This window comes from Anopheles bellator, chromosome 2 (assembly GCF_943735745.2).
Source record: "Anopheles bellator chromosome 2, idAnoBellAS_SP24_06.2, whole genome shotgun sequence".
NCBI lineage: Eukaryota > Metazoa > Arthropoda > Insecta > Diptera > Culicidae > Anopheles > Anopheles bellator.
Window position 1 is genome coordinate 71223117 of NC_071286.1, and position 70719 is coordinate 71293835.

The 70719-nt window shown below is 52.3% G+C and overlaps 3 protein-coding genes across 4 annotated transcripts; 2 read left to right on the forward strand and 1 right to left on the reverse strand.

Annotated features, from left to right (window-relative positions):
- The first annotated feature begins 11192 nt into the window (after positions 1 to 11192).
- On the forward strand, positions 11193 to 22475 carry LOC131207973 (neural cell adhesion molecule 2-like). The gene is made up of 7 exons (XM_058200611.1): positions 11193 to 11322; positions 17582 to 17947; positions 18022 to 18153; positions 20808 to 20960; positions 21042 to 21229; positions 21384 to 21503; positions 21601 to 22475. The coding sequence occupies exons 1-7, from the start codon at positions 11238 to 11240 to the stop codon at positions 22033 to 22035; spliced, it is 1479 nt and encodes a 492-aa protein (XP_058056594.1). The 5' UTR covers positions 11193 to 11237; the 3' UTR covers positions 22036 to 22475.
- Positions 22476 to 31114: 8639 nt separating this feature from the next.
- LOC131206946 (apoptosis-resistant E3 ubiquitin protein ligase 1) lies at positions 31115 to 48980 on the forward strand. Of its 2 annotated transcripts, none has more exons than XM_058199550.1 (9): positions 31115 to 31376; positions 44023 to 44179; positions 44247 to 45453; positions 45517 to 45717; positions 45812 to 45962; positions 46022 to 46635; positions 46707 to 46901; positions 46971 to 47038; positions 47114 to 48980. In XM_058199550.1, exons 1-9 carry the CDS (start codon positions 31115 to 31117, stop codon positions 47214 to 47216), a joined length of 2958 nt encoding a protein of 985 aa, XP_058055533.1. In that variant the 3' UTR covers positions 47217 to 48980. The 2 variants fall into 2 exon arrangements, with proteins under 2 accessions (XP_058055533.1, XP_058055534.1); XM_058199551.1 differs by lacking the exon at positions 31115 to 31376 and adding an exon at positions 35677 to 35805.
- Positions 48981 to 51752: 2772 nt separating this feature from the next.
- LOC131207974 (general odorant-binding protein 45) lies at positions 51753 to 52757 on the reverse strand. The gene has a single exon (XM_058200612.1). The coding sequence runs from the start codon at positions 52755 to 52757 to the stop codon at positions 51753 to 51755; it is 1005 nt and encodes a 334-aa protein (XP_058056595.1).
- Between the last annotated feature and the right edge of the window lie 17962 nt (positions 52758 to 70719).

The window sequence follows — 70719 nt, forward strand, 5'->3', positions numbered from 1 at the left end:
GGAAAAAGTTTTATCGGAAAAGAATCCACAATATGGCTGAGATATATTTTAAGGTTCTCCTGGAAATTTTAGGTTTTCTTTGTCGAAAAATCCGGGCAGCCGGAGTTGGTAAAAGGCACAATTGAAAATGATTGAAGATTGATGACTCGCACGATCGAGATGTTCGCATTAGTTGTCTGCTGAACGTAACCATTTCGTTTGGCGTTTGATTTGGCCTCAAGTTCTAACAAAAAATACAGGCCCGAGAACCGATTTTTGGGACCTAAATCAACCACAGGAAAGGTACCACATTGCAGGAAACCAGCGAAATTAATTTTTTTTATCAAAAGATCATCAAAAACATATTTGTTTATTTAACATCACTATTTAGCGATTAGCCCGTCCTTTTTGGTGGCCGTACGCTGTCCCTCGCTTAAGCAGCGCTTCCCGATACCCGGCAACCGAGTTAGCTACGGTGGAGATGAAGTAAAAAAGCCACTCTATATTGCACTTTTTCCCCAATAACAACTTGCTATGCTACGCAATTAATTGATATTCACAGGAAACGAGCGGGCGCGCTCAATATAAACTGAATCGTTTTTCACTGAACTATAATTCACTCGCCCAGTTCAATCGAGTACCATTCGCTACGCTAGAGGCGCTAGAAGCCATGCCATGTTGACTGCCAATACTGCGCTACGGTTGCATTTTTCTGCCTTCACTTGTTTGCTACAAAGGATTTCAAACTGCAATAAAATTAGTTCTGGCCCGCCAGCGTTGGTTTTTTTCTCTCCTATACCGTACCGGCCACTGTTGCCGCGGATTGCAACAAACTTAACACAAAATCGATCCCTTTGTCAGTTCAGCGGCGCAAAATGGTATTATAATAAAGTAACAGCCCAATGGCTACACGGCGGAAATAAGCACACACCGTGCGGTTCGATAGACTGTGGCCCGATCCGTTTTTTGTTGGGCAACACGTGGTACCCAGCACGTGGTATTTGATTTGCGCTCCCATTTTGCGTTTGAATCACCAGCCCCGGAACGGACACTAATAATCATAAAACAGGCCCCGTGCAATGGAGACGCATGGTGGCCATCACTTTTTCGTTCTCCCCTTTTTGCTGTGATGTCCCTGAGGACGATTGTAGGCCAGCCGTATCCGTCAGGCGGAAGGATCCGGAGTTCCTTTGCTGCACGGCTTCGGATTGAAAAGTGTGCGACGTTACAGAAGGGCTGCCCTTTTTCTGTGTCCCCCTTCTGGGGAAAGAGACGATGTCCCGGTCCTGACACGAGCTGATATGACAAATTTTCATCCCATCTCATCATCACAAAACCGCTGGTTATGGTTAGCGAGTGTTCACAGGCCAAGACACCCGGTTACTGAAGCTCCGCTTGCGTTGTCACTTTCGGTTACCACCGCAGGGACCACGGCGCAGGGTGAGCCTGCGCCTGCCACACAGGAAGTCGTCGTCTTTGACGACAGGCGTGCTGCCTTAAAAACGTCGGCCCCAAAGGACACGCCTCGGTGCTCGGTAGCAGCCGGCATATTCTCGACACATTCTAATCTCTCACCGAGCACATGGCCCGTCCGGTGTTGGATGGGGCCGTGAAATGATCTGTCGAATCACGTGTTGCCATTGTGCCTTGCCACCAGCCCGGTGCCTTCCGGCCTTGCGTTCGCTGCACTTGTTTCCCATGCATGTCAAGATAATGCAATTGCCACCACCGCTCGGTGCGTGGTGGAACCTCCGGCGACGGGTGACGGCCAAGCCAAAGCTCAAAGCATGAACGTGCCCCACTTTGGACGGCTGATGGAACCACACGCGCAAAGAACTTGTTTGAAAGCGAGGACCGAGTGAAAGCTTGAGACTTTTGCCCGAACAACGGCACCCGAACCGTACGGAACTCGGCATCTGCTCGGATACGGGGCCGGTGCAGTAATTAAATTAAAAATTCTAGCCCTCTTTTGCCGTCACTGTGCGTAAGCCGTGAATTTATGGTGCTTGCAACAATACATTTCCATCCACTTTCACAGTATGTTTCAATTCATCGCCGTCAGCGCCGGAGTGCCCGAGTCCGGGTTCCGGGAGCATAAACAAATATTTATCTCGCATCACAACTCAACAAGCCAGCCGGGCCAGCTCTTACCACTTCATGCTTACTCTCTGGAGTCGATAAGTCGGAGCCCCGAGTGGGGCCCACGTGTCTAGACTGCCCGGTCCTGGGTTAGCTGCCTCGGTTCTGATTCCCATTTCATCTGCAACTCGGTGGAACTGAAGTAAATTGCATTACGACACCATCTCCCGAGGCCTTCGGGCCATTATAAATCGCCCAAGACACCCAACTTACACTGCCCTTTTGGCAGCACATGGCTTCGGACGATTGCCAGTCCGGCTTTACGAGTGCCCGAAAACAACCAACCCACCAGCCAGTTCTGGCAACTATTCTGGGTGGGGGGAAGAATTAATACACGAAGAGTTCGAGGATGGTGCCACATTGTAGGGCCTAAGCGAAAAAAACAAAACGGGATTCAAAAACCAAAGACGACTCATGATAGCATTACCGAGTCCCGTTGTGGCCGGTCCCGATGAGTGTTAGGTTGCGGGTTTCCGAAATACCTTCCCTAGGTCAACAGCTCTCTCTCTCTCCCTCTAGCTGGTGTCTCCCGTTTGGGGAGACCCGCTGTTGGCTCCGTGCCAAGTACTGCGGAAGGATTTGCAATGACCCATAAAAGGGGGCCGCTCAATGGTGTGTAGAACACGGCCACCAGACTGAGTGCCGTTTGCTTGCTTTAACTGCGCACCGGAATTAGCTTCCAAGGAGCCAGCTTCACTTCCCCGCCCAGCAGACACCAACCCAATGAATGAAGAAATTGATAAACATTACAATGGCACCGAAGTCCCTTTGTTTCAACAAACATGTTTGGTGATAAAACATATCGCATCCCGTGTTGCTTGGGTTGGGGCACACCAAAGTTTAAGTCGGAGTCAAAAAGGACACTCGTATGCCATTCGGTGTCGGTTCGGTGCTGAGTGTGTCTTGGTTGTTGCCAACTAATCTGCGGACCATATTCAGTCAGTTTTGAAAGTGGAGGAAACAGAATGTTTGAAGTGTTCTTTAGTTACTTCCACCAACCCATAACATTACAGGTTTCATGAATTATTTATTTAAAGCATTCGGTTAACGGATTCGGAGGCCCGCAGAACAATAGGACGCAAGTGTAGAACGATCATTTGAAGCGCTCTGGATGGACTGGTTCAAGACTGCTGGATGGTGTCAAGCACAGCTAACACTTTTCATGTTCTGACTAACATGCGGCACTAAAGCTCCGGTCATGACAAAGCTCCCTGCTGGCTCCACAGCTCCAAAGCGAATAGCGCTTCTTGAGGGGATGCAAAAAATGCACTCCTTCTTGTGGGAAGATTTAGGGTTCCGTTATCGCCTTTCGGGACGCGATGGACGACATCGTGATTTGTGGACCGGTTTCTGGGAAGCTCCAGTACGGTTCGGTAGTGCCGGCGCTGTCCGGGCCCTGAATTATGACTGACTCCGATAGAGCGTGCCCTTCCCGTACAACTTCTTTAAAACTCATCAACGAACGAGATTACGGCTTCCCCGCGCGCGCCAGGATCTGCCCCAGCTTACGGCCTCATCTCAAGTCGTGGAGTGTTTGGTAAACTTTTGGGAACGCAGAAGCCACGATAACTTTGGCCTCGCAGTTTGAAGTCATTACTGGTAGGCCCTGCGTTTAGCGGATTTCCCGGAATTCGGATAATATTTGCACACACCCGCCGAGGATGGGAAGCCGTTCATGAATATGAATGAAACTAAACCCAAGATTGGTGCCGGAAGTGGTACTTCGGTGCGGTGACCCGGCTGAATATTATTCCCCAATCTGTCATCGTGTCAGTTGTGGAGTGCCCACCGCCAGGACCAAAGGACCGGAGGGATGATGATGTATTGGCCCCAAAAGCTCGCCCTGCTTGGGGTACAGTCCCGATTCGAGGTACCGACGCTGAACGGAGTCAAAAATATACTTCTTCTCATTAACGCGCCTATAAAGAAACATCCCTTCACGACGAATGAAAACTTGTGGCATTGTGTGGCCCTGGTCCCTATTTCCAAAATCTCCCAATCCCACCATCTGGTCCCGGCGATGGCAGCGACGGATGAATATAAATTAGAAAATTAATGCATTACTACTCTCGCCCGGTCGTTCGACCTGTTGTACCCCGGCCTGTCACAATCCGAAAGCTGCTCCGGCGAGGGGGGCGAAGGAGCTTGCGAAAGTTACTCTACTATAGTAGTAAACACTAACTAGAGTCCCACCGGGCGGTATTTTATGGGCCAGATGGTGCCACCACCGACGATGAAGTCCACACGGTGGCACGTGAAAATATTATGAGTTTGCCCCAAAATCACTGCCCACCGTGTGCCGTGTTATGTCGAAAACCGATCGAAGATAATCGACTTCGACAGCCACAGGCGGCGTAGGAGAATGGTAACTCTCCCTTCGTATCCTCATTTCGGAGCATTCATGCGTGGCCGTCGAACTAAAATGGGGTTAAATTTAAATAAATCGCCCGTTTGGGGGCACCGAGTGTATTTTAATACACTTCACAAATCGGTGGCAGTACTGAGGGTTTCTAATCCTGCGGGCGCTCACTGATTCCGTCAGCCAAAGACCAAGATCAACGGCCATCAATATGCTGCACTCCTTCGCCGGGATGGGATGTTCGCGCTTGGACCACATTCGATGCATTTCAATGAGCTGCGCGTCCTGTCTGTCGCTTCCGATTCCCGGGCCACCCCGGGTGCCGGTTATCTGGCCGAAAGGCTGTGGCCGAAGAAAGCCATCGTCCGCCGAGCCATCGTCCGCCTTCATCAATATCACTCACGTATTGCAACAATTCTCATGAATTGATGATCGCAAATCCCTCCGGACGTCTGTGCCGTTACCGCACGGACCTTTTTGTCACAGAGTGCTCGGCTTGTCGGCAGCACCGGACACCAAAAAGGACACGCGGCCGCCGACGTGGCCGATCTCACCTTTTTGTGCCCCACAGAGCCTGCCCGATAGCGTTGATGAATCCATTTGTCACATCATCACTCCGCGCATTCGAGCGGCGGCCACATCGTACGGATGGAGCCGCCATATCGAGCCTATCCAGTCCTGTCCTGTGGGCGAACTTTTTTTGTGTGGCCCTGATGAGAGTGGCTCGCGAACCCCGTTTTCGGTTTGGGCCCAATCCGGGGCGCGCACAAAAACGCAGGGCAGAAGGCTAACATTTTGACAGCTGTCATCGGGCGATGCGAGAAGAGGCTCTGTAAACGACAAAGTAGCCATCGGGCGCCGGCTGGACAGCGGGAAAATCTAAACAAAGTGATTCGGCAGGCGCTCCATATATCGGTTAATTTGTTTGCTCATTTCGCTTCGTTCGTCATCCACTTTACAAACTTTCCATCGATTCCGTTCACGAAAAGAGCAGCGCATAAGGGGTGGGACCAAAGGAAAAAAGTGCCCCGAATTTCATTACGTTGGAACCGGAAACCCGAACCCGGCGGCAGGCCAGCTGGACCATCTCTCCATCGGACCAGGTCCGTGCCGAAACCGCTTTGTTGCTGTAAGTGTTCACCACCCTGCTTTTTATGATTGCCTACCTTTCTACTTTATCGCCAGTGGCCAGGAGTCAGTGGCCGGAATGCAGAGTGCACCGCTGGACCGGCAGAGAGAGAGAGGAAACAACGGACCAGCATATCATCAGCCAGCATCAGCCAGTTATGCTCTTCGCTTGACCTACGTTCGTTCGGCACTGCAAACAACTTGAGCCTGGATCGGTGGCCGGGGTCCTGGGACTTCCGAGAGCACGGTTATTGGAACTTCTGACATACGTTCGGTGTGCGATGCTCTTTTTCCTGAAAATTTACATTTCAATTGCTTCATTACCACTCTAATTTACAGGCTGCTGCTTTATTTCGCGATGGTTTCCCCCGGGGGGCGGAAAAACGGGAAAAAACGAGGAGCGAACCACTAATTTGTTGCACTGTGCGCTGCTCACTGGCTGGTTGGCCCGAGCTCCGGGACTCGACACGAAAACGCCAAACAGTTACAGTAGCTCGGTGTCCGATGCACCTTTAAATCGCGAGCAGCACCCGCTGTGCTGCATCCGGATCCTGGCCTTCCGGTGCGAATGTGCATTTTGTGCCACCGAAGACCGAACTTTTGATCAGATTAAAACTTTTGCCAGAGTGCGCCTTCTTAAAAGCCGTTAGAGCCGCGGGGGGGGCTCTATTGTTTCCCGGCCGAACATTGTTGGAAAATTGGCCTCCAACCCGGACCGGAACCAGTTGTTGTTCCTGGCGATTCAATTCGTCCGTGAAACGATAGTGCTACCGTTTCTTTGGCCTCCGAACCGAGAAGACGCTAAAGTTTATGGGTGGACCCACTGACCACTACTGGGTGAAATCGGAGAAAACATTAACAGATGCGACAGGGCCGGCCGGCTGGCAAACTTTGCTGGGGTTTCGGGCTCCCGCAACTTTACATTTGCAGCAGGAACGAAAGCTTAAGCTCAAGGAGTACCGCAACCGTGCATATTTCGTAATGGCTCGGCCTCGGTTCCGGTCCCGCCGGGAAGCAATCCTGGGGTGGATTCCTCAGGACCTCAGCTGTGCCTCAGGGAGGAACACTTTTATTAATTAGAAAAAGCCCACAAGACGCAGATTGATGGTGTGTTTGCGGCACAGGTGCAATCCTGCTCAGGTGCGGAAATGCTGTCTGCTGTCCCGAAACCGGTTACCTGCGCCCACTGGCGTCGGGCGTATTATAATGTTGGTTGATCACGGTGCTGCTGCTCTTTTCTCCGGGTTGGGGTGGGTCGTGGAACCCGGAAACCCATCGGTCGGGGCACCCCGAGAAAATGGGTGTAGATTTGTGAAATTGATTTTTTTTCTTCCTGCTCTCCAATATTGATCACCACGATTCCGCCCGTTTTCTTGCGCCTTGTGCCCCATTTTATCGTCGACGTTCAATTGCTGGAAGTAACCCGACGGGAACATCCGACGTCTTCTCCGACCCGATTCCGGTGCACCGATTCCACACGGGTCGCAACCGGATGAACCAGCGTTACCAGCTCGCTACGTTCGCCGTTGGAATTTACTCACTTTTGCTGATCAAATTTTGCCCGCATCTAAATTTGATTTGTGTCGCTCAATTTATTATCCAATTTTCAGGAAAATGGGTTTCCCGGGTGGCGCAAGGGAAGCGTGTGAAAAATGCAGCTCGCGCTCTTTCGCTGCTCCGTTGGCTGCTGGCCCTTTTTTTCGGTGGTTGACCTCAAAACCTAAATCTCGGTGTGTGCGCCGCACCGAAGATTCGCGAGATTCGAATCCTGGGAAGCTGTCAGCAGCGAGCATCCCGTGTTTTTGTGGCGTGACTTTACGTGACTTTCGTTATCACTTCGGAAGTGTGAAACACACGCTCCGGGCTCCGGGTTGGCCAGGTAGGAGCCAAGGAACAATGCCAGTTTGGCAGCGCGTTGCTTAATAATTTACCGTTCCCGTGCGAATGTAAAACTCTGGAGTGGGCCAGTGCTGGTCCAACGGCCAGTTAGAGTCCTTGCCGTGCGCTACTTTTGGAGTGAGACAATGCGCAAAAACCCGACTGACACCGACCGACTCCGTCGATCCGTCGAACTGGTCCCGACGTGGGCAACTTTCGTTGATGTATCTGCAAAGACGGTGATAAGCGAACGAAGGCAACCGTCATATGTCCTCGTTGTCCTGGGCCACGTGAAAGGATTTACGCTTCCGGGAACACTGTATGGCGCTGGGAGTGTTGCGAACCTCCTATCGCGTATGGTCGTCCCTTCCCGGCGGCAGGACAAAGTGGGAACACAATGGCCGCCTCCGACGACGACGACGTTCCTTCTGGCATGTCGGAATGGGATACTTCAATCCCCTCCCCCACCCCTCCCCACACTAATTGCGCTGTGCCACTTTTGCATCCCGGTGTTTCCGGTGCCAACGGTGGGCTGCGGACAAGAAAGTTTCCGTCAATACACGGCCCTGGGGCGGGAGCTGACAGACTGGCTGCGCAGGTGCCCCAATTTGCGGACTGTTTGCATTCTGTCACCTTTCAATGCCATCAGCGGGGAAGGGCTTCATCAAAACGCGGCCAGCGGGCCGGTGTGAAATGAATCGCGAAAACTGGTGATTGTCCCGGACTCTCAAGACAACGACCGGAAGCGCCCAAAGCCACGAAAGCACTTCAGCGGTCGCAGCCCTCCGCATTCCGGATTGGCACCTGCAGATGATGATGAGTAAACAGCGAACGTTGCCCTCGTGGGCCGGCAAGACGTGGGGGCCGAAATCATTACAACTTTGCACACGATTAACGTCCATCAGCTTGCCGGTGGTTTCTTGTGTACCGATGGACAACAGGAAGAAAGGACACCTTCGGCACAGAGCTTCTACTACAAAACCGGAGAAGCAATCAATCTGATGAACGAGGACGAGTGTCACAGTAAAAGTTACGTGCACGACACCCGTGCGTCGAAGGTGCTGGCGCCAAGTGTCCTATCGGGATCGTCCCATCGAACGTCGACGAGGACGACGCCGACGCCGACGCCGACGCCGGGCAACTTAATGTTCGTCCTCCCACCGGATTGCGTCATCGCGTCTGTCACTCGCAAAAGTTGTTCATTTAGCGGATCGTCGAGCCAAGGCAAAGAGGCTGGCAAAAAGTTGTGGCGCCTGGCGCGAACCGGAAGCCGGGGCCGACCGGACAACTTTACCAACGCAGGCCAGCCCAGCCAGGATCGAACGGTTCGTCCCGTCGGTCGCCATCATGTGCGAGTGGAGAGTGGATTTTAATTGCTTCCATCAAAAGCATCGCCGGCGTGGCCAATGTTGATCGCGTGGTTCGATCGCAGCTCTCTTGAGAAACCCCATCGGCCCAACTTCCGGCATAATTAAATGGGATGATGGCCGATGGGATTCTTGCGACGCATTCAATTGCACGCTCGCCGCGAGTTATTTGCCTTTCCGTGATGGAAGCAAAATAGTAAAACGAAAGCACTTCGACGATCGGTTGCCAATGAATATTATACATTATGCTGAGCAACAAGGACCACACACGTGTGAATACTTTCGAATCGTTATATTCGCTTGGCTAAACAGAAATCCTTTAGTTTCTCGGTAGATGGCTTCGATATCTCGCCAAGTATTACAGTTCCAAGTTTATGCTCGTTTATAAGCTGGCACTTCACACCAAAATAATGCTTTGACTGTTTTTCATTTGTTTCATGCAAACCAGGCCGCTGAAATTGACCATGATGTTATGGTGCCGTTTCTGTAACATTCGGTAATTCAGTTCAGGCATTTTCATCAGGCACGGGCACAACCGTCGTCAAAAATGTCGATGAAAATAACGGAAATAATCAAAGTTGATCGGCTTGTTAGTAGTCAGAGCATCGCCCAGAAGTTAAAGTTTCCCACATCAGACATTTTTGAGGTTGCGAAGTTTGGGCGAAACACAAGGAAATCGATCCATTTCTTAACAAGATCGTGACTGGAGATGAGGAACAACTCTCATACGACAATGCTGTTTGAAAACGATCGTTGTCATAACTCATGGCTGAAGCAGCTCAAACGGAAGCCAAACCAGTAGTCACGGCCAAGAAGGTTCTAGTGGCTATATGGAGGGATTTGAAAGGAGTCATTGCTTTCGTGTGGCCAAACAAGAAATTTAAATCTCTCCTGCTAACAGCAGGACCGTTTGAAGCTAGGAATCGATCAGAATTAGTCAACAGAAGAGGTGTTTAAGATACCAAGATAGTATAAGATACCAAGATAGGAAGTTTAAGATACCAAGACTTCTATAAGAAAGGCATTATGAAGCTACCTTTAAAATGGCAACAAATTATGCAACAAAAAGGTGTTTATTTGACTCTAATCGGAACATCGGATCTAAAATAAAATTTCGAAATGCACGTCGAACGGAGGCGTTCATCACGGCAGTTCACTCGGTTCATCCGGACACGAGAGAGGAGAGAGCGCACAAAAAGGCAGAGCCCGGGAACGCAGAGTCAGAGGCTCCAAAATCTTCGCCAGTCAGGCGGTCAGAAAATACAGGCAACAGACAAATTTTCAAAAATTCAATTCGTGCGGACGGACGTGTTTTCCGTTTCCGGTTACGAAGGGATTTCGTGCAGATTCCGTGGTTCTTCCGCGTTACAACGCAGAGAAAGGTCAGACGAGATCAAAGAGGACATTTTCAGACTCAAAGTTGTGTTTAGAAAATGCAAGTGGATTATTTGCGTGTTGCTAATATTTAGTGAGTGAGCTAGTGAAAAGCCGAACCTTGCTGTTGTTTGCACTCGGAGCAGTAGTATTATCCTTTCGCTACCACCTACGGAACGGAAGCGCGCGGAATTTCGTTCGGTTCAAATACGGAAAACGGAAAAAAAGGAAGTCGGAAGTGCGGAGTTCGCCAGATCTCGACCCCTTCGTGCGTGTCACGAGCGGTCGCCAGTGCAGTGTCCACTACTTTTTGTTGATTGATCGCCCCGTGATCTCGCCGCAGCGTGACGTGCGAAACTAGCCGCGGGCAACATAAATTGAAGATTGATGGTGTTGGTTGGCCGCTGCACATTGCACCCCTCTGTTGTTTGTGACCCAGTGGCGTGTGTTCTTCGGCGACGACGGTAATTCAATTACTCGACGCTCGCCTAGTGGCCAGTTAGTTGCGTGCGGCCTCTTCTGAATCGTCACTAATTAAGCGTGCCCGGGGGTGGTGGTGCATCGCCTGGAGGTCTAATTGTCGGGCTCACCCGGAGTCACCAATTGTGCCAAATTGTGAAACAAATCCATCTGCCAGTTTGTGTCTCCGAGTAGTGGCCACCGGCCCGATATCGTCGAATATAATCCAATTTATGAGACGCGTCCGTTCGATCACCGGCGGTCGGCCGCGGATGCATAGCCGGAAGTGAAGTGAAGGTGTCCCGAGTAGAAGAGGCAGCTTTCGGGTGAAAAACATGTGTACGGCCGCGTCGTAACGTGAGATATGATTGTAATGCCCTTATGCAAAGGGTGCGACGCAGTCGAAGCATTAGTGGATCCTTCAGCTCATTAACACACACCTTTCGTGTGCGGCCCCACCCCCCGGATTATAGTGCGCCTCAGCCATTAGTGCCTCGGCCAGAGGAGGATTGTCGGTTCGCAAGTCAAACATCGACGCGCCCGCGGGTTCGAAAATGACTGCTTCCCGGATTACCGTGTCTCCGGTGCACTTTGGAAGCTACTTCCTGGTGTCACTACTGCTGCTGCTCGTCACTGCGGGTAAGTCTGGGCCTGCGTCCCCCCCCGTTCCGTTCCCCCAGGAACCTTTCTACTAATTGGATTTAGTCGTGCGGAAATCGACCGGCGAGATCCCCGACTTGGGGAATTGAAAAAGACACAACGCATTCGGAGCAGCGCGTCAGGACCATAACTCACGTCCCAAGGTCAGCGCAGCACACGCTGCATTTATCATTCAGCCATCTGGCGACCGAAAACGAAAAAAAAGAACTCAAGCACCATTTTTTTTTTGTCTCCATCCGAGTCGCGTGTGTCACGGAGAACACGGGTCTCACTTCACGAGACGAGCACGACGACGACGACAACAAGAACGCGAGTCTCAACAACCATCCCATCCTGGCTTTGTTCGTCGGGTGCAAACGACACCTTCCAGAGGGCGACGGCGGCCATCATTTGGCAAATTGCACCACGGGCCGTCCCTAAGTGGAGTTTACGCTCTATTCCTGGTGCAATGTCTCACGCACTGTCGTGGCCCCCCCTCAGATACGATGTGTGAGGCGATCTCACGCGTCATCTGCACAAAGGCAGAAGGGTAACGGAAATGACTCTTTATTGAGGGAGACCCAACTTGGCGCTCCACTTATGCTGATTCGCGTGCGCAACTGATTCACTTCCGGTTCGTGTAGCTCCTTGGCTAATAAAGGGCCGCCGCCGCCACACAAGCTCCGATCTTGATTTTTATGTTCGCAGTTTCCATTCGCTTCGAGAAAATAACGACCGACCTCCGATCGTGTGCTGCCTCCTGTCCGGATATTGATTAACAGTGCGAAATAATTCAGGATCCGTTCGGGAGGGCCCATTGTGTTGTGGGTTATAGGCTCTACCACGCCGTCGCCATCACTCATGATTGATAACGGGGGGACCGGCTGTACCCGGGCACGATAACAAGGAGGGCTGTGCGTTGCCAAGGACATAATCCAGCTATGCCCCACAGCAGCGCGATCCGAGCTCACGGAGCACGACAGGACCCTCTCTTAGGTGACACAGGGAAGTGAAATTTGATCGGGAATGGTGCGGGTAGGAACGTGTGATGGATTGTCGGCAAACGGGCCTTGGCACAAGGCGCCGCGGCCCCTGCTTCCGGTTTGTGGGGGCCGATACGCCGTCTTTTAGCCGTTTTTACGTCTCGTGATTTACAACCATTAAAACGGCGGGTCCACTCATTGTTCATTCAGGCCTCTCTGACACGCCGTTTGCAAAATTCATGATGCAGGAATGAATTTTTAACCGAACCCTCCGCCAGCCTAGTAGCTGCCTGTTCTACAGCATAAATTGCCTCTTTCGTTCGCTGTGGCACGTGTTATCACGACTCGGCTATGTATCTGCGAGAAGAGAGCTGCGGCATTTTGGGGGCTTCGTCCAAGAACGGTGCGTGCCTCCGTCGAACCCCGAGGTCCGTACTTTTCATCTTTCTTGTCTTAAATCCGGAAATTAATGTGGGCACGATCATCGGAAACGGGCGGCACCGAAGCCTCTCTCTCTCCGAAAACGGAGCATGTCTGCTAAGCGATGGCTTAAGCAGAGCAAACGACGAAGCACACAGAGGCCGGTGGAGTGTTTGCCATTAGAGAAACATTTATCTTACTACTATCAATCCCAATTACCCTTTCAGCCAGAAACAATCAAAGTGCTTCGAAACTTGGTGTTGGCCCGCTCACCACTCGAACTCGGTCGGTTGCTTCGGCCGCAGGACCTGCCTCAACCGAAACGATTTCGGCGTGCTCTCGAGCAGGATTCATACGGGGCCTCCCGGGGGTCCTTTGCCGCTGCTGCTGCTAGGTCTCTCAGATCGGAAACTAAACGATTATTTATTCATCAGCCGCCTTGAGCCGCCGGGGCTCAGGATTTTGACTCAAACTTCCGGCCCGGCTTGCGGTCGAATGCGACGACGGGCGGCCCGCCGCCCGCCCGGCCACCTTATGTTGGCCCCGCGGGGAACCTCTGTATTGCCACGATAAAACTTTCTCATCTCGCCTTTCGTGGGCCTCTAGAGGAACACTCACTGTAAATATCGTAACGCTTTTTCACAAATTTGGTCACATTTATTTGCGTTTCTGTTGACCGACCGACCGACCGACCGTTTCTCATTCTTCGCTTTAATCCTTGGCGCAGATCAAAGGAGCGCCGGTTTGCTAAATGTGCATCCCGCGTCTCTCTCCGAGGACGGTCCCGGCGGGGGGGGGACACTCTGGCTTTGATCCTGGTTGGTTGAAATGAAATAAAAGTAGGAATTTTTCCAAAACTATTGCCATAAAACGGAAAACGAAATCAAAGTTTATAGTAATTTGGTTTGCCCCGGCGGCGGTGATGGTTTTTACTTTCGGGAAGCATATTTCTGGCCCCAAGGCCACACGCGGGGGTAAGGTGTGGAGAGCCGTAAAAACACGCAAAACGCGAAACGCGATAAAAACCACAATTCTTCTGGACACTGCCCGGCCAGGACGACGTTTTTCTGAACGTGGGCGCGCGCTCTCGAAACTGACCATAATGGAGTCGGGCGTGCACAGGAAGGAGAGCAGGACTGGCCTGCACTCTCTGTGGTGTGTGCACTATTGCTTCACACGGCCCTCCCTATAACAGGATCGGACCATGGCCCACCGGGGGGACGGGTGATAAATAGTGTAGTAGGTTTTCCATACGCCGCCTGCGGCTGCCAAAAACATGGCCCCGCGCCCGATGAATGCGGCGAAAAAGTTATACATTTCAGGAAAAAAGTTTTCCCGAAACCTCCGGGTTCCCCCCTTACGAACGTGCCTCGCCAAAGGGGGGTCTCGAGATCGTGGACCAGCCCGATCTCCAACGGGGATGGGGACGCTCATAACTATTTGCGTTGTTTCTGATCGTCGCCGCTCGATAAACAAGAAGAACGCTTCCGTCTGGCCGGCCGGCCGGCAGGCAGGGTAGAGGGATAAGTTTGGCTGCCCGAAAATCTGTCTAAAAGTCTGCAAAAGAATATTGCCGGATGTGCTCTCGAGTTCAGAAATAATCACGAACACACAGCAGCAGCAGCAGCACCCGAGACCTTAGAACAGAACGTAAGTTCCGTGAAAAGTTTCGTAATATGTGCGCGCGCTCTCGTCGTGAAAGATTATACCCAACTTTGCATTTTGTGAACGCCGCTTCCGAAGACTTCCAAAAACCGACCACCGTTGGTCGTCGTAGGTTTTTCTGTTTTCGGGCGCGGTTAAGTAGCTCCCCTGACAAGGCCAAGGAGCAGCAGAAAAATAAATCTTCGCTCTCTAACGGCGCTTCGCTAAATCTTCGCTCTCTAAAATCTAATGATTGCGCACTGCCGCATCTTTGCCAAACCCAATTACATAAGTTGGGCCCGGGTCCCGGGGCCGGAGAATTGTTTTTGCGTTCCCGCTCTTCTCGAATCGTCCCGATGGCGGGCGCACACGTCAAAAATAAGCTGACTGTTTGGGAAATGGAAAATAATGAACTTTCTTCAAATACGCTCTCGTCCTCCTCCGTGAGCCTCTAGTAGGGCGGCGTAATTGTAGTCCGTAGAAATACTCGGAAGGACCACCAATTGCGTTCTCAAAGTGCATCAAAGCATGCGAGGATGGTTCGATTGCAATCACATTAAAGTGGGGTTCGATTATCGTTTGAGTGCTTGTTGAAAGCGTTGACATTTGAAACATAGTAACCTGTGCGAAAAAATGTGATAATTTTTAACGGTCGTTTCATTGTCGATTTTTCGTTGGAAAATATTACCCCACACCAAGCCAGATTCATCGAAAAAATAAATCGATACGGAATTGTGATGGTTTGGTTCTCAGAATTCGTGCCAGATCGACCGGCGGGATACATTGTTGTGAGTGCCTTTTTCTGCCTTATTCGTATGTTGTACCTTGCTGGTGGCTTCGTAATTACGGACCAGTGGCTTCTCGCCTGTGCATCTGCCGGATGTTCATTGTTACGGCTGGGAGGTAGCTTGGATGCCAACAACCACCGGCCGCCTGTGTGTTTATTGTTGCAATAAACAACAGTTCGCTTGAAATCATCCTGATCGATAAATCGCTGATACTTTAACAATCTCTCTAAGGTCGTTACTTTTAGCATATTGCATCTACTCCCCGAGCTGCATCTGGCTCGATACGTGGAATCCTACGCGTATCGAGTCGTCCTTCTCGAGATGCGTATCCGTGTGTGGCCCGGCGGTGGTACACGTTGATGTGTCCTTTCGGGCGTGTGGCAGCAGGGCTTAAGCTCTCATCCGAAGGCTTCCGCCCGAGCGCGAGATCAAAGGCGGACCCCCTCGTTCGTCTGCAGGACGACGTCTTGTTATCCGGTCTCACTGAACCGCTACCGCCCTGGATTAAAGGCCGACTTTGATTACATCCATCGCTAATCAAAGCTAGCTGTGCCGTGTCCATACGCCAGCCACCACCACCACCGTGTGCTGGGCAAACTATTGGAATGAATCCGAAAATTGAATTCTGCCGCCTGCCTGTCTCCGTACAAGGGGAGACACCAACTGGTAGAACCTCTTCACGCGGTTCGTGAGTGATAACAAGTCAATCTTCATTCTAGTAGCGACGGATCACAGTTTGCTGTGTAGCCTGGCTGGCCCCCCAGCCCACCCGTGAAAGCCTTTCTTCAACGGGTTTTGGGAAGACGCATGAGTTGGCAATTCGAACCCGTCCGGGTTTAAGTGCCACGTCCTTTCACGCGATTAGAATGTTCGTGACCTCAAACATTTATCAAAAAAGGCTGACAACTGGTGGGCGCGATCGATGAGATAGATGGGCCCGCTCCGAAGAGTAGGCCGTTCAGTTTTGTGCCTCGTCAGCTTGTGATCTTAACGCGCGGTATAATGTGCTTAGTGCGCGCAACGGCGGTCCTTGATTGATTGCTACGCCCATCATGATGGTGGTCGGCGTGGTACCCAGGCAAAACTGTGGGCAAACTTAACCGGTCGACGGGCCGGCCGAAGATGCTAATGCCTTCGGAGTCTCGGACTCGTTGCGTTACTAATTTCCATTCCCGGCGAAGGAATATAATGGCCGGCAGACTTTACACAACAACAGTAGATTATTAATTTCACTACAAGATGGTGCTGGCCTCATCACACGCCACCAGCAGAGGCGTGTGGCTCGGACATCAGGGACCTTGCACCGCCAGAGTTGCGCTGCACCGTTCCGTAATGGTAGCGCCGGGGCAATACAAACCACAAATAAATCCTTGCTTCTTAAGGAATGGCGGGCACCGTTGGCCGAGAGGTTCTCGAGCACATTTGTTTGATGCCAGAATCTCGTTACGCCACGGCGCACTGTGTTACGTTACGACGTAGTAGCTCTCTCTCTCTCTGTGGAAGACAGTAATTTATCGGTGGACGATGGTTCTCCTGGCTTCCCGGAGGTCCTTCCGGGGCCCAGGATTTTCACGGTGTCCAGTGTGAACAACGGAGATGTACCGTTTGCCCCCCGACGGAGAGCTTTTGGTGGTTACATGTTTCACCCGACTTCGTTCATTAAACCACATTATGTACTCGGTACTCGCGGTGCACACGAAGCACAATTCATTACAATTCAATCGCAATTATCCATAAATTCATTCGGAAATTAAATTAAAATTACTCTCTCCCGCGCTGGTGGGGGTAGAATTCGATGGCACTGTGGGGCCCCAGAAAGGATCCCCGTTTGGCGAATATTTAATATGGGGCCGTGTCGACAGCCCGCCGTGCGGTGCGCATAGTCTAATCAGCACATTTATTTTTGTTTTCAATGCAAATATTTAAACCGCAGCCACGCACCGAGAATATGCGGCCCAGCCTGGGGATTAGATGCATTTCAATGTGTCATAATTGCGAGATTGCGGTTGGCCGCAATTTTCCCCGGTGGACAAAATCCACCCCCGCGCGTGGTTTTGGTGATTATTATCGGTTGGCATTTGTGATCTAGCGGATGTTGGCTTTCTGGACCGCAAAATATTTATTTACCGAGATACATGGCGTCAATGGGATGAGATGGCCACAGACCGAGGCGCATCAAGCTCCCTCTCGAGCATAGGTCACTATGCTGTAGCGAAAGGCCCACGCGCTCCCCCCGTGGGCGGTGTAGGTGGTTGGTCGAATTAACTCACATCGTTGTGGCTGTCACTAAAAATCGTCCGTTCGCCCCGTAATTGACACAATTAATCAATGGAGGTGGCCGCCACCGGCTCGCGGGGATGACTCAAAATTAATGCCCCCGCCTTCGGCTAAAACAGTATTCTTTCTCCGGACTCTCCTTTCCAGTGGTGGACACCGTTAATGGAAACCAGCAAATCAGCAGCAGCAGCCCCAAGTCGACGACGGGCAGCGGCGGCGGGACCCTGACGATCATCCCGGAGGAGGAAATGGCTCATTTCGTGAACCAATCGCGCATGGCCAGCTGCTGGCACTCGAACCCGGAGCTGAAGCTCAAGTGGCGGAACCCGAAAAACGCCGTCATCGAGGAAACGCGCGGCCGGGTGCACATCGAGAACAAGGGCAGCTCGCTGACGCTGATATTCGAGAAGATCGAACGCACGGACCAGGGCAACTGGACCTGCGAGGTGGACGATCCGAGCGCCCCGGCCTCCGCGGGCGCCCTTCGGAAGTCCTTTAAAATGATCGTCTACGGTAGGGCGGCCAACACAACTTGTGCAACGTCGTCGTCCACTTGTTTCATCTGCTTCTTCCTCTCTCGCACGCAGAGCCAATCTCGTTCCGGGACACGAGCAACGTGCAGACGGCGGTGGAAGATAAGGACGCGACCATCCGCTGCGAGGTGAAAGGACATCCGGAACCGTCCGTGTCGTGGTACTTCAACGGCCAACCGCTGCACTGTAAGTTCCTGTGCGCGGCGGGACCCCCGCGCGCAACATGTTACGCTTTTTGTGTCTTCTTTTTTTTTTTTTTTTTGACCGATTCCGGAGTCTTCTAAAAGCTTTTTCTCACCTGATTGCCGCGGGGAGAGCTGCAATGGCGGTCCTGCCTGCTGCTGCACGGCACTAAAATTTATGTCCCCTTTCATCGACGGGGCACGGGGAGACACGCTCATGATGACGACGGCCATCTTTTACACGAGATCGCACACATCCTTCATTTCCTCCCCTCCCCGCCGTGGCCGGTGGGATGCCTTTCATTCGGGGTCGGCACGCTCATCTCGTTACTCGCTCGGAAAGCGGACGACAGAATATGACGCGCGGACACGTGGAAACGCTGGTGCGGGGTGGGCGGACCACGCGGGGCAAAATGCAATGATTATGGTACCGAAACATGCATTGTTTCGCGTCGACGGGCCACAACAACGACAGCCGGCCCTGGTCGTCGTCGCATCATCAGCTCCTCGGGCGCACGAACGGCGGACGAGAAGCGGTTTTAAAAGCTTTTCTGCCCATGGCACATAGCGATGATCGTTCGGTGGATTTATGTTTCCGTGTCCGTTGCGTTTTTTCCCTCTGCGGTCGTTCGTGCCCTAACACACCGTCCAGCATCGTCTTGTTGTTTTATGGAGCATTGCTCGGTAAAAGAGACCATCATCGCATCATCAGCACCACCGGTTGGCGTCGTACCCCCGGCCGGCACACATGAGAAGAGCTAGTAGCGTTGCCAAAACGCGCTCATAAAAGCTTTTTTTATCGCAGATTGTGCCGTGCCAATTGAAACGAGTGTTCCCGAAAGCTTGGAAATCATCCTGCGCCCCTCGGTCCTGGAGATGAAAAAGATTGTCCGACAGAGAGAGAGAGAGGTTACACGATTGAGTTGAAACATTCAACAAATCTTCCGTTTCTTTTTTTTTTGTTTTGAAGTTTTCCAACTTCCCACAGAGGGTTGCTTTCATTCAAATTGGAACGTCAAGACGGGACGTCGTCAACAGCAACCGAGCTCAACAAAGCTCACCTCGCGCCAACTTCAATCGAATCGGTTCCCCGGGCTGTGTGGAAATATTCTAATGAATCCCCCCGAAACTTTATCCCGTTGGAGCACACAACGACGCAGCACAAGACATTGGCGATGGCCTCACCTGGGGGCAACGCAGAAACACTTGTAACTTCTTCGTGGGGCAGCCCCAAACGACGACGACGACGACCCTCATCATCATTGCTCGGGCTGCGAGCTCCAGAGGTCCTCCGGCCGGCGGCCGGCCGAAACTAAGCCACAACTTCTTTCGGTCGGCCATGGAAGCCAACTCTCTTCCGTCGAAACTTCCGAGCTCCTGCGAACTATGCCGGGCCGGCCGGTTGGTGGCGGCGGCCACTACTGGCAGGCACCGCCGTAAACCGAGACGGAAACGATAAACCACATAAATCGCCTCAACGCCCACGGTTGTTGGGCGAGAGAGGCCAGAGAAGTTGTGGCTTCAAATTAATTGTTACACGAAGAAACGAAGCTCCGCACGGCGCAGAACTTTGCTCCCTTTTCTGGGTCGGTCTCGCGGTTTTGTGTGGTGCTAAATAAAGCACAACAAACAAACGCGCTTTTCACCCAGGAACAGGAATCTAGCAGAACCTAGGGGCGCCCTAGGAAAAACCCACTCCTGCAAATGGGCATCCAACCGTGCTGCGCCGCGGGGTCAGCTAGTTTACAGTGCCTTGCGCCTGGTTGGGTGCGCATTAGATTTCAAAACAAAAAGTCATCCCACCCGGGCAGCAGCAGCAGAAGGGAAGAGAAGGACCTTGAGAGCGTTACGGGTCCTCGTCCTCCTCGGGTCCAGGAGAAAACTTTTGTCGTCGCGATATGCTCTCGCACACTATTTTGGATTTTGGTAGGATGGGCCGGTTTTGGTTGTGGTTAGGGTTTGTTGAAAAAACATTTAGCTCTCGCGGCAGTAAATAAATTGTAAACCCATTTTTTGTAAACAACACGCGTCGTTAAAGAGACCGACGGAGATGCTAACAGCCCATGACAAGCCCCAGGACTCTGATATTTAAACGAGAACCTTTAAGCCTGTTTCGCGAGGGGCAAAAGTTGCTTTCCACAACCTTTAATGTTTTATTTAAGGACTTACCTGTTGGAGGTCCATTGTTTATTGAGAGGGATAAGTGTTGTAAGATTTACTTCATAACACATATTGTATTGTGGTCTGAACCGAATTTTGACACTAAGGACCGCCTCCGGCTTTAGCTTTTCCCTCTGGCCATATCGATACGCGGGTTCACCGTCCGCCGTCAACGCACTACCAGGCGTCTCCATGAGCCGGAGGGGATGCTCCATAATGGAACCGGAAGCGGAATAAACTTATTTAACCTTGTCACGACGCACAAAGCGACGACGGGTTCGGTCGGTTGGGGTCAGCAAAATTATGCAATCGATATCCGGGGCTTGATAACATCTCATGCGCCCGGTCGGTGGTGGGCCGATAACTCATTTGCATATAATTTAAATGCTAACAACTATTTGATCGCGTTCTGCCGGTCGTTCCGCCGTATGCCGATTGCGTACCCATTTGGGACCATCGTTAACACCTTATTGTGATGCCATTACGCCCCTTCGACAGTTGGCCACAACGGCCGGTTCAGCAAGCTGGCCGACGGGATGTCCATCAAGAAGGTGCGGCAGAACGACACGGGCGAGTATACGTGCAAGGCGTTCCAGATTTCGGCCACCGGGAGCAGCTTCGAGGAGAAGACGATCCGACTCAACATCAAGCGTATGTAGCCCACTTCCGGTGGCATCCCGATTTTTCCGATTTCCGTGAACTACATTTTTCCCCACATCTTTTCTCGCTCAGATAAACCGTATCTGCCCAAGTGGAAACCGTCCATCGTCGACGCCTACGGGTACGTTAGTGGCATGGTTAATCTCACGTGTGAGGCGACCGCCGAACCGCCGGCCAACTTCAGCTGGTCGGCCAACAACAAAAAGCTCACCCAGAAGAGCCACATCATCTACCAGGGTCAGCACGTTTCGATGCTGCAGGTAAGGAGTGCCCCCGAAATGATGGTCCCTCGATTATTTCGGTTTGTGTCCAAGACCGCCCCCCGCGGTCCATTTTGCTGCCGTGCGCACTGCTGTCCATTTATTTTGTGTTCCACCATTTTTCGTTTTTGCTCTACGCCCGGGTCGCGGCTAGATCTTTATAAAAACTAGCAGCACGTTCGGGAAGTACAAGTGCGAGGCCAAGAACGAGCTCGGTTCGGTGTCACAGGAGATCATCTTGAAGGAGGGCTCCAAACCGGACCCTCCGAGCCTGGTGAGCATTATTTCGGCACATCGATTCAAGAGGGCGAGCGCGCTCGAGGGTCGTGTCGGGTGCTATAAAGCGAATGGTGGTCCTTTTTTGTCCACAGTTCCAGCTACGTGGTGTCAACTCGGATACGCTCGACATCGACGTGGGAGCGACCAAGTCACATGACACGCCGCCGGATCCGACCACCGTCATCGGCTACCGGTTCGAGCTGATGCCAACGGAGGAGTACTCCCGGACGCGCTCCTGGGACCATGCGAGCCGACGTGACTTCGATGTGGCCGACGGAGCGACCTACCTGCTGGTGCAGCTCATACCCGACACCAAGTACCTCATCCGGGTGGCCGCTCGTAACGCGGCCGGTCTCAGCGACTGGACCGAGGTTAAAGAGTTCTCCACGCTGCCACTGCAGCCCCACGGCATCAGCGGCTCCTCGGCTGGGCCCGCGCTCCTGTGGACGCTGTCCGTGGCCCTCCCGCTCGCTCTCTCGATCACGCAGCACCACCGGTTTGCGGTGACCGCCGCCACGACTGAATGAGGATGTCAAAGCTTCCCGTCCCATAGCCACACCACCCATACGCCACTAGGACACTATTCTGGCCATTCATGGTGTGCGATCTAATTGAGCCGACCGACGAAGAAATGCCAGAAAAGAGGAAACATGAGAACGAAAACGGATCGCCGAAAAACGCAACTCAGCAGTGCCCGCGCTAGAGGACAGCGCGGGCGGAGCGATACTCAAAGGTAGGAATACGAATCCTCGACGTCGTCTTCTCCCGGACCGTCGGGCCCGCGGTTAGAGACCGAGGCAGGACACACCACAGTATTCGAAAATGGTTATAGAAAATCAGAGATTAGTATTATGTTGAAGCAAAGATGCAGAGCCCCCCTCGAGTGCCCCATACATAGAGCGATGGGCCGACCGGAAAGGATCTTCGTTGATTGAGCGTTACGTTACGGTTATATAGAGAGAGCGACACGTGGATTAGATATAAATGAATTGGAATTCCCACAAGGACACATTTAGCCCATACATACACTCATGTGCTACACGATCAGTGCGGGACAACTGGCCAGCCAAATTTACCCACACAACTACGGACACACTCTTCCGACAGCCAAAGGAAATGGCGGGCCCCCCCCCCCCCCCTGGTAGATTAGATATATTGAAAAGTGATTATTTCTTAAGTTTTGCGTGTATATTGAGAAGGGGCCCTGGAGACGAACTTGCAGCGCTAGTGTTACATTAAGAGATTTGAAGGAAGCGTTAGTCATAAAGAGAACTACAATATTGGAGAAGAGGCGCGCATCGCCATCATCGAAGGTACGATATTCGTTAATTTGAAAACGAGTGTGAAAAGAGTTTGTGAAATAACGTTAGAATTCAGAATTGCGTGTGTCCCTGATTACGAGACGCCTTTCTCTTAGTTCCTACAAGTATCATTCCTTTCGTCTCTCGACTCGACGAAGCCCTGTCGGGGGGGACAGTCGAGCTTTTTTGACCATCATTAAACTATAGTCCTCTTTCGCAACCCCGGACATCGCCTGGTGTTACTTTTATTAAATTATCCGCGAATCAACTGATTAGAGAGTGCCAGCTGGTGGCGGGCGACGGCCATAATCAAAATCGGAAACGGAAACGGAAAAGTTGCCAATGGACGTTAAAAACACGACTTAATGCCACAGCAGCACCACCACCACCACCGGTTCCAAGATTCTTTCCCGCGGTCGTCATCATCAAACGGAACCGCGAAAAGTCCCTGGTGTCCTGCCTCCCAACACTCCTGTTTTCCGACAATTGGTTTAACTTCATGCTAAGCCCCACCGGTGCCGCCGTGGTGCGCCCTCTTAATCCGCATTTCGGGTCGTTAGGGGTGCCCCCCACCAGTCTCTCTAATCCAGTCAGAGAGGCATCAGTGAGAAGAGACCCTTCACCGCTGCTGCGGCGGAGGGACCTGCGCCTGTGTGCTGCGGCAGTTGCAGCTGCGACAGTTGCAGAACAAAACGAACTGCAATCTGTGCCAGGGGGCGAGGTAGCGCATCATCGGGATGCAGCTTCTTCGCCTTCGTTCGCGCACGCTGCAGATGCAATTAACTAGATAAAAAGGTTTCAAACTCGTCCCGGCGCGCGAGGCCTTTCGCTCCGCTTTCGCCTTCTGCCTTCTTGACATGTTTTATTTTATTTCGTGCCCCGCGTTTCAATGATATCCCTGCTTTTATGCCACACGAACCTTTTGCACCTCGTTGACACACTTCGCTCTGTGACGCTGTTTTTGGCCTCCGCGCTCGTCTTGCTCGTCGCGACCCCTTTCATGATGAATAAATTTAACACAGACTCGCCAGGGCGCACAGTAGTGCCAATGGAAAACACTGGAAGAAACTAGCACCACCGGGGCGGGCACGGCGATAGTTAAAAGGAACACTTGTCGGGACGACAGTGCGCCGGAGTTTTCCGGGACGATCGTTCGAGTTGTGTCGATCAAAGGAAAGGGACTTTTACACATCATAGCGGACTTCGAATGCCATTGCGCGCGCGGCAAGATGGTGCAAAAATTCCGCACCGCGCACGTACGCCAGAGAGAACGCATCAGTACGGCCAACCGGATGTCCAAGGACACGACTGATATTGGCTAGCTTTTTCCACTTTGTTTCAATACACCCCCGACACTCTGCTATTTGCATACGGACGGAAAATGAATAAAATGGCAAAAAAATGTGACGCTCGTCTATCAAAGCTTCTATCGCACTGGGGCAGTTCCCTCGGTTCTGATTGCAACATTCTAACCGCGGTGTATCACCGTACCGCGGAAGCAAACGAAAACCCCCCGGGGCTGGAAAAAAGCATAAATTTCCAATTATCACAAATACATTTGTCCTCCCGACTTGAGTGCCGGTTTTTTTTCTCTCGCGACTCCAATTCATTACAGTTCACGCGATGTTTAACAATTCCGTGAGCATTCCGCGGAGCAGCGGATAACTTCATTGCGCTGATTAAATATACCGCACCTTTTTCCCGGGAGCGGGGAGAATTCGGAACAAAATAATAAATTGATAAAAGCACGGGAAAAGAGTACAAGCCCACGGGGGGGACCGAGCTTCGGAACGCTCCGAACTCCGTGAGGATGGCGATGGCGTGAAGCAGCGTCGCGTTGTTCATAATCGAATGTGCAGTGCCACGATAAGAGAGTGCATCGTGGCCCTTAAAAAAACCGGGGGGCTGTTATTGTTAAAATAAACTTGCTGTGCACCACCACCCGATGCGGCGCACTGCGAGAGCGATGTGTTTTCGTCGCTCCTTGGCATCCGGTTCCGCCGGCACTCGTGACGACGGCGAACGATCATTCATTAAGTTTAAATTAAAATCGCTTCCCAGCAGTCACGAAAGTTGGGGCAGAGCGCGAAAAAACAGACCCCCGACGGACGTGCCCGTGTTCCGAAGATATAGCCTCTCGACGTGAAACTTCCTCGAAACGATTTTATCAGCGCGCCATTTGTTGACGAGATGGCGCCCGCCCGTCGTCGGGAGGATGAAATAACTTTTAGCTGCTATCACTCCCGGGCATCCCGCCGTATCGTGCGCGATCATCTCAAGGACGCGCTTGTGTGGCGCCACCGAGCAGTGGATGAGCCTTAAATGGGCGCCCGCTTCACACGGTCACGGAGCAGATCATGGATAATAAATTATACTCGCCCAGCTGTGATTCAACCCCCCGGCCACCGGATAGTGTCCGGCGAGGAGAGCGAGACATAAATTAAATGGCCCGCGATGCACCGGGAGTGTGTGCGGTGCACCAAAACCCGCACCAATCGATCGCGGGGGGGGATAAGCTTTTCCATCTCGCTTCTCCGGGTTCCACTTTATGGGCTTACCTCGGATGGCCGTTTGGTGTTATGATTTTTCTCCCATTGCGCTTTTTTCTCACGCTCATCAAAAGCTCAGCCGAGCAGCTCTCTTCTCAGCTGGTGGCCAAATAAAGGAGGGTGAAAAAACACCACCACCCCATGGAAATTGAATTTAATCGAAAAGAAAACCTGGCCGGCCGGCCCGGGGATGGGTTTGGCGGATGGAAAAACCTCCAAAAACAACCGCGCACAGCCCACAGCCCAATTGATTTGACCAGCGGGCACCGGGAGGCAAGCAGGCTTGAGGCGGGAGAAAACGCATGCCACGGCCACCAGTGAACCGGAACGGAATTTTTGTGTTCGCCACGCTGCTGCCCACGGTTCACGTACGAGTTTCCGGTTCCGTTTTATCACTGTTTTGTTAAATGGTTTTTATTCATTTGCTCTCGTTTTTTCAGTTTGTGTTCGGTGGCACCACTTTTAATTGTGTTTGTGTGCCCGCCAGGACCTCTCTCTCTCGAGCGGCGAGCGGAGCAGCTATTAATTTATTTATCATCCGACGGTGTGCTTTTTTTATTCGTGCGCGTGCCCTCTCTCCACGCACCACAGTTTTTGGTGCATTTTGCTGTCCGATAATGGAAAATGAAGCAGCAAAAACACGGTGCAATGCACCAGCGGGGAGCGTGCTCGTGTTGGTGAGCCCACTGTTTCCGGTTCCGGCACGCCGGGGGTCCGTGTAGCATGATTTATTCATTACGATCCTTATTTTTTAACACAATTCGGGGGCGCTGCGTGTGCGTACTTGTATCATTATTTTCGCGCATCAATGAATACGCGAACCCGCCCCCGGGGGGTAGTTCAGCGTGCGGGTGGGTGGTTATCTTTAGCGGAATTCAAGACAAGGTGGCCGAATTTCGGTGCAAACTTTCGACATTCTATGCTGTGAACAATTAGTGCCATATAGTTAAAAGTGCAGCGGAACCGTTGTAAGTTACAGAATAAGGCTTCTCGTTACACCGTGCGTTATTCTTTGTGTCGCTTTCTTCTCTATCTCTCGGTCAAGCCAACACGAACCCCTAGGAGAGTCCTTTGTAACGAGACGAGCGTAAATTTGCATAAAAGCATTATTCTTAGTACCCGTTAGATCATTTCGGTCCGACCACGCTCCATGCATATTGATGATCCGGGTTGTGTATCCGGTTTTTCGAGGAATATAACACACAACAGACGTAGCGTATCAAAAAAAAACTGAGCGAATTTCAATTAGAATGATAATTTTCTCGTTTCACCACCGATAAAGAAGTTAACCGCAACACGCGAGTTCAGTGACAAACAGATAGAGACCCTGAACAGAATCACCTGGAGGGAGAGAGAGAGAGAGAGGCAGCACCGATAGTAAATTATACATTCGCCAGGTAATCAAAATGGAATTTTCCGAGAGGTCGCTGTTGGGTAAAATGGAAAAACAGGAATTAAAACATTCCCAGCGACAGGGCATCACCCGAACCGAGCGCCGCCACATGCCGCTTTGCGAGAAAGAATTTAGTAGTATTTGTACTTTACGGCCGCGGGGTGCCGAGGCAGAAGAATCCATCACGATAAGTTAATTATGGGTAAATAAAATGTACATCAGCAGTGTAATGCATCTGGTGCCCTCCCGACACCCGGGTCCGAAAAGGGATAACGGGCACAAAGGTTAACTAGGACAGCTTGATGGCAGTCGGGCGCTGTCTCTCTTCCGCGCGAATGGATTAATTCAATTATTCATCTCCAGCCAATCTGGTGGCCAGTCCATGGCCAATGTTACGCATCAACAGACGGCGGGTTTGCGCATTGACGGAAGGAAGCCAGCAATTAAGCGTAAAAATAAATAAGCGCGTTCCCAACTGCTTCACCCGCACCGAGATGTCGTGCGCTAATTGCTGGTAATTAAAATTATTATCCGGACGCACGACGATCGATAACCAGCACCACCGGAGGGGGTAGACATCGGAGACGGCGAACAGAATCGAATGCAACAAATTATGAAACAATCAAACCATCATCCCAAACCAATGTTGTTATCGTTCAGTGATTGCGGCGGGCGGTGGTGATTTATGAGGAATTCCAGCATTGGTGCGCTCTGTTCCGTAATTCGTAAGCCATAATCAAATCACATTGAAACGAAGAATAGAGAGTAAATAAAATCATGTAACTGTTACCCGTTAGGATAGCATAGGAAGGGACAGCTAGAACTCAGTCTGGGTCATCTAGAGAGGGACATCACGTCGTCACACGGTAGAGGAAAGGAATTCATAGGAATAGTTACACAGTTGTAAGGGATAAAAACGAAAACCACTAAACCAACAAGACTTATCGAGAATTAACTAAGAATTTGTAAAAAAAAACCACAACACGACACGAAAACTAAAATTAATCCAACTAAAGTACGAACTGATGTGTAAAGAGTCGAAAGCGTCCGATCGTGATCGCTTTGTAGAGTGGGGCGGCAAAGAACCCGAACCCAAGGTGGGCACCGCGAGGTGTACCCGATCGGAACACGATGGGACTAGCGCCAAGAAATCGTGAAATAAACCGAATGAAAATTGAAGCAAAATAATAAAACAAACCAAACGTAACGTACTCGAGTGTAAAACCGTTGTTGTTGGACCGTTTCGCTTCCGAACCTGAAATCGCTGCCGGACAACATGACAAATCGGCGCCGCAGAACTACCACCAGCCATCGGTGACCTTCGATTGGGACCTCATTGGTTGCGAAGGCAAATTCACATTCGGTTTCACGGACGTGTCGGACACAGAATGGCACACTTGGCCTTGCACTTGAAATCGTGATCGAACGTGAGAAGAATGAGGCACTCCTCCGGGTGGTGTATTTTTGGATCAGTCCCGACGGCGGGCGGCATCACACCCGCATCCGGATTCGGCCCCCCGGTACGTGGTCCGAATTTTGTAGTTTCGTTCAAAAATCGCGATCAGTGAATCGTCCCAACCGGATGCAAACGTTTCTGCTCTGGTGTTCACGAATCATGTTTTACGTGCATTTTAATTTTGGTCCTCAGAGGTCCAGATGAAGTTCGGAATATGCTGGTGCAGGTTTTCTACTTCCGCGAATCTCCACCCTCAGACTGGTGAAATGAAAGATGGGAACTGAGCTTTTGGAAGAGCGGCTCCGGGTGAGTAAACCGTGGGCTGCCATGAGCGGACGTTCTCGCTTTGACTATAGGAGGTCGGATTGTATAGGAGTGGTGCAGCGCCGTACTGTACTAGCGTGATGGGAGCGGCCAGGACGACAGCGACCAGAGCCAGCAAAACGACGACCTGTTGCGAAGGAGTTAAAATATCGGAGCGTCCAGAATATCGCACCCTGATCCTTGCTGTAAACACTTACGTATTTGACCATTTTGTGCAAGGGAGATCCTTGTTTGTTGCGTCACTGTAGGATTACGCACAAAAACTGATGCTGAACGAAGAAATGCGCTCGGTTTATATAGCAAACCCAACGAAGGGACCGATCAGACGGCAGCTAGGACTAGAAAAAAAACGATTCTAGAGCGGAAAGGGAACAACTTGCGATCCAAACATGTCTTCTAGGTATCTCTTCAGGAAGTCAGGTTCAATGCTCCTGTCCGTCCATTGCACCCGAAGTAGCTTTCTGTCTTCCAATCACACCCTTTTTCTTCCTTTGTAATAAGATTAACATCGGTGGTTATTAAATTACTTGTAAATGGTGGATGGTGGGGCGATGACCTTGTGTGCAATTTATTCGTAGCCATACGTTCCCTTCAGATATCTCATTCATTTCTCTATTTTATATCTCTTATACTTCCAGGTAAGCTGGCATAATGTTATCAGCATGTAATAGCAGTCTAACAAACGTATTTTAATAAACATATTACATATTACTTTAAATAAAAACATGAAGACTAAGATGAACCTGCATAGACAATATTTTTGCAATTGATCGAAGATTAGTTCGAACCGGAACCAGTCGAAACCAGATTAGCACAATAATTCATCCAATATCGTCATTTTGGCAGCGCATAAGCTGCAGATTGTAATGCACTTGGCAAACATGCTGTTAGGTGTTGACCTTTAAAGGCTGTTGGCATTTAAATGTTTCCAACTTTCAAGCGTAGGGATCGTTTCTTATTCCACATCCGTAAGAACTCGGTCCAACATCGTAAAAAGCTAGTTCTTAAACCAGCTTCGTGCACTTACGTCGGCAGAATCCATTGTACCGTTCCTTCCATAGAATGAGCCCCTTCAAGTAACGCCTAGCTGCCGAGGCCCCGCACAACAACTGCCACTGAGTCGCGGAAGATCAGCCGGTCCCAAAACTGGTTCGAAACGTCGCCGTGTATTGGATTCGAAACGGTGTGCGGCAGGATACACGTATCTTTGTTGTTTTGCTTCGCTCCTTGTTCGACATGACGCAATGAGCTCATGTTCTATTCTAGCCGTACATCCCGCTGGACCATCCGGAAACACCGGCCTATATAAAGGCGACCAAATTTAACCAGCCTGTATCAGTCAAACGCAAACCACGTTCAAGTAAACGCTACATCGCTCCGCAGCAGCACCAACCCAACCTTTCAACATGTTCAAATACGTAAGTAGTAGCACGGTATATTTCTTGCGACAAGCAATCCAACTAATCTGCCCGTCGTTTTCCTTGCCGCAGATCGTCGTCCTGATGGCTCTGATTGCGGTCGCTTTCGCCGCTCCGAAGCCCCAGTTCCTGTACACCCCGACGGCGTACAGCGCTTACAGCGCTTACTCGGCTCCGGCTGCCACTTTCTACGGATCCAACGGATACATCCCCACTGCCTACTCTGCCTACGGACCGGCAGCCTATTCTGCGTACACCCCGACCGCTTACGCGTATCTGTAAGTCCCCAACACTGTATGAAACCGGATCCCGACACTCGAAACTTGTACGACGAATTTAAATAAATCGCAAACCCAAACCCAATCAACGTTTGTTTTTAAGCCCGTGGCGGAGCTGATGACCCTTTAACGCAAAGTGAAAGGATTCGCGTTTGAAAATAGCGGGCAAATTGCACGAAACACCTCAGTGACCTTGAATTGCGCAATTTTGGTCCATTCGCTGCTTCTGCTACACTCCTCCAGATGGCGCCAGTTCCTACATTCGAATTCGAAGCTCAGCTACTACAATCCACTACTAAAACGAAATACTAAAATCATCGAGACATCGAGGTGGTTTGTATGTCCTTTTTGTTTGTCACCACTTTAAAGTTTATCTGTTTTCAACGACGAATTTTACACGAAATTCACGAAAACGACTGGCAATCAACGGGCAGCCCGAAAAGAGAAGGTAACGTGTTTCAAGCACGTGGGGCTCTAACGGCCCATTATGCTCTCTCGCGCGGAGAGGCGTTTACGAGAAAATTCTCAAACCATTTTCTCTCGCACCGATGGCCACGGTTCGATGGCCTCTCCCAGAGCGGCCGGTTACATTACCCTGCTGCTGGCCTGCTGGGAAAAGCGAGACACAAACGCGCCCCGCCGGTTGCGAAGGAAAATGTGGCATTCTAGCTTGCGGCGACTGTCACTCGGCGCTGAGTTGTGGAACGTGCGGTCGTGAAGAAAAGATTGTTTTGCTATACACGGTCGCCATCGCTTCGTCAACCATCGCCATCATCATGTAGGGCACCGAGTGTGCTGTGAAAACTGTGCACGGTGAACGACGGTGGCAATCGATTTCGCATATCCGACGACGACGACGTGCTGGACACTTGTGCCGCGATCGAAGTATGCTAGTGCGCTGTGTCAAAATTCTCGTAGCGGTAGTGCTTAGCCTAACCTTTACCATTAGCCTGTCGAAGCTGGTGCTCTGCGTTTGGAACGGCTGGTTTAACGCGGATGCCGCGGATTACGAAATACTCGCGACCTATCCGGGCGCCGGACGCCCGGGAACATTCGATGGCACGTCCCGGAACCGTCGCCACTCGATCGTGGACGAATGGCTCGACCAGAACCAGCTGGGCAAGTACAAGCAGCTCTTCCGTGACCGAGGTGAGTTTTCGTGCTCGGGATTCATTCATTATCCGACGGAGGGCGGATCGGTACGGGGCTCCTCTCCGAGGCTTACGATAACTCTTGTTGCCCTCCAACGTTGAGCCGTGCCATCAAACGAAATTCGTTACGTGACGATAATGCAATTAGTGCCGGAATCGTTCGATGGTGAGCCTCAGAAATTCCTCTCGGCATAATGCAAACCGAAGCAGTTCTCGCTGTCAGCGCCTCCATCCGATTCGCGTTCTCGAATGTCCGCGGGTCCCGGACGTCAACATTTATGTGCCAGTCGAACGTGTTTGTTACAAGAGGTGTGTGCTAGTATTGGGAACTCGATGTCAGAATCGCGCGCGCCCTATTGCGCATGGCACGCCACGGCGAGGTTGACAAAGTTTGTTTACAAAAATTCACCACCCTTCCGAGTGTGTGTCCTGGCCGAAAATAAGTGTACCAACACGCGGGGCAATTAGCGGACACTGGTCAAGATAACTCCGTACTCGATCATAACCGGGGCACCGTGCCATAAATCACGGCCCACTTTGCTACCCTATTATCACTATGAACACACGCATCGCACATTGGGACGATTTATTTGGGGTAGTAAATAATGGGGCTAAACAGCGGAACGCTTATCCTGGCGGTGGTTGCTACTTGTAGGGCGATGATGTCCATTTTTGGATTCATTTTTTAAAAACACTAGGTTCATAGTGAATACTTTTGAAAAAGGTTTTATGAAAAGTTATGCAAAATCTGGCCGACGATCGCCAGTTTCGGCACCGACTGTACGGCTGACCCACATGGTGAGCCGAATTCTCGCACGACTCTCGCGCGGAATTCCGTAAGCACGCGCGCCATCAACAACACCAGCGCGAGAGTGAGAGGGAGCGAAACTGCAGCTCTTGCTCTCTCATAAACTCTCCCTCTCTCGCTCTCTCTCTGTCTGCGTGCACTGGGGCTGCAGCTCTCGCATGCGTTCCTTATTCTCGCCAAGTGCTCCAAAACAAATAGATATCGGACCGCGGCCAGAGTGCGATCCGTGGCGGTCCGGCGGCCACCGCAGCCAGCAAGACCAGAGCCGGATGCTCTCCTGCGAGTCAGTCGTTGTAAGTCGTTCGCCCGATACGGAGCAACCTCCTCCAAGCTAGGGGCGCGCAGATCCAAGCAACCCTTCTCCAGCCCAGTTATCTCACACGGTCCACACTTTTTCGTTGCTCCTCTCATTCCTTCGCCCCTTTCGACCACCCGTCCCCCCCCCAAGCACGCACTTTGGTCCCGATCCCGTTCCCACCCACATCCGGTGTCACGCACCCCGTGTCAACGCACGGTACCTAATCGTGGTCCTCCTCGCTTCCGTTTGTATCCCCGCGCTCGACGAGTGTGACAGAGCGAGCAGGAGAGCTCGGTTGTCTCTTTCGCGCGCGCGCCTGTGTCAAGATCAAAGGATGTCAGCCGTTGTTCGGTCGGCGGCCAGCCTTCGCTCTCGCTGCCGCAGTCACCTTCGGTTCGTCGTTATCCTGCTGCCCGCTATGGTAGCTGCCCTGTGAGGGTCCTGCGGTCAGCCCAGGTCACGGTGCCTTGTAAAACACTTGCTTTTGCTGCCCAGTCCCAGTCTGTCGTGAGCCGCCCCGCCTCCCCCCCTCTCGTTCCGGCGCGAAAGTGAATGAACCGGAAACGCGCAAAACAAACCGTCGTTGCGTCGTCCTCGCATCCTTGTCGCGCGTGTGACAAATGTCATCGGCAGTGCCGTAGTGTAAGTGTGTAGTGGCCGCAGACGGCGAGAAGGACACGCATGGGGGTGGCCACCGAAAAAGGATATCACAGTAGTGTAGTGCGTGTGGCTGAGGACTCCGATAGCCAGCCTCAATGGCGCTTCGCCGTTGATTGTGTCGAGGGCCATTTACCGCATCGGCATCATCGTCATCGGTCGAGCTCTTTGTTGATAAATTTCATCCCAGCCGTGAGATGGACAACCACCCCATCATCATCATCATCAGCAGCAGCAGCAGCAGCAGAAACACGCGCATAGAAAAACGCTGCAAAACAAACCTCGCACCGTCTCTGCACCACCCTCTCTCTCTCACTTGCTCTCTCTCTCTCTCTCTTTCTCTCTGTTGTGACCCCCATGAAATGTGGTGTGTTGTTTGTTGAAAATATTTTCTTTTGTCGCGTATTCTTCTCATCGCACGCACAACGACACGCTCGATATCGACAAAAGCAAGGCCTGCTGTGAGATGCTGCTGCCTGCCACGCCACGACTCCTGCGATGGAAAGCGAGGAGGAAAATCGGGGAGAAGTTTTCATTCAAAGCAGCACGCACGCAGCACACGAAATTCGGCCACTCCAAGCCTCTGCAGTGTTTTCACCGTCGTCGTCGTTGGCGGAGAGCGCGTGTCAGAACAATCGAAGCATGCACGGACGAAGGACCCACAGCACCACGCACACATACACTGGCAGGGGAGCACATACGGTCAAAGCAAGCACGTGCAGCAGAGCACCGACCACGCGCTGGCGATTATTGGGCCCAGCTTCTGTGGAGTCCCTTCTAATATTAGTAATCCCACTGGGGGAGTAATCCCACTGCACCAGGGAGCCGGGACGGAGCATCTGCCCACTACACTAATGCCTATCGAAACACGCGGAGAAATTGATCTCGGCCGGACGCTCGGCCGGCCGAAGAAACAGCTAATGATCCGCGAGAGGCCGAACATTGCCTGTGGTCTTGCCGTTGTTTGCTTAACACGCGTCCCCGGTCAGGTCAGGGCGGGGCCTTCCCGGCCCCCCACCATCACCGTCGGGTGTGTGATTGATTGTTGGAGGCCGTACGCGCCGCGGCTGATCTTTCGAGAAGCAGCCAACGTCGCAGCAACCGTGGCCTGACGACTCATCGTCACGGTCGGCGCGTTCGCTTTCCACGCGAAAACCCCCCACCGGCGATAACGAGTCTCAATCTTTGTGCTTGTCCGCCGTCCGTCCAGTCCGTGAGTCGATTTCGGTCGATTAGTGTGCCGCTGTTGGTGTGTTCCGTACACTTTTCGTTCTGGGCCTTTTTTGTTTGGCTTTCGGTCACCGATTTCGGGCGACCACTGTCAGTCAAATGGTCCGTGTCCTCGCCCCGCAGTGAGCGGAAATTTCCGAACTCATCAGCTCGTTCGTTATCATCGTGACAGATCCGAAACGGCGGCGGCGACGGAAAATGTGCCCCACTGTGGCGGCGGATGGTTTTCCGAGCCAGGTCCTGATCAACGCGCAACGGTCGGCCAACGGCTCGGTGATCAAGAATTTAACTCGAGGGTGGCCCCACTCTGTACTCATGGTTCTGTCGAGTTTACATTGTTTTTGCTGTTCGTTCGTGCGAACGATTTGCGCCCTACGAAGGCCATCCTTCCTTGCCGGCTAATGAACGGCGGCGGCGGCTATTTCCACCACATTAGCTCGGCCTCTTCGCAGCTCATTAACCCGAGGGCGGTAGTCGTGCCCTCCCACCGGGGGACATCCGCCTCCCCCTTCAGTGAGAGAGTGTGGGACGAACGTCTCGAAGTACTTTAAGCGTGATCGGTGGCCACTTTTAATGATCGCCATAAATCAATGATCATAAAACAACATTCCGCCCGGGTCAGGACACGTGTTGGCCGTTGGATAATCCAGCCCCTGCCCCGCTTGGTGCCCTGGGGGATGCATAATATTTTGAAACGATGCCAAACTCAACACGCGTCCATTGTCCATTACCCACGCTGCAGCTACATTGTGGTCCTTAATCCTTCGATCCCGGATGCGTTTTGATTCGACGCGCCGTTCAAACTCTTTTCTCAATCGCCTGTCTAGTCCAACACTTTATACGCTGTCAATTGTTCAAACACCAAACGTCTTAGACGTCGTCAGGAAACAATAGTGTTCAAACCAAACCTTGATGCTCTTATGCCAGTGATTTGAAGAAAAAAAAAACCCCACAACAAGTGAAGTTGCGAGCCGGTTGCGGCTCTTACTGCAAATAAACCGGTGCAAATAGCTCTAGGCCTGGGCCCAAGTAAATAGACCGCCCGGCGCCAAGGTATACTAATTTGTCTGCCTCGACTTCTGCCTGCACCGAGACTAGACGTTGGACAATGTCAAGACGTTGCCAGGCCGCCAATCGTTACCAACACCAACAACGCCACCACCAGACCAGCCATCGCTTCCGGTCGACGGTGTTGCAATCGAAAGCTTTAACAAACAGTGCATTGTTGCCGAACCAGTAGTAGAGAGAGAGAGAGAGAGAGAGAGAGAGAAGTGGGAGATACGCACGCAGCAGCTTCCGGACATTTTTACAGTTAAACGGTGTGATAAGCCAGCGCAACAGCCAAACAGTCGATACGCACAATGTGGGCTCCGGAAGCGGAAATCAACTCCATTGCCTTCACCACCATGCGCCACTCGGTGTCAGCTTCGTCTGGTAGGTACTGCATCCTCGATACGCTCTACTTCCTTGGGCCAACGGCATTCAGGACCATTCCCAAATGCGTTCTCTTCAATAAATCACACGGAACGCGTGAATGAATTGCTGACCAGTGAGTCACTCTCATTAAATCGCCACCACACGCGCCGAACGGAGCAACATATAAACATTATGTAAACAATTATCAAAGCGATTGGCTCGCGATTATGAATCGCGCACCGAGGGACGGATTGTTTATTTACCGACGGAGCGGAAATTTATTTCTATTTACCGATTCGGGCCTCACCTAGGGACCAGCTCGATCGTATCATCTTGGCGTTTCGTTTTGGGACCCTCGTTTTTATCACACTCTCTCTCTCTCTCTGTCGCTTCCCTACCATGGGTGTGACACGAAGACCCCGTGTGGGAACGAAAATAACCGTCGGAAAATCCAGAGACTCTGTACAGTTGATTTATAGTCAGTAACTACTGGTGATGCCCGGCATTAATTGAAGGCTAGAACCATGCTGCTCCACCTGGGTACCGACGGTTGCTCAACAAATTGCGATCCTGTGCCGGGTTTTACATGTCCGGCCGCTCCGTTGGACCCTCCTTCGCCAGTATCGTCGTCAAAAGTTGTGCCTACGGACTGCTCTTTTCGCGAGTGACCGGTTCGATGCTACGCCAACGCTAAACAGTGCGGTGCGGTGCGGTGGACATGGAAGGATAATTGAAACCTGAAAAACCAGTTCACATGTTTTCTTCCGTTCCGCTCGGGGCCGTCGAGCCACAGAGCAGCATGATAAAACTGGTCGTCCGTTGTCCTGCTAGTCCTGCTGGTGTCCAGCGATTTTTTTTTAGTTCCACACGATGAAACGGGGTTTGCCTTCCGTTGGCCAACACTAAAAGGGTGGTGTGCCGGACGTTACGTATGCATGATAAGCACACTGACGGACACTAATTCTCTTTTTGCAGCCTGGTAGCTGCCTGCAACCGGGGAGTGTCGCATGGTGGAAAAACATAAATTCATTTGATTAAAAGACTTGCCCGGGCTTAGGGCTTTGTGTATAGGTTACGTTATCTACGAATAGTTGGTTGATCCACAGTGACCTCGGCATTCGGAGTGCTGTTTGCAACACTACAGTCTTTTATTTAATCCAATAATTTAACACATGTTCGAGCTGTTGGTAGAATACCAAATCCCAACCATTTGTATCATAAACAGAAAGCTAAAAGAAACGTTAAATGGCGATTACGCCGCAGCCCAGCAAATGGGCCATAAATCATTGCGCCACTGCGCTGCACTTCACCTTCAGATGTTGGCTACGAATCAGAGTTCCGTGACCGTTCCAGACCGTAGAAAACCTTTGACATAGCCCCACCGACGGGATGGGGGCTTGAGAGTTCCGCAGAAAGTTCTCCGTCAAAAAGGAAGATGTACCGCAAACCAATTGAATGCATAAGGCGAGCATCAAAACGTGATTTAGCATAATGGCGGCCGGTGGCTAAACTTTCCGTATGCACCTGAAGGATAAGCTTCGACTTATAGGCTTTTCGGAGAGCGTCCATTCCGCCCTTCCTCGGGGTGGGTCGTCAATTTTCGAAGTTCAATGCCGGCAAATCGGCAATTCCGAATCTGGTGTGTCAGCAGCGGTGGAACATCCGGCACGGCAAAGTTCATCCTGATACGGTGGCCTTCAGCAGCAGCAGCAGTCTGCGGCAGTCCTTCGTGCCTGGCTTCTCGAAGGATATCAGACTTCGGTCTCAGACTTTGTGGCGCATTTTGCTGCCGACCGACCTATTATCATCGCGCGCCCCGCTCGCCGTAAATGGATTATGCTCACGGAATGATTGCTTCCCCACATGAGCGAGCGTGTGGCCTTCGTGTCCTTCCGTGGTGGCCACGGTTTTTCCTTCTTCGGCCCAGCAAAAGTAGTGCTTCTATTTCGGAAGGCTCTTTTTCAAATTTTTATCTTCACGCTCCTGGCACGAAGTAAAATAGTGGCCAGCGAAGCCGTGGTTACGTTACTGTAAGCGCCAGAGGGCCGTTTTGTAAAGGCCATAGGTCACCCTGGCCCACGCAAGGTTCCGCGGTCCGGTTCCTAGTGTCCACCGTTGTATCGAGTAGTAACTCCGATGTCGTGAATGTCACTCAGGCTTGTATCTATTAATTATTCACCACGCACGCCACGGGACCAGGTCATGTAAAGTTCTGCCTTCCGTAGTTCAAAGGACCATGCTTCAATGGCGCTTTAGAAACATTATTCTTTTCAGTGTCCTCCATTGTTAGTTTCATTCTATTATTTGTCCCTGTCCTGTAGGACCGTGTGGTACATTAAACAGGGCTTGTAACGTAATGTAACCTCACATTGTTCCCGCGAGATGCTTATAAATGATTCCCGGCATCACACCGCGGGCTTCGACGGGGCAGCTCGCCGTCATTAATGATGCAGCTGGTTTTAATAAAGATCCTGATGGGGTGGCCATCCCGGCGGTGGCCACACTGTGGCCAACCCGCGCGTCAACAAGCCAGAGAATCACACAAATTTCATCACTCACCAGGCGCCTCCACCGAAGCCGAGGTGAGGGTCTGTGGTTGATGAATAATTCGCACCTTCTCCGTAGCAGGGCACGCCGAGGCACGCTGGCGCACAAAAAGGAGGTGCGAAAAGGCTTGTTGATGAAATTAACTTTGTTTACCTTCACGCGAGCCACCTAATCGCATTCCGAAAATTTAAGCCCTTCGACGCCTTCGCGAGGGCCGGCAAGGAAACGGAGAGCTCAACAAGTCCACCGTTACAGCGGGCCGAACTGAAATTGTCCGTCTTTCCGAAAGCATTAAACTCTCTGTTTTTTGTGGCGAAATGCGAGTGGCTCAAGACGAACGATGGGGCAAACGAAACGCCACACGCAAGGATCGCCGTCGTGGCGTTTTATTCGTTTCGACACGGGACCCATTGTCGCGGGGAAAACTTTAATGATTTGCATCCGCTGCCCGCTCCGGCGCAGGGCAAAGTGTCGAAGGTCGAAGACTCCGCACAGCCGGGCCCCCCGCGAAAGACATCGGCCGTCCAAATGGTTCAGAAATGGTGAAGAGGAAGCTCGACTAACGTGACCCACGTCACGGACTGCCACGGATGGAACTCTGCAGGAAGTGAATTATTCAAATTACTGTAATTGGGGGAAACGTACGAATGCCTGGCTGACACACACGGGGCAAATGGAGGAAAATTTACGACTTTCCCTAAGGACCACGCTAGAAGAAACACACACGGGCAGATCGTTTCGAACGCCATTAAGCGGGAATGGCCACACCATTAGACACTGTTACCACACTCGAAATGGAACTCCCCTCTAATCGTGGCCCTTTCAAAAAGAAATTAATTTTTATTCAGTTCCTCACGCGACACGGACGCAGTGCAGCTTCGGGGCATTTTTCTTATCGAACTAATTTAAAAGGTCAAACCACTCCATGTTGCTGTCCTGCCAGGCACATCAAGATCCTTCCGTCCGGAGGCGCTTCGATACGCGGTTTCATCATTTTCATCCGCCAAGCCGGTCTCATCCATCCGCGTAAGCCGTCTAGCCTCGGTGGCGTCGGGTGGCGCTTTTTACGACGTTCGTTCGCTTGCGTCCGCAAAAACGAAGGAACACCAAATCACGGACCAGTGGGCCGACGGATGTCCAAACTATTCGATTTATATGCGTTAGATAAGAGGCAGGAGGGCCAACGAAAGACAAAAGGCGACACCAGTCGCCGGAAGGCGGCGTATACATATTCACGAAGCTCCCACGGAATGGTTTCCCTGAAAGGCTTTCTTCTTTATGGCCGATGGTGACTCTCTCTGTGTAGACGAGGCGCGTCTTATGTAAATGCCAAAGATGCCCACAATTAATTAAGTATCGAGCTCCAGTGCCATTGGGTTGACTTTTACTGTCCCGAAACGATGAGGCAATTCCCTTATGTTTCTGGAGTAAGTCAGCATTTTGATATTCATTGTGACATTCGGAACTATCCCCAAGATGACGGTTCGATGGTTGGAACTAGTTTCTTCCTGGTACTCTTGGTGATTACTGTGATCTTTCTCCCGTTGATCACTCCTGTAAAACGATGCTGCTGGCACCGACCAAGACATTCTTCATTTCGGATCCTAGCTCCACTATCGACTGTAAACGGCGCTCCTCGGAGTGGTCTCTTGAGTTTAGCGAACAGCCATAAATCACATGATGCTAAGTCAGGCAAATACGATCTAGTTTGTGTCGAAATGATCATGAAATGATCATAAAAATGTGATGCGACAATATCACAAGGAAGTTGAAACAAGAATTGTTTCTCCACGAATCCGCTCTTCAACTACGACAATCATAAAGAACTTTTTTCCCGTTTGTTTTTGGTCACAGTAGTATTACATACTGATTGTCACCAATTTGTTGTAAACTCGTAGCTGAGTTGTTGTAACCGGATATTTTATTGAATAAACCGAGCTCAATGCAGATCAGTAAACTGTGTTCGGTACTGATAGCACCTCATATTTGTCAACATGTTTATGTGCCACCAGAAATACTATCGAATATGTTACTCATAAAATGGCCTCTGAGTGATAGCCGAACCCCGCCATGTTTATCGCTGTTGCCTGGCTCCAGGCATGGTATATGGCTCCGAATTGTCAACAAATTCCCCGTTCAAGGCTAGCCCAAGTGATTCATGCCACAAACTTGTGTTCATGAAAATAACTAAAGTACCGTAGCTAAAGATCGCGGCAAGTTAATGATCGGACAATCGTACACAAAACTCCCCCGGACGTGTCGTTTGAACATTCTCCGGTGGATTCTGCGAATTGTGTGTCATCTTTCGAGCTTACTTTCTTAAGGAAGCGATCACAGTTCCTCAACAGATAACGGTAGCCAACCGCTGCCAGAGTGGGCTAATATTGAGTGTACTATATTTAAGTTGCCGCGGTCCGTCACCTGCACTTTGACGCCGCGGAAAAAAGTGGCACCCTTATCTACGCCGTGCGTTGATGACGAAACAGAGTTATCTCGGGCCCGGGGAAGTATCAGCTGATTCGTGCGCGGCTGGATGATAAGCAGAAATGGAACGACACGTCTGAACACGGACAACCCCGGGTGTACTTGGGGAACTAGGTTGGCCTTAGGTTATTTTCCGCCTTGGCCTTCGAGAACAAAGGGAACAATCACCGACGAGAAGAGAAATGTAGGGGAATCGAATCGACCCGGCCACACTGCAGTAGTCCGGAGATCGGACCGGAAAATCCGACTGGCACGGAACTCCTACACGGAAGCTGTGGTGGCCGTTTTGGCAGTCAACCAAAAGACCCTTACCTCCGCAGTGTGTGGGTGTGGGTGGTTAGATTAGAGCAATAGAGGCCGAGCAGCAATGGGGCATCGACAGGAATTGGTAAAATATTCAACATCCAGCGCATCGTCGCCGGGCGGTTGGGCGGATGAAGCGTTGAAGTCCGGAGGGTGGTGAATGTTTCATAAACATTTTGAAACCACGCCAAAAGCGCACGGCCGTGTCCCAATCGACACCACCGATCACCACCGATGCGTCGTCGTCCTCGATGTTGCTTTAAAAAAGGGCGCCTCTGCGGCCTCTTATGGGTCCTTTACCGGCGGGCCCAGCGCCCAGCGGCGATTGAGGCTGTAAACATTTCCCGCAATGGTTGCCAAAATGGATTATGCAATTGTTTTGAAGGTCGAAGGCCGTGGCCCTGGCTCCGTGGGCTGGCTGTTCCTCTTCGGCGCGCAAATTACATCACCATCACAAATTCAATCGGGGCACTGGAAATGCGCGAATAAAAACGCGGGGCTTTATGGCACCTCGGGGTTGGGCCAGCACCGATTGCGCAATTATGGCGTGAATCCTTAAGCCAATAACGCGAGCGGGGAGATAAATATGGGACGGCCAGTGCCGCTTCCGGTCCGCGCTAATCCACCGGTGGCTGGTGGCGGCCGACGGATATTAGTCACAGCCGAGGAGGCTTACCGTTCTATGGCTTCGAACGGCAAGTGAATGAGTTTTCCAGCGCCTAACGCGCTGATCCTTGAAGCGATTGGAGGGCCCTAGGACGCGGCCGTTTGGAAGTTTTCCATTCGCTCGCAAAGTTTATCCAAACAACCTTCAACTTTCGGTACGCGCTATATCGACTAAATGGGCCACGGTGTTTTATTCGACCCCGGGCTGCCTGCGGTTCGGCGCCGTCGTCAGCCTTAATCCCCTTTCGGCACGCGCCGCGTTGTGTGCCTTCCGTGCACGTTGAGAAATGTTGGGAAATTCAGTTCTTTACGAGACACTTGTTGTTGGGGAGGTCCCTGGGCTCAGGGCTCCCAGGTCTTCCAAGGAGCGGCTCGCTCATAAATCGATGTGGCCCATTACTGACGATGCCTCATCCACGCCATGAAGCCATCGCTAAGGCTTGGGTTGCGTGACAAATGTGCATACAGGTGTGTGTTTCAGGTGGTGGCTCCGGGACGGAAGATTATCTACGCGGGTCTAGGGCGGCGGAAGGACAATCCATTACATCAGGCCCATTATTGGCCCGGTTTCAACTCGCCATCCATTTCACCGGCGGAGGTCGCAGAATGGAAGACACTCGGCCGCTGTTTAATTTCCTCGTCTCTCAAGAGACGTAATCCTAAACCAACAGTCAAAAGTCTGGCCATTTGGCTCCCGAATTTCTAATATCACATTTCCAGGCTGTGCCCGGGCCGCACATTTCGCGCTGTCCGACACGTTCGTCGGCGTTCGGCGGCTGTAAACTATTACTGGTTCCATCGGCACGCAAAACACGGCCATCGGCGTTTGTGTGCGCTACTTCCTTTGACTGACCTTACCGCCCACCGGTAGGTAAAGTTTCACCATAAAATAGGAAGATTTAATTAAACTTTGGCCGGCAGCGCAATCGGCACGATCCTTTGACGTGGAGCTGGCTTTAATGTGGCTGTCGATTCCACCGTCGTCCCTACGGGGATGGCCCTTGCGTAATAAAGCGATCTCTTTACGTCCGTTCGCTTCGAATCGCGCGGACCCCAGATGAACACCCGCCGGGCGTCGAGGACATTTTTCATTCATATCGGTCGATAAAATGACAAACGACGGCACTTGGCGTGGGAGGGCGTATTGGGACCGTATTGGCTCCTTACCATCAATCTTGCGCGTATCGCGGGGTCTGTACCGTAACCGGCAGCCGATGGTCCATGAATATTGCAGAGCCAGCGTCAGCGTGTTGTGGCTCGCCCCCGTTGGGTTCTTTGCTGTGGTTTGCCCCCGTCATCATCAGTAAACATTATGATGGGTAAATAAAGAGCGCGCGGGCCCATCCCCAATCGTTGGCCTCCCCCCGGGGGGGTCCTCAGCATAAATGATAACCTTCCCTCCGCGTCCACGTCCTCCGAAGCGTATTCCGACCATTAGCAAACCGCAACAACAGCAGAACCAACCGATCGATCGAAGCCCAATCGAAGGGCGGCAGACACTCCGGGCCACTCTTTTGAACAGCAGACTTTAGGCCAGGGACTCTGGGAAGGGATTACTACATTAACACGTGGGGGCCCCATCATTGTGTGCGGAGCTTCTGATGTGGAGCCGACAAAGGCCGACCGACAGCTGGCGCCGGCTGGCCACACCTTGCCGTGGTGTGCTATTTCAATTCATATTCAAAATTTAATGTACCCCCCACAGAACGTGTCCATTTCCCACGTACGGACGGACCGGGCAGAGTGGGTATAAACAATAACTCAATTCGCCGAACGCTCAGGGCACGGAACCTTCAAAAAACTATTCGCCGCACTAGCGTGGCCACGCCATTGGCGTCCCGTCATTACTGGCCCGGGCCCGGTCCGGTGTGCAATGTGTGCGGCAATAAAAATAAAATTAAATTTTACTCACCACCCAACTGGCCCAGGAATGGGTGGCCGGCCGGCGGCGGACGGTCCGGTTGCAGGGGATGCACCACCACCGTGGACCTCCGTGGCGAGGAAACGGCTTCATTTGCGTAAATTAAATTTCGTAATACCCATAAAACATGCCGCTCGTGTGCATCTCGTGTGCTACACAGAGCGGTCCGCAGGCCGTTCTGGTGGTGTGTCCGGACCAACTTCCGGGCCAGAGAGTGCATGCATCAAATGGCGCAGTGTCGCAGGATCGATAACACTTTCGAACAGTTCCTAATTGGACGTCAGCGATTGACCGGTATTTCCGTTTCTCCACAGGTATCTCTACACTGTCCAGCTGTAGGGATCCAGAGCGCCTACCGGAGCTGCCACCGGGCGATGAACAGCGTCTTCAGCGAGCTGCCTTGAATCTACAACAGAAACTTATTCTACGCGAGTGGCTTAAGGAGCACCGACTGCAGCATCACTACTCGAGGTAAGCGGGAGGCCGAGTCCGCCATCATGACGTGGGTTCCAGTACTTCAGTTCCGTCCATTCGGCAGGTTGGTCGCCATCGAGGTGACGGCGCTCGAGGATGTGTACTGGCTGGAGGATTCGCGGGCCAGCCAGATCCTGGGCAAGGACTGGCCGGTGTGGTCGGGCGCACGGCAGAAGCTGCCCACTTCCAAGCCGAACCTGGAGGCCTTAAAAGCGGACCTGTGGTCGACGGTGGTCAAGTCGAGCCAGCACCAGGATGCGTGGACCTGGGGCGGCATGCTGGTGGTGTCGGTGTCCGTGGCCGGGCTGGTCACGCTGGCCGCCATGACGCAGCCGTCGCTGGCGCCCGAAGCCCGCCACTCCCTCCTCCAGTACGTAACCGGGAAATATTTGCTTCCGGCCAACTGCAAGGTGCACTGGGACTGGCAGGATCCGGCCCGGGTCGGTGGCACCATGTGCTTCACGGTGCGGTTCCACCAGCGCAACGGTCAGGCCTACCCCATCTGTGATACGGATCAGTTCTTCGTCGAGGTCACCGAGGGCACCCGAAAGATCGTCACGATCAGCGAGCTCGGCTCGCCGACCGATCCGAACAACGCGAACATCGCGAAGGTCAAGTTCACGGTGCGTACCGCCGGCCAGTACAAGATCTCGGTGCTGATCGGATCCAGCCACATCGCCGGCAGTCCCTTCGTGAAGACGTTCGTCCCAGGACCGATGGATGCGCGTCGATCGCGCCTTATCCGGCCCGCCAGCACGGTCGTCTGCTGTGCTGGGGCTCCGACGTTCCTGCACATCGAACCACGCGACGAGCACGGTAATCCGTGTCAGTTCGATGCGGACTCCGAACCGATCCGGGGCTACAGCATCGACATCTTCGATCTGTTCGGACACCAGAGTGACAAGTTTGCCAGTGCGGTCACGTTCGCGTACGATAAGGTTAACGCACGGATCAGCCTGTCGGCACTGTTCCCCGAGCCGGTGTGTCTGCGGGCGGTCGTGACGTACGAGCGAATCCCGATCCCGAACGGGGACTTCGACATCATCGTCCTGAGCAGCAGCGACACGACGCTGGTGCACAAGAACATTGCCTCGCGCAAACACAACATCTGCTACGAGGCCAAACTGTTCAGCATCTACGGCCAGCAGCGGTGGACCAAACCGCGGAAGGTGCTCTGCTACGTCGGGCCGAAGCAGGTCACCATCAAGGAGATGATACTCAAGATCATTCCGAAACGCATCGCCACCTTTCGCCTATGCCCTTCGACCAAAGTAAGGGACCTAGGTTCCTAGGGAGCGATCACCGATTTCACCCTCGATTCTGTCCAATTGCAGTTCCATTTTCTACCACCATCGACCATCCAGATGAACAACAGCCACGGGGCGATCTTCATCATCGACGACGGGTGCCAGCCGAAGATCGAGCTGGCGTCCAAGGAGCGCAACGTGATCGCGGCCACGTTCACGCACTTCCTGCTGAAGAACATCGGCGGCTCGGAGACGTTCAAGGACAAGCAAGATTTCTTCTACCACGAAGTGCGCCTTGTACGCGACCTACGCCGGCCAGACCATCGGTGCTTATCGGTCGATGTTTTCTTTTCTCTATCGCTCTCTACGTTTCCTCCAACAGGTCCGCAAGTTCCATTCCAACTACTACCACGAGAAGCTGTCGCTGAAGGTGCAGCGGGACAAGATCCTCGAGTCGAGCATGAAGGCCACGAAGAACTTTTCCGTCTCCGATTGGTGCGGCAACTTTGAGGTCACGTTCCAGGGCGAGCAAGGTACCGTGGCCGATCGGCACTATCGTTTTGCATCGTCTAACTCACTCCTCCATCCGCAGGCATCGATTGGGGTGGACTGCGGCGCGAGTGGTTCGAGTTGGTGTGCAGTGCCCTGTTTGACCCCCGTGGTGGTCTTTTCTGTACATTCCACGACAAACGTCAGGCCCTGGTACACCCGAACCCGAACCGACCGGCCCATCTGAAGCTGAAGCACTTCGAGTTTGCGGGCAAGGTGGTCGGCAAGTGCCTGTACGAGTCGGCCCTCGGCGGAACATACCGGCAGCTGGTTCGGGCTCGCTTTTCACGCTCCTTCCTGGCGCAGCTGATTGGGCTGCGGGTCCACTACAAGTACTTCGAGCAAGACGATCCCGATCTGTACCTGTCGAAGATCAAGTACATTCTCGAGACGGACCTCGACACCAGCGACAACCTGGAGCTGTACTTCGTGGAGGAAATGTACGACCAGAGTGGCCAACTGCAGAAGACCATCGAGCTGATACCGAACGGGTGTCGGGTGCGGGTGACGAATGCGACCAAAAACCAGTACCTCGACGCACTCGCCCAGCAACGTTTGTGCAACAATGTCCGCGAGGAAATCGACAGCTTCCTCAAGGGCCTGAATGGCATCATTCCCGATAATCTGCTGAGTATATTCGATGAAAATGAACTGGAGGTGCGCGCGTCGATCCTGGCGGTGGTAGAACCTATAGTACTAATCGGGGTTGATGGTCTTGCTACTTCCAGCTACTGCTGTGCGGAACGGGCGAGTATTCGATTGCCGACTTCCGAGCGAACCACATCGTCAACGGAGGTTCGGCCGAGTTTCGTCGGGTGCTCGGCTGGTTCTGGGCAGCCGTCGGTAACTTTTCACAAACGGAAATGGCTCGACTGCTTCAGTTCACCACCGGTTGCTCGCAGTTGCCTCCGGGTGGGTTCCAGGTAAGAGCCGATCGGGCGTGGATTGAGCCGCCAAAGCCACCACTGATTTAACTCTGTCTCGTGTTCCAGGAATTGAACCCAAGATTTCAAATCACCGCAGCCCCTACGTTTGGAAACCTGCCCACGGCACACACCTGGTACGATTCGATACCGGCGACCGATCGAATCTCAAAATGTGACCTCGTTTTTTCCCGATTTTCTCTTCCAAACAGCTTCAATCAGCTGTGCCTGCCGGACTACGAAAGCTACGAGCACTTCGAAAAGGCGCTCATGTTTGCCATCAGCGAGGGCACCGAAGGATTTGGCATGGTTTGAGTCGTGGATCCCTTTTCACCGATTCCAGCATTGGAAATGGCACCAATCCCTGTTACAGCCTTCTCTCCGGTGCCAAATATCTCGGATACCCTACGAAAGCACTCTACACATTCCTCCTCCGAGAGCCCTTTTAAACTCTCTCTCTCTCTTTCTCTTCGTCTATCTCTATTTCTACTCATTCTCTTGACCTTTTATCTAACTACTATCTTTCCTTTGCCGTTCCGTCTGTGTATCAGTGCCAAATTCTGCTCCGAAGCAACACAAACCAGTAGAAGCTGCGAATTTGGGCTCGTATAGTATTGTAGTGCGGATGCAGACTAGCGAGAAGAACATTTAAAATCTCTTGGAACGACATTTTAGCCATTCGATGCGAGTATACCTAGTGCAAGGTTCTTGGCCGCGGTATGCGCTTCCAGTAGTGTCTCGATGCAGTTGCTTGCACCTTATGTATCCGTTCGATGCTTTACCTAGCCACTAGCCGCCCTTCATGGTAGTGTCGGGCGAGTGCATCGTTACCGGTAGCAGTCACCATATCCACTCGCAATGTAGCGGACCCATTGACGAATATCATTCCACTATTTGTGTCACTCAAATTTTAACTACCCCATCGATCGATTGATCTTCCCGGGCCGAAGCAGCAGCAGTGAAAGGTATTAAACTCATCCACGACGACGCAACAGTTCAGAATTTAGCAACATAAAACCATACCGACAACCGAATTGAAAGCGAACGGCGATGATTCTGTGATACTTGGCAGGCGAAATAAAAGGGACACATCTTCTGGTACCAAAACAAAACAGAAATCTAGGATTACAGCGTACAGTTGCAGTGTAGGGACCGACAAGTGTGGAAAGGATGAGACACACCTTCTCTCAAATTGTTTTAATTTACTCGTAAGGTGTACCGTTTAGTCACAAACATAATCATTAAGCCGATCCGCTTTTTTGCACCCATCTCGTTTAGACTTAGTAACCCTAGCGGGCTACTTCGGTGGTTAGATTTTGAAAATTGGAAACATCGGTTTCTAGTAGGCTGCGTTATACGCAGGTTGAATCGATGCTGCCCCACAACTCTACAAACTAGCAAAAAACAGCAACTTACAGCATATTTGGTGGAGTTTAAATGACTTGTGTCGAGGAGGAAGACGGTATAGTCAGCTTTAAAGCAGCTCTATTGCTTTCATTCGAGTTCTAAATTTAGATGCTAACTAGTTTAAGTGCATTAACCTCTTAAATTGAAAAAAACCATAGGGCCTACTAGGATTTGAAAGCCGTAGCACCCGGGGCACACCCGTTTTTGAACGTACCATGTTGGGGGGTTTCGTTGCGATTTCGTAACATTCGGAACGGGTTCGTGGAGCATAACCGGCCAGCGTATAATACAAATCGAATTGACGTTGAGTAAGGTGAGTTTAGGAACGGCAGCGTTTTAGGTTTTTTGTAGTCCACTTGACAAAGCATCAAGCCGTGCGTTGGGATCGGTGTGGTCGGGCCTTTCTAGTATTTGAGGAACGCATCAAAACTGGTTCGAGTAGGTGTTTGATGTAAACTTAGACTCTCGAGAAGCAATATGTAGTACTTTGTCCTACGGAAGGACCGACAAAATGCTGTCGATACGAGTGAAAGCTGAAAACGGCTGCTGCGAGCGCCAAAAAGCATTAGACAAAAGCAATCTCTTAGGACATGAGGAAAAATGTGTAACCAACATACCAAGAGCAGCAAGATGTAAGGAACAGTAATGAAATAAATATTAGAGCAAATAATCGAACGGATTAAAATCAACCGTGTGGTCTTAGTGGATCCCTTTTTATTATAATAGCATATGAGTTTACCGATGTGGCACAGAGCAAACCGTTTCTAGCGGATTCTTTGATTTTTTGTTCGATTTGAACGGTCGGAAATATTTCAAACTTTTGTCGAGTGGTTCTCCGTACGTCCTGTAGAGAGCGCTAGGTGCGTAAAGCTTTCAGGTTACAGTATGTAGCAAAAGTTTGTATGACTTTTAAAAATGAAAAATAAAATAAAAAATAAAATAAAATAAAAATTAAATGAAGAGGAAAAATTATTTTATTCTATTAAAAATGAAGTTATTAAAAATTTAAAAAATGACCAAAAAAATTAGCACAACAGTAGTTCACTGTGTTTTGCCTTCTATCATCTCTTCTATTTGATTACATTTAATTGTTTCTTTCGGGTTGCAGGGCTGCCTCAGTTTTCGTAGTTATTCCAACCACTTAACGTAATTTGGTTTGAATTTTTGCTTACTTTACTTAATCTATCACTAGTAATGATGTAACATATATTTATTTATTATAATATTTAATAAATAAAAATACACGTACGGAAAATGGAATTAAGAATCGTCTTATTGCATTAAACATCTAATTACAATTTAACGTCTTCCTACGGTAGAATTTGAAAACTCTGAGCTTCCGAGGGCTGAGCTTTCGATTTGACGCAAACCTTTCTGACGTACGTCAAACGGGATTTCGTTGTTGTTGTTGTGTTGCAGAGTTTGACTTTGGCTTCGTTCGCCTCGGAAGGAAATCATGACTTCAGTTGGACTGAAAAGGCGGATTGAATCGGATTGTTGTGCTTCCGCGTTTTAGGTTTTTCCCTGCACACACCGAGGACGGAGGACTTGTTTTTGTGCCGCAGTCTGCTGTGCGTGGAATCGGAACGAGTAGTCAAGGTGGCATTGAGTAATCCCCGCATCCTCGTCCTTGGGTGTCCGGTTTGTGTGTTGGTCGCGCCATCGTCCGTCGTCGCGTGAATGGGGCGGATTTTGTAAACAAACCGAGCCGGAGCTGTGCGTTTGGAATTTCGGGCCCAGCTTGGGCCGGTTTGGGAAAGTAGGCGCCTCCCTCCCGTTCGATGCTGCTCCCCCCGGATGGCTTGGTGTTCTTGCCGCGCCCCGGGCTAGGACAACCGCCTTTCTGCTTCGCCCTAAAATTCCTTCCCTCTGCTCGTTGTAGGAAACTAGTGAAGTCCCCAGTCGTCATCGAGGTGAAAAGTGAGTGAAAGTTCCAGCGCGCGCTTGGCGGCGGATCCAATCGTGTTGAAGAAGAAACCTCGACCGACCGATCGCGGCCCCGTGGCGTGTGTTTCGGTGTGTGTCTTGGGCACGCCGAACGCACAAAAAGCGTGGAAATATTAAATAGTGCAACGCGTGTGCATCGAGCGAGCACCGCACCGTGCGCCGTGCCGCTTCCTTCCGCCACGGCAAGAAAGTGATAAATTGTAGAGAAATAGAGAAGCGGGGAGTGCGCCGTGCGGGGAGTGAAGCGGTATTTTACAGTGCACTTCCGAAGCACCGACGGATTGGGGTTTTACGATCGTCATAAACAGCAGAACAGGTGATTTACAAGGTGGTTTTAGTGCACTCACTCGATCACGAGCGTCGAAGCGCCGGTTGTCGGCTTCCCAGTCAATCAAAGGTGAGTCGATGAATCGGACCACAGGATTACCGATCTTGCATTTGGCCGGTCGATTCCGGTCAAGCCATCGTTATCTTCCAATTGATTGGAAGCGTGTAGCGCTAATGAAGAAAATTAGAAAGCAAACAACTTCGAGTGTGCTGTCGGCGCGATTGTGCTTAAATCTGTTCCGATAAGGCCCCATAAACGCCACGCTCTGATAAGGCGCCTTGTCAGGCCTTAAGTGGCCAACAGGAGCCGCTCCTTATCAGTCGAACAGGATTTATGTCAACCGTAGCACTTTGGCTATCAATGAATGATAATCTTATCAGCTGACCGCTCGTGCCAATGAAGGGCCAAGAACTTCCTGATCCCGAAACGTGTTTCATTGACACGTGAACCATTCGTTCTGTTCCCGGCGCAAGGGACGAGCTTTAAAAAATGCAATGCTCCCGCTGCGCACCACATCACGTGCGGCAAGAAAATCCAGTTTTCCAAAGTTTTCCACGCAACCCGCGCTCACATGCACGCGGCCCATTGGTTTTGTTTTCAATATTTTTTTTCGTCTCCATCCATCACGCTCTGTTTTTGGAAAACTTTCGCGTGGCTCTGTTGGCCTCGTTTTGTGGCGTGGCGATCGCACGAGGTGGTTATGTGTCTGCCGCACGCAACCGAGCACCCTGCCCCGGGCTTCCGTTGGCACAGCCAGCCGCACATTATTAATGAAACAAATCCCCGACGGGCCTAACGTCGAGTGGCCAAAAGCGCGGTACCCAAACCCGATTGTCTGTGGTACTAACGAATGGATTGGACCCGCTGTAAAACGGGGTCTGTTGAATGGCGAGAAAAACTGTTTTACTTCGACACCCCAAATGTGTCCCCCTGGCCAGGGGTCTAAAGATCGTGCGAAATTTACCACCCCGAACACGGACACCTTTCGGCTAGATGCAACGCAATCCTCCAGGGTTCACAAGGGAATTGGTTCATCTGGTCACCGATCGTGCACTCTCACATCTTACTTAATCACCGATCCGATCGATTGCTGCCGGCGGTTGGGCAATCAATTAGCGACGTATCTTCCACTCGATCTCCATAGGATAGGAACTGGGAGTCACCCGAATTTATTGTCCAATGACGTCATTGTGGCGTTCCAGGGTTTCCAAGATCATTTTAAACATCAGCTTGTTCTTGTAGGATTGAGCCAGCGCGTTCGAGGCACCACTATTCGGAGCTTTCGTGTCGGGGTAGAACACGTACTGCTGCGGTTTTCCCGGGATTCGGGTGGTCGTGCTTGCACCCTTCGTGGTCGATGTGCTCTGTCTGGCGGGAGCCGTCGTTCCACCGTACAGTTCCAGTTGATCGTCACGGAAACAGTGGTACAGTGTCCGGTAGGCGCCCGTACACTTGCTGAGCTTCTCCCGGCGCTGCGCTGCGATACACTCGTTGGCGCGAGCCTTAAACACCTTCTCGTCCAGGCACGACTCGCACTGAATGTAGAGTCGGTCTACGTTCGGCCCGGTCCGGTCACTGTACAGTTTGGTTCGTAGTCCGACGCAGCGCACGAAACAGTGCGTCTCAGGGTCGTCCGGGAAGTAACCCTCGATGTACTGCTTTAGCCGAGAAGGCGCGAGTCCCAGAATGTCCATACAGTCCTGCTGCACCTGACGCATCTCGTGGCCGGTCACGGGAATGTAGGCGTTATCCTGCGTCAGATAGCCGTACTGCTGATGGTAACACAGAAATGCCCGGTGGGCCCGCTCACACACGTCCGTCAAGCTGGTGTCCCGTTCGAATGTCCGCAGGCACCGCTGGGTCCGGTTGCGGTAGCAGTGGTCTTCATCGGCCGGCCGGTAGTACTGACGGATCGTCGACTCCCGCAGCCCGGTTGCGTCGTCCCAGAAACGGAGCAACACCCCAATGCAGCGTACCAGGCACGAGGTATCGCGATCGGCCGGAAACAGTAGCAGATTGTAGTGTTCCTCCTGCAGACGCTCCGACGAGATGCCCAGCTGGGCGGCACATTCCTTGAGGGCTCCATCGAACGTCGGGGTACAGTTTTTCGCTTCCGCTGCGATCCCACCCAGCCGACCGCACGCTAGCCCCAGCAAGAAGAGCAACGGGAACATCTTAGTCCGGTCCGGTGTTAGCTTAGTTTACGGCTTGAGGAAGTTCCGTTCTTCGACTGATGGAGTGGACCTGCCCTGCAGACCTATATATTGGAGCTAATTGCAGCGCCGTTCCAGAGGGTGGCTTTCGGTAAAGATCACGTTCGAGCGCCCGAGCCGTCACCTTCAGGTGAAGGTGCTCAGCCCGATGTTCACGGTCACCGGTGATCGGGGTGCCTTCAGCTGACCCCACGGGACAAGCACGTAGGTTCTTCGGAAAAGACTGCCGTCGAATCGTCACGATGTCTTCAGGGGAAATCAGTTGACGATCAACCGCCCGAGATGGTGTGGCTGCTTCACTTTTCGGCCGGGTGCATTCCCCCATGGAGAGGGTGCAAGTGCACTTTCACTCGCGAGACAGAAAGCGGATCTTCGGTTGCCGGGGTTCCATTGTTTGCACGGAACAGAAAGCGTTGGGGAGTCGGCCGGCACCTCATGATGTGACGATCGCGAGCATATCGGGCAGATAACAGATTGTTTTCGGGGGCCAACAAATTAACGACGAATGGAACGGACAGGGTCGAAAATGGACACTCAAGGGTGTGTTGGTGCCGGAAATGGAAGGGCATCCATTTTTCTCGCTGTGGATATTAAATTAACGGTGCGTAATGCTTCGTACGATGGTCATGGTGCGATGGGTTTAATGTGGCGCCCGCTCGCTCGCCGTTCGTTGCAATTTGCTTCCACTCTGGAGCCCGAGCTGGAGGCCCGTTTTATGCTTTTCCCAGCTGGGTTTATGATGGGAAGAGACTAGGAATTGATGGAACAGAACAGCACACACTCAGGGACTGGGCGTAGATGCTAGCGGCGATAGCGAACTAGAGGCCGTGTTCTAAAGCTTTTACCGAGTTTTTCACTAATGCACGGAACATTTACGCGTTGCTTCACTTTGCTACCAAATTAGTCGAATTTCCATTTCTATTTCCCCCGCCATCGAGCAAATAAATTTCAAGTTTAATCGTTGGCCATCAGCAGCCGCGTTTGTGAGAAAGAAAGTGTCAAATAACACCCGCCGCAGTCCCGTTGATGTAACGCACGTCACGCGCGGGAAGACGGTCCGGAACTAGGTGTCTCCTCCGGGGGGGTTGCATAACGCGGGGAACGGATCGTGGTCACTATTCACATCAACCCGTGTTTTGGTTGACCATTTGTCGACGATCGCACGATCGATCGCGCGTTCCGCTTTTCGGATTTACGCGGAATTCAGGGCATCCGCCTGCGTACGCGTGCGCCACATCAACACGGACGCTGGTATTGGCTGCTGTTTAAACGCCCTGCCGTCCGGGTGTTGGTGTGAATTGCCCACTCGCCCACGTTACGATCGCTTGACGCGGAGATATTTGCATACTTTACGTCATGCTGCGGCAGTGACCGACAAGTAGCGCCATCCGGCTGATAAGCACCGAGTGGCTATGTGTGTGGGGTGATCGTGTGCATTTCGAAAGTGTCAGTTGATAGCGCATTACGACGATCACGAAGTCTACACTGAACAGCTTCAAATAGGTTCCAGGCTCCCGACATGATCATATCCATAGTTAGTTCCGGGAATTATGTTCCCTGCCAATTGCCCAATGTGGACCTTGCCCAACAAGATTCGTTGAGGCGGATGTAAACAGCGCACTGGCTTGAAACACTAACCTAGTTGAAGTGTTCCTCGCGGTACTTCAACAGATGGTGTAATAGCGAAGTCGTTGCGCAGCCCGCGATTGCCGTCAGACACAAACATTGGCCTCTCGTGCGCGGGAACACCTGCTGGCTAATTATCAACCCATTCATAAAACCTCTCGGTGCATGTTTCGTGTCTCTAAATTGAATTAGGCGCAAGGCCTGGCGCACACCACTACAGTCAGAGGATCACTTGAAATGTATTGCCCGAATGGCCCTCTCGAATGCAAGCGCGATCGTACGGAGGGCCCTAGAAGGGCCCCTACCATCGAGAGACGGGCCAGTCATTGGAGTGCGCACTCCACGTGTTAGTGTGGTGCACTCTGGCTGTGGGTCGGTCCTAAAAACTAGACCCAAACTTGAAATACGACTTCGTAATCGGTTGACTAACGGCCACTCGAACCGCAGAAGCAAAAGTCGTTCTCCTCCTGCGTAATGCCAGTAGAAAGTGAAGCCGTTGGCTATCGGGTCCGACAGCCAGGCCGATCGAATGCCGGCGGTGACTTCCACCGACATTCTGGGGTTTTCCCAGCGTTCCAGATTCATGATGAGTCCGGCCGGTTTTCGGGGGTTCTCGAGACCTCGAGGCCTTGGGCGCCCGCGTGATGAGTAATGCCCTCCCCTTGAGATACCTTTATGGGAATTTTATTACCCAGCAATCAAGCGTCAAGTTTGTTTGTGAAACGCGCAATAGACGGCTCTCGGCGGATGGGTGTGCTTTATCGGCATGCGGAATTCCGCGTGCCGTTGGGATGCTAATTAAAAGTACTCGATCTCCGCCACAGATCGTGAGAGCCCTCGATCCGTCAGTGGGACGTGTAAGAAATCGAGCAAGGTTATCCAGTTTCACCACACAGCGATCTGGTTTGTCTGGCCAAGTTAAGGGGGCCACCGGTCACCACGTGGTGGTAGACCCCCGCTGATTTTCTTCTTGCCCAGTGGCTCGAGGTTTCGATTTCTTTTCGAGTTCGCCGAGTGGCGAACGCTGGCGCTGAAATCGAGATTGAAACTTTTCATTGGCCGCACTGGCGCAGAGGGAAGCTGGAAGCGGCCGAGACGGGACGGAGCAATTTCTTATCAATTGTGTGCTTCCGCCTCGGCGTCACTTGCCGCCACAGAGTGATCAGAACGAACTGGGGGAGGGCCCGAGTCTGCCGTCTTCTCGTGAGCATTAAGTAACCGCCATCGGACCGCCATCCGTTTCTCTCACGCTCAGAAACCCGCCGAGGAGGCCGATGGGGACGATCAGGGAAAGTGGCAGTTGATGTGGCCTCAATTTATGCTCTCACTGCTGCTGCTGCTGCGGCGCCGGGGGCTTGATTTCGTTTCGTGCCCGGGTTCTTTTTTTGATTTCATTTCCACCTCCAACTATTTTTGGGGCCATCACCGACGCCGCCAGTGAGGCCACACGAACAAATGGCGCATTAATTGTGGTGGTGGTCAACATAAGAGGGCCACAATTGACTCGAACGCGCGTGCACCGCGCAATGATTTAAATTTGAATCCGCTTCAACGGTCAGGCATACCAGACGGTGGGGATTGATCGGAACGGAAGGTTGCGCGAAACGATCGTGAAAGATGCCGGCGGTCGAATGAGGTCGCTCTGCCAAGGTGTGTTGTTGAAGCGCGTGTGAATTTCCTACGGGCCCGGCTTCTTTCCGATGCTCACCGAGTTAATGCTTCCGCAACGCAAGCGCCAAATGCAGCGTCTCTGCTTGATGGAAACTGTGGTTTTGGGATTGGAATTGGTTGATCGGTCAATTTACCACACTTTCCAAAACGTCTCGAGTTTGGGCCAGCGACCCTGTATGTGCTAAACCACAGAGGCCACTCGTTTAATCAGAAGCCACCCCGTGACAGGTGTCAATTTAATTAGAACCATTTGTTGGCTGGATCGTCTGGCGATCATGTGATCCCGCTGGACATCTCTCTTCGGCAGCCGAACGGGTTGAAACCAAAGGAAATGCAAGGCGAACAGTGTCGTCCATAGAAACCTGTTTCTGCAACCCGTCTGTGCACGAATCGTGGCGATAGGAAGTCAGGTCCCTCGCCAAGGTCTCCGCACAGATTAGTGACGCAGTTAGCATATCCGAAATATCTGGCCTAGGAGAGTGTTCCTTATGAGTTCCTTGGATTGCTGGGGGTGTATTTCTCCGCTCCATCGCGTTACACAATCGACCTTCAACGAGGCGAACGAAAAAGGAAAGCACGGCAGCCGATAAGAAACTGTGGAGGCTTCCTGTGTAACGCTCGTTATGAGGCCACTTCCTCACGGGGAGAACTGGGGAGTCTCGAGAGCCTCAGCTCGATGCTTTCGCTTTCGATGCTTCTTACGGCCCCCTGCCGGAGAGTTGTAGCAGCTCAAGTGCACTTCTCTAAGGCGGCCACAAGATCGCGGCACGGCTGTTGCGCCATCGACACGCTGCCCGCATTATTCGACTCCATTTCTGGAGCTCGCCTACTTGTGTCTCGACTTCGCAATCGACAGCGATGCGATGCTGGAGCCCCGTCGCGCCTGCTGCGACCAATATGGCCTTTTCTATGCAGTTGTGCTCCACTTGTTGGCGAATGGAGCTCAGCAACAAACACCAAGAAGACCACAGAAAGAGCATGCGAAGCGATCGATCGATCTGTGCGCGCGTTAGCGGTGCTCGGGTCGGGCAGAGGGACATTTGATTCGACAACCCCCCAAACGATGATTAAGCAGCTCGGATCACCGTGCCGTGCAATGGCCAGTCAGGGCCGCGCGCGTGAGTCAGCGGAATGTACCGAAAAAGTTCAAACAGATTCCCCGTAATTCGGAAATCCTGTGGCCACCCGCTTTTTTTGACCAACAACTCAACATGATGATGCTCATCAATTATTGGGAGGAATGTTTGATCTAAACCTGTTGTCGTTGTTGTTGTTGTTGCTGTCGCTGTTGTTTGGGGCGTCGTGGGGCTTTCGGCTCCTGTTGCTGGGTTCCTGACCGTCTTCAAAGTGTATGATTGGCGGCCCCTTCCTACCCTGGCAACGTTCGGGTGGAAAATTAATCCATAAAGCTCCCGGTCGGCCGGCCCGGCCGTCCGGCCGGAAACAGTCCGTCAGTCCAGGGTTCGTGTGTCTGTCGGCCTGTCAGAATGTGTTGGCGTTAAGATTGACTTTTAAATGTCAGAAAGACGGCTGCGTGGGGCGACTATGATGGATCGACCATCCGGCGGAACTGGAGCACCACCGCGTTATGGTATGGGGTCAAGGAGGTTTCTTAGTTGTTGAGGCCTTCGAGGGATGGGGAATCAATTAGGAAATGGTTTGCCGCCGCTGGAACTTTAATGTTGACGCCAGCAATTTCTAGTTCCAACGTTAAATTCTGTTAGACCAAAACAGACCAGCTTGGCCACATTGGCCTCGTTCGTTGCTCGAATCAAATCAACAAATGATTCGAAGGCACATTAGAAAGTAATTTATAAAATCGCCCCATCATAAAAAAGTGGTTCAGCCCTTAACGTTGCCTTGGCCAGCGAAATAACGCACCGTTTTGGTGGTACGCTGATGGGCCATTTTCCACGAGGCGCAAAGGCGACCGAGGGGGGCACACCTTGAAAGAGGCACCCATCATCCGCCCATTGCACAATCGTGTTTCCATCGTTTAATTCTTTCGCCGGTGCATGCCGTTTTCGCTGGCCATTTTGCTGGTGGCGGCGCGTCCTTCATCGTCGTGACATCACGACGGCTGCTGCTCTGCCGTCGGAAAGGGAAATTAAAACCGCGACCCCACGGCGCACAGCGCACGGCGGTTACTCAATCTGCACGGCCACAGACGGAGCCGGAAAAAGTGTCAACCAACCCGAAAGGTTAACCGCGCGCCGGCGCGCACTCTTGCGTTCGTCTGTTGCGCGATGGCGCAATTGAACTCCGTCTTGAGGTTGAGGTTGAAGGTGTTTGAAAGTGCCGCAAGCCACGGCAGCTGCCATCGGGAAAGAAAATTTGGCTAGCGGCCAAACTGAGACGGGGGCCGTTCTCTGCCGTCTCGCGAGAGGACGCGTGCCGTTTCGCCTAATTAAAATGCAGTCTGCGAAGGGAAATTGGGTCAAACGGTGTGCATCGTAGTGTGTGCTTCTGGCACCCTGATAGTGCCACCCTCGGAACTGCAGTTTTGGCTCCGGCCCATGTTGCATCGATAAATTCTCCAACCGAGTGTCCGTCCGGGTGGTCCGAAAATGGGTTCGAAAATGTTGGCCGATTCAAAATCACCCGCCCCGTGGTCCTCGGGATATCTAGGTCCGTTTCCGGAGATGTCCGATCCGTTTCGAGCTATCGTTATTATACCCCCGTTTACGGCAGCACCGATTCTGCTGATCCTTGTTTTTCGCCACTCGGTTGCCATGGTTTCCCGCCGTCGCATGTGTTGATGCTGCCGAGTGAATGGTGCTAGAGGCAAACCGATAGCTCTGTCGTGCCGTGCTCTTACCGACGGAACCGCTTATCGCCATTCGCCGGAGCCTTGTCCCTTCCGAAGGGACAAAAACCTTGAACGAAATGCTGCACCGATAGGACCGGTAGTCCCGGAGAGTGTCCTCCCTCCTTATGCGATAAGCATTCCAGCAAAGAGTGGAGTGTTCCGGATATGTTCCCGCAGCGACGGTGTCACCCGTGGCCAGCCTTTGCGAGCATAACACTCGGGGGGTGCGATGAGGATTTAAACTTGCTTGCTGTTTTAGCCTTTATGTTGCGAGTGTCACGCCTGGAATTCGGAACAACCGAAAGAGCGTTACGAGCCCCAAACCCTCGTTTGATTGACAGTTGGAATTCGATATTAAATGCGAATTTAATGGCCCTCCTTCGGAGAGCCTTCATCAATCAACCACGAATTAGTGAAACAATTTTTGGAATTATGTTTATGACGCAGAAATACCGCAATCCCAGCAGCGAACGGGAGATTCCTTCCCGGTCATCTCGATTTGATGCGTGCGGCCGCCAATTTTATGTGTTCCCTCTGATTTGCTACGATTTGCGCTCTTTAAATCCGAATCGCCCGCGGGCGAGCTTCCTGTATTCGGGCGCAAAAAAAATCCGGCCCGGAAGCGGGCAGTTAGCTTTTGCCAAAAGCAATACTTTGGGCCGCCAATTTTTGCGTAGGTTTCCGTTGCTGAGAATGGCAAAAAAATAAATAAACGGGGCCAAAATAGAAGGATGTTGAGCTGGCGGTGGGTTAACTGTTCTCTCTGAGGCCGCCTTCATCGGGTTCGGAACGGTAGATTGGAGGCCTCGGCCACGGCAAGCGTTAGCCGCTTGGCAGCATAAACTATGGGCCGCTATGCGGAAATCGTTGCGATAGACTGGACGGGAACCCGTCGTTCCCCCCGGCAGCCCTGCCGTCGTCGTGTCGGTTCGGTCCAGTTTTTTCCGCCAGTTCCCCTCTCACTCAACCGAGCCACCTCCATCGGGTTGCAATCAAAACACCGTCCGGTGCCGGTGCCGCTTCTCAGCTGCTGGCCTTTTCCTTTCACTGAAATGAATTATTTTATGTTAGAGCAATCGCGTCTGTCTTTCGGCGTATGTTGTGTTTGGTTTTCCTTTTCCCTCACCGTGCGGCCATTTCTTTGGGGGCCTTTTTCTGCATCATCACGTTCGAAGTGGCGTATGGGGCCGCGCGCCACCACATCACTCACGTCCAACGGAGGACCCTCTCGTTATGCGCTTGCCCCCCGGAGGTCACCCACGCGGGCGGGTTATGCGCTCGGTATGTTATGCGTTCGGACCGGGCGACTGCGGCCTTTTGCTGCGGTTTACCAATTTCGGCGTTGTTTTTGGTGCAGTCCAGCACCAGCCGGCAGCAGCAGCAGCATCTGGTGCCGATGCGGAAAGACCGACCGGTCTCTCTGACCACACACCCGGCCCTCTCGACAACAACAAACGGCGCTGGTGGGGCCGCTGGCAAAACAACTATCTCAAAAACCGATTCCCGGTAGCTTTATGTGAGGGGGACCGCAGACCGCAGGCCTGGATTGTTGGTGGCCGAAACACTAACAAACTACGTACGCGCCGCATGCACACGTATCCGAATTTTTTTTTCCCGTCCCCGCTGGGTGTTGTTCCAGGGGGTCGAGGACACGGAATCACAGCGCCGGCAGAAGTGGTCCTTTATGCGGCAGTGTCGTTCTCCCGGCGGATCTTGAGATTCGTCTTCCGTCTGAGCTGGGCGGACAGAACGTTGTCCGTGCACTTGCGACACACCTCCGCATGGGCGACGGCCGTGAAATTCGATCGATCGTGGGAGTAGAGAATATATTAGATTTTCCTCTGCATCTGCGGCGTGTTCGGAGCGACGCGTCGTGTCGCTTGCGGTATTGGTTGTCATAAAACACAAACTGGAACCATTTTACTGCACACGAGAAGTACTTTGCGTGTTGACTTTTATTTAGGAACCGTTTTAAAATACATTTTGCTCTTCAAATTTTGTGCTCTCAAGTGAATGAGACATTCTGTCTTTCGGTACTTCTATTGTTTGCATAAATTTGCTCTTTTCATTTACATTAGTTTTGTTTTTCTTGAATTGTGTTTCTTTATTTTCTACTCTTTCGGTTGGTTTGAAACGTTTTTTAATGCTTCTTTATTCTCTTCTCTTTTGATTGTTTAGAAATTATTCATTATCGCTTATCCAACTTTGTTCGCCTGTGTTTGGTGCACGTTTAGCCTTCCATTTGCTTTTTCTTTATTTTCCCCCGCTTTACTTGCTTCCTTTTTCGCTCGTTCACGTGCCGTGTTGTTGGGTAATCAGCCGAGGTTGGATCCACTTGACCAAATCGCAAACGCGGCGATCGCGACGATTCCGACGTACCGCCAAGAAATCCCACCACTCCGTGAGGTCAGGTAAATCGATTCCGGATCGTCAACTGTCAAACGCGGCGCCTAATCGTTGCTGACATCGGCGATCTAAGCGAGCGGCTTACCGGAACGCTGGAACCGGGTTTGCAAATCGCGTTTAATGTTCATTCCGCCCGCTGCCCCAACGAACGGTGGTCCGGTTCCGGGGAAAAAGGTCGCCACGGATGGGCAGCGTATTATCGGCGGTTCCATTTGCATCGCGGGTGGTGCTGCTGACCACCGCACTACGTAATGTTACCGGCCGGCTGCCGTCATTAAGCAAATGCCAGCGAATTTTCATGCTCTCTCTCTCTCTCCCCTCTCTCTCTCTCTGGCTGTCTATCGAAACCGAAAAAAGGGTGGGAATTTTCATCGGTGCCCCTGATCCTCGCGATCGCGCGCTGGAAAGCTCTCACTCGAAGGGAGGGAGATTGAAAATTGTTTTCCATTCCAATTGGCGATGATTTAACAACAACCAAAAAAAAAAAAAAAACGGAGAGAAAAGAAGTACACAGACGCCGCGCTCGGTGGTGGCCACAGTATCTCACCTTTTTCTGGTTGCTTTCTTTCTTGCCCGGTTTCTGGCGGCTTCACGATTTCCGCCGCGCCGCTTCACACGCTCCGGTAACGGTGGTGCATCCTCCTCCGCCAGGGGCCCCTTGGCTTCCGGTGCTCTGGCTCCGGCCACCGAATTCCAGAGCGAGAAACTGTCGACACTGGCATCGGTTCCGGGCGAAGAGAGAGGAGAGAGTGTGCGGAGGGCCCTTCCGGTGGCCCATTCCGTGCCCTTCAGAGTTCGTGCTTCAGCTCGACGGGTGGAGTGGTCGCCTTTCGCGGGAGTGCGCCTCGTTGCGAGCGGGTGGATTGCATAATTCTTGCTCTTTGCCGTTGGCCAAAAATTCGCCTACTTCCCCCGCCACTCTCTGCGGTTGCCGTTGGCCCGTCGGAAGTTGCCCATCGTCTCGTTAGGTGAAAGCGCACTCCGCCAAGCACGATGCAACTTTCCTGTTGCATCGACGGCGTGGCGGTTGATTCCGTCTTGGGTGTGCTGAGTAGCTGCCGCGTGCACCGGAGAGTGCATCAATGATTCCATAATGCACCGCCGGAGAACGAGTCGTGAACTTTCGTTGATCGTTATTTTATCGCTGGCGCTAGGCTCTCGACGGTACGACGATAGGGCATTCCCGTCGGGCTACATTTTTAAACATTGTTTACTTCTCACTATTGTTGTTTGTTGTTGGCCAGGCTTTCGATTTCCTTGTTGGTATCCAGTTGGTTAAGATGTTGAGCTGAACCGAGGCTGCGGGTTCAAGTCTCATAGGTATAGGGTTCCTTAAGGTTCCGGTTGCCTATTCGTTTGCCCGATGGTTCCAAATCGATTCAATCCAATTAATTCACAGACCCACGTCTTGATAAATCCCTGTTTCTCAGTACCCCTGTCGACGTCGAAGCTGTTTATTGACGGCGCGCTTGGTTCTGCTCTGCCCACGGCCAAGGATTCGCCCACGATTCCTTCGGTACGCTTTAAAGCTGTGCTTGTATGTGTGCGTATGCTTTAAGTTGTGTGTGCAGCTCCAGGGCACGGCAAAAGTTCCTTTCATGAACCAGCAATGTGCAGCTCAGCAAACAAAAGGCTCACTCCCAGCAGTGGTCCTTTGCTTCATTCCGTCGTCCTTGAGTCACTTCCAGATCCTGTTCCCTAAGGACACCAAACCCTGTCCACTCTCTCTCTCTCTGTCTTTGCGACGGAACCAGCCGCTCTGCAGAGTTGAGTTAATGAAATGCGCTCGAACCTCGGGTGCGCGGGCGTTGCCGGGGCGGGGAGCAACGGAACGCGCTGTTCAGCAAACGCAAGACAAACCACTTGGAAATTGAAGAACTTTTCCTACGTCCCATTTCACGCCCGGTTCTTCAAGAAGCCGGGTTCCGGGTTCTTCGTTCTCCGCGCCGGACTGTGTGGACACGGCTTATCTCTTTGCGAACAGCGAACGCCAGCTGCGAGCAATGCGCTCCTCCGGACTTCCGGGCCCCGTTTCCGGATTTCCGGCCCAGCATGTGTATGTGTGCGCGCACAGTTTTCTTTTCACATTTCTGGTCCTGGTTCGCCTTTCGTAATTGTCGAGCTCCGTGGGTGCACTTTTGCACCCCTCCTAGCTCCGGGCGCCCAAGCCCCATGTGGCTCAGGACGTTATTCGCCCGTTTTCGCCTTTCCAAGCGATCGGCGATTAAATGTCTGCAAAGTTGCTGGATTTGGACGGGGCAACTTTGGTTGCTGCTCAAAAGGAAGCTTTTAAAGTGCAAATGGTTTCCGCGGCCGGATGTGGTGCAAACCTGTGGAGTCCGGAGCCACACTTTCGAGTGGAGGATTTTCTTTTCACTGGTTCACGGTAGAGTCCCTGACAGGCTCGCTAAAGGTCGGACGAAGCAAAGGACCTTCCCGCGCGTGACAGACTGGTGGCTTTGGACGGGTGGCGTCACACAGTTTATGTCTCGAAACGAAATGCCCGGCACCGAATTTTCCTGGAATTGCGAAGGATCCTCGCTCGGCCGCCGTGCTCCGTTTAATCGATACGCGTGTCCCCGCGGTGGCAAAGCCCCGGTGAAATGTAGCCATCCGCCACCGTGTCTCTGTTCTATTGGCTGGTGGCCGTGTTCTATTGTTTCCTACTCGTGAAAGTGGAACAGGGAACGCCTGCGAGGGTCCTTGGGCGGTGTGGCCCCACATGAATATATGGAATGAAGAATTTGTGGCATGACTTGACGCGGTGCGATACACGAACGTTGTAATCGGCGGCGTGGCAACGGCGCCGAGGATGACGACAATGATAATAATAAACATAGAAGTCACGCCGCCCACCGCCCTCCGGGGGTTAGTTATTTCACGTGGCCTCCCGTAGGGTGGTGTAGTTATTGGCAACACCGCGCAAAGGTGCACCGGAATCTAGCCAAGAATGCCAATCGGAAAGGTATTTTACCCGTGGCTCCTCGCGTGGGAAAAATGTTCTGTAGGTAAACAATACACGAATTGTTGACTTCAAACAATAAAATAATTGTTTAAATTGTTGTTGCTTCGAAACACTGATTGATCAAAACGACATCCGACATCACTGACAGCATTCAACCTGCCTTCATAAACGAACCCACTGCCTCACTGACAGCTCCAAAACAACAACAGAAACAACACAGAACAAAAGAAATAAATAGGAAAAGGAAAGAGAAAAAAGGATGAAAAAAAAAGTTGATAGAGAAAGCGGAAACGAAGCTAGACAGAGTCGGCCACGAAATGTCAATGTCAAAAATGCTATTGGTTAGAGAGGTACAAAGTATCAAAAAGAAACAAAAATGCCGGAATGTTGAAGAGAGAACCCACGGGGCACCCAAGATAAACAGCCGAACCCGAATATGTTTCCCTAAACCCGACGATCAGATTTGTGTTGATAAGCAAAGGGCCGTAGCGTAAGGATCCGTACTCCCATTGACCACCGATCTTTTCGCCAGGGGCCAACACTACGGTAAGTTACGGCCATGCGTGCTGTTATCAGCACGTCCGCTCGCTCAGCAACACGTATCAGCAGCCGCAGCCGCAGCAGCAGCAGCAGCCGATACATGTTGGGTCCTCTTTAAGGCGCCCTACCCGTGGCCCCCGACGGCCCGGCCTATTAGCCGGCGTGTGGTTTACGGCTTTATCAAGCCAACCACTTGGCAGGCTTCGCCATTGGCATCCGTCGTCCCGTCGGAAGACGCCGCACTCTCACTCGCTCGCTCCCTGCGTGGCACGGGCATAATTTATGTTCATTTCCTGCGGCTGTAGTAACGAGCGGAGCTTTCGGAGGAGCGAAGGATAATCAGCGTAATATTATTTCACACTTGTTAGCTTCTGGTGTTCTGGGCGGTGCAGCGTGCAGCATCGGCAGTACCGCGCTCGAGGGGTTGCGGCTTAATTCTGGACCATCATTAGGCATGGGGGCCCGTCGTATCGTGATCTGAGCCCCCCGCTACGTGTGATCCACCCGTCCCCGAACCAGTTTGTCGTCGTAAATTGTGAACTTTAAACCGGCCACTCGGTCCAGCGGCCGTCTGCCAATCGTCCGGACTGATTGGCCGGCTGTTGCGCACTCGGGGAGAGTACTGTTTTGTGGTCCGGTCCCGATCTGGACCCCCGGGTTGGGAAAATAAATATAGAGAGCAACACTCCGGACGAACCCGATCTCTGCCTGGCTGCTGCCATTCGGCATTAACCTGAGGCTCGGTGGTCGATCCGGATCCGGTAATAACATATTTTTGCTCACCGGTTTTTGCTATGCTGTGGAGCCGCTAGACTCGTTTGCTGTAATCAAAATGTTGCAAATTTCTCTAAATTTCCTTGCCAAACGACCCGTTTCGGGTGCATCGGGGCTGTTCCGGTGAACGATGCGGAAGCTCAGCCTCGTGCCTCGTGGGAAAGTGTAGTGATTTTTCTTTCATGCTTCGCTTTCCGTAGCCCGTTCGGGGTGGCCACTTCCGGTGTCATCTCGCACCATTATTATACGCTGACGATGATCAACCTGCAACCGGCCAAGCCTGTGTCTGTGCCGTCCGGGGCTCCCAAGGAGACGGCAGCGGATTCAGGATATTAAATTAAATTAAATGAAATTGAATTACAAAATGAGACGATATAGAATAGCTGAGAGCGCACCGGCCTTTGAGATAAGAGCGCTGCCGATGGCGCAACAAGATACGCGCGGGCCTCTCCCGGCAGCACCGGCAATGGCAGCATAACCACATACCACGGTGGCAACATATAGCGTCTTGAGTGCCACCGCCAGAGTATCACTTACGCGGGCGCGCGCGCGCGCGTCTCGAGTGCAATTGAATTCTTCGGCCCGCCACTGAGCTCGGGTGCAACCCTCTGGAGGACGACGCTCCGGCAGAAGCGCTCGGGCTGGGGGGCACGGGACTATAATTTCGAGCACGGTCTGGAGGCTCTCTAGGAGTGGTCGAAAACCGGAGCACCCGTTGGGGATGCAACCTCCGGCCCGTTTGCGGTCGCATATTTTGCTCCTTCTTATGCTCGCTGTTCACGACGCCGGCGTCTGGGAAGGCGGGACCGCGCAGGATGGCGCCGTCGTCGTCGTCGTGGTCGCATCCTTGCAATAAATATTTTGATTTGCTATTAACATTCCGCGGCGGACGCAGCCTGATGGCGGCCCTGTCCGGCAATTACTTCGCGAGGGCATTCCGATTGATTGATTTACTCGCTGGCGCGCCGGACACACGGCTGATGAGGTCGTGATCGGGTTCTGTGGGGGAAAGGGCCTTTTTTAGCCTTTAATCTGTTGCCAGCAAATTGCGTTAACGGCTCTCTCGTTCTCTCTGTCCGTCTGCCATCTATAGCGGCGATCTCAAGATTACGTGATCCGCGCGAGTCCCAATCGATTTCCTTGAGCCGATGGCCTTGGCGGCCTTGGCAGCTTCGTTCGCCTTGAAAGGCGTCTGACCACAATCGCTGAAGTTTCATGACCGTCCGCTCTGATTTCCGTGGCCCTTCAAATCGAATGTTTTGACTGAATATTTGGTCTGGAACCGGGGCAGAGGCCTGCGATGTTTCCAGATGTTGTCAACCATAATGCGTACGTAATGAAATTAGCGTCCTGGTGTCTCCGCAAGTGGGCTATAAAAAGCGCCCGGAAGTCCCCAAGGAAGCTTCTTCCGACGAAACTTTGTCTCCAGCAGGCGCTACAAAGAATCAGTTTGTTCCGCGGAAAGATTATGGCCGCGCGAAAGAAAATCGCCATCGCTCTCGGAGCCCATAAAAAGGATGGGATTACGGACACTCGCAGTTCTCGCTGGGGCAAGTTTGTACAACATTTGCTGCACCGCGATACAATGCAAACACCGTGCGATGTTTCACCGATTCCAATGGTGCTCCTGCTGGTGGTTGTCCCTGAGGCTGGCTTCCACCGAAATAAGTTGGGCTTCAAATGGTCTCTTCCTGGCGGTCGCCACCATCAGCTGCAACGCTGTTGCTCCGGCGGCCCCTTATGCTGCAATGCAGTGCCGGACACACCGGGAGCGACCGCCTCACGGGAAATGGGAAGAAAATCGCCGCACTCGAAAGGTCGCTGAGTCCAGCTGTAATTGGTGGTGGTGGTGGGCACCAGAGCGGAACTGGGCAACGAAACAGTTCGGTGCGCCGTTAGCTGTCCGCAGATGCCGTGCTCCGTTAATTAGCACATTGCCGAAGGCACCGGGCAGCCACCGGGCTTATCCGGTACCTGCCAGCGCCAGGCGCCTCTAATCCAGTTATAGAGATGCACTGGCGCTTTACGACGCCAGGACTTCTAGGGGCCTCATCCAGGACTCTCGTGTCTGTAAGAGCGGGTCGTGTCGTAAAGCCACTGCTGCTGATGACACCACACCGAGGTGCACCTAATGATGATGCAGTTGGGCAATAAAAACCCGACGCGCCGCGGAGGTCTGATTGCATCTTCTGCCCGCGGGTCTGCGTCTGTGAGGTGCATAATTATATAGTGTCCGTGCGTGCTCCCTGTCCTCAAAGTAGAGTCCCTCCCTCGGGCGGGTTATCAGCAATCTTTGGGACATGTTTCTCCGCCTCTGCGTGCGTCGGACCTGAAGGTACTGCCTCGATTCCTTGGGGACGGGCCCTAAATAAGATCGAGGAAGAAGCAGGCGCCAACGATGATCGTCGGCGGGTTGTTGACCGGTGCCGTATCGCCGCCAAAACCGTAGTAGTGCTCCTCCTCCGTAGGGAGGAGTTCCAAAAGGAGCCAACTCATCGAGGCGATCGGAACGGCCGCCGAGCCATTGAGAGCCGCCGAGTCATCGACACCCTAGAAGTAGTGTTTCTGGTTCTCGTGTTTTATTTTTGGCAAATTAGTCTCGCAACCTCTGGCGTCAATGTCTGATCCCTGGGGCCGCGGCGCGATCAGCGAGCGAGGCGTGATCAGCTTTTCAGCGTAGCAGAACGCGTCGCAGTCACGTGGAACGCGCGGATTCCCAGATCGCGGACCACTTCCTGTGCCCGGTGCGCCCCTGCCCGATCAGACGGCGGCGGCCGATAAAAAGGGAAATGGATCGCTCTTCGGATCGCCCCCCTGGGCGTCGGGCGTGATGATGATACGAACGAGTGGCCGAAACCATTCCTTTTTTTTTTTTTTTGGTAATTGTATGCCGCCCGAGAGAAACGCCTGCCTCCGGTTTATTCGATCGCTTCGGGTTGCTCTTCGCGGTATGCAAAATCGCGGCCCGCAGCAGGAAGCGATAAGAATCGGGAGCCCGACGCCCGGTCGCCGGGGGTCACTGACCCGCGAACCGCGATCTCGATCTACCGACGATGGCCGCCGCTGCTGCTGATCGATTTTTATGCTCTTCTATGCTGCAGCCTCCCCCCGAAAAAAAACGGCCCATACCTCGGACCTGCAACTTGGCGCGAGGAAAAAATTACCCCCCGGCTAGGGGTCGTTGACTGTCGCCGTCACGCGTGGTTGTCGTTGTCCAGCGCGGTGCCATCGAACCCCGATGCGATGCCGCCGTGGCCGCGGACGCGAGAATAAGCAACGAAAATTAAGAAAATCCTCCCCTCCCTCGCTGGCACTGGCATCACCCACCGTGACGGGAAAGGAGTCCCCACCTGTCGTCACCGAAAAAGGGGGCCCTCATTTCGGTTCGGTTTTTTTTTTTTGGGCCGGACTATAGGGGCCACCAAGAGCAAGGCCACCTGAGACCGAAGGCCTGAGCCGTTCGTTCACCGAAAATCGATTAGCTTCTGTGGCCGGGAAGGTTGTTGGTCCCCCCTCGCCCCGGGGCCATCAGGTGGACCTTGGGAGCGATCATCATCAGCCTGCGTCCCGATCGGGGTCTTGTCGGTTGTTGTACAAATAAAGATGTAGCTCCGGCTGCCGGTGTCGACATGCGCCGATCGTCCGCACATCGTCGATCGCCACTAGGATAGGAGGGCGGCCCACCGTAATCCGCCCCAATCTAGCTCTCCGCGGTCCACTTTCTGGGTCCCTCGTTATTTCTTTCACCAAAATAATTGACCATCAATTGGCCGCGCTAGTGTGCTGGTATGTTGCGATGGTACTAACTCAGGCTCACGCATGGGAACATGGACCCCGAAGTCTACGATCGTCTTTATAGCTCATTTAATAGATCAAATCGATTATCGACAGCCTGGCGCGCGCGCTTCGGCGTGCCCTCGACGAAAACGCAACGATCGTCTTCTAGCCTCCTGATCACCTGCGGGTGATGAGGAGAGCATGGTCCGGCGGCCAAGGCGCGCCGACGATCATCGACGGGCGGTTCGGGCTCGTTTGGTGTTTGAGTAGCTGTACTTTGATTGTTTGCTTTGAGCGACGACGGCGACGACTTGCCCGTGGGTCGGACTTTATCCCTTGTCAGGGCCGTGGCCATTCGCCGCCATTCGCGCGGTTATGTGATGAGTACACAACATGCGGCGCGCGCGCGCGCCATGTTTTCTGTGTAACCTTTTACGACGCGCCGCGCTGCCTAATGTGGCTGGCCGTTTTTCTGACGTTTATGTTTCATCTTTTCTCACTCTCTGTCTCTCTCTCTCTCTCGTTGGCAGGTGAGACGGCGCGAACCGTCCGTTGGGTGAGAATTTCATCACGTCCCGCCGGGCGCTGGGAAAACGGCCCGGGGTTTTGTGATTGGAAAATGACGAAACGAGACAAAAATGGTACCTACGATGGTCTCGAGCGCAACAGAGTGCCAGCCAGCGTCCCGGGGAAAAACGGCTTGACGAGTTGTTAGCGTCGATTTATTGGCAACAACAACACGTATGGCGAAAGATTAATGTTGGGCAAACACTTGCCCGTCGGGAAGGGCTCAACTAAATTAAAAGTAATACCTGCCGCCGGGGAGGCTCAAGGGAATGATGGTTAACCAGGCGCCCCGTCGACAGTCACGTCCGCCATGCTTCAACTTCGTTATTAGAAACTTTTGTTTACACTCAAAATTAACGTCTGCCCATTTTGTAGAGATTGCAAAAGTAACGCGCCTTTTGGGTATCCTCACGTCGTGGCTTAAAATAGAACCATCCGCTCAGGACCATTTTTGCTCAGGTGAATCAGGTGAACATTTTGAATTACCTCTGGAACTTCCGCAAAACAATCTAAAACAATTGCTCCGAAGCCGAAACATGCTGTCAACATCAATTCACCCCTTTAAAGCCGGTTGGCCATCATCTTTTTGGCTTTAATAAATGGAACACTAAATCCCGGGACGTCCGAGTTTCTGTCCCAATTTAATCATTTCCAATTACGACGCGTTCCCTTGTCGCGTTCAATTCACCAAAAACGAACGCTTCCAGGAACCCCGGGCCAATCACCCGATCGAAGCCAGGCCAGGAGGCCGCTCGTGGAGGCCCACCTGCCACGGGTACCTTAATTAC

What these genes read in the sequence shown, in the direction of transcription:
- LOC131207974 (XM_058200612.1), bottom strand. Translation starts at nt 52,757, where the DNA reads ATGTTCCCGTTGCTCTTCTTGCTGGGGCTAGCGTGCGGTCGGCTGGGT.
- LOC131207973 (XM_058200611.1), top strand. Translation starts at nt 11,238, where the DNA reads ATGACTGCTTCCCGGATTACCGTGTCTCCGGTGCACTTTGGAAGCTAC. An exon ending in GATCCGACTCAACATCAAGC is followed by an intron (nt 20,961 to 21,041) that starts GTATGTAGCCCA and finishes TTTCTCGCTCAG; the next exon opens with ATAAACCGTATCTGCCCAAG. An exon ending in AACCGGACCCTCCGAGCCTG is followed by an intron (nt 21,504 to 21,600) that starts GTGAGCATTATT and finishes TTTTGTCCACAG; the next exon opens with TTCCAGCTACGTGGTGTCAA.
- LOC131206946 (XM_058199550.1), top strand. Translation starts at nt 31,115, where the DNA reads ATGCTAGTGCGCTGTGTCAAAATTCTCGTAGCGGTAGTGCTTAGCCTA. An exon ending in CACGTTCCAGGGCGAGCAAG is followed by an intron (nt 45,963 to 46,021) that starts GTACCGTGGCCG and finishes CTCCATCCGCAG; the next exon opens with GCATCGATTGGGGTGGACTG. An exon ending in CTGCCCACGGCACACACCTG is followed by an intron (nt 47,039 to 47,113) that starts GTACGATTCGAT and finishes TCTTCCAAACAG; the next exon opens with CTTCAATCAGCTGTGCCTGC.